The 72089-nt window shown below is 41.4% G+C and overlaps 2 long non-coding RNA genes across 3 annotated transcripts; one reads left to right on the plus strand and one right to left on the minus strand.

Annotated features, from left to right (window-relative positions):
• Window positions 1–4055: 4055 nt before the first annotated feature.
• LOC114019638 lies at window positions 4056–28611 on the minus strand. Its single transcript, XR_005227403.2, has 3 exons — window positions 28327–28611; window positions 25461–25547; window positions 4056–4091 (listed from the first exon to the last, which is right to left on the minus strand). It is a non-coding gene; the product is annotated as an uncharacterized LOC114019638 (long non-coding RNA).
• LOC122462453 lies at window positions 27109–34043 on the plus strand. Of its 2 annotated transcripts, XR_006284988.1 has the most exons (5): window positions 27109–27506; window positions 29513–29648; window positions 30904–30990; window positions 33151–33260; window positions 33940–34043. It is a non-coding gene; the product is annotated as an uncharacterized LOC122462453 (long non-coding RNA). The 2 variants fall into 2 exon arrangements; XR_006284987.1 differs by lacking the exons at window positions 33151–33260; window positions 33940–34043 and having other exon boundaries at window positions 30904–31717.
• Window positions 34044–72089: the final 38046 nt, after the last annotated feature.

Below are 72089 nucleotides of genomic sequence, written 5' to 3' on the forward strand. Positions count from 1 at the left end.
GTTGACTCTTTTAATATGTATTATGGTCCTGTTTTGTGGGTAAATAGACTATTTACTATGGAAAATCTGGCAGCCCTTTGCCATCGTGAGATTGACTTAAACTCAAAGATATAATAAAGATATGAAATTTAGAAGTTCCTGTGTTGTTCCTTAAATGCAAATGGGAAGTAGTGTCAGTGACTGCTGGAATCAAGCGCTACATCTCAAAGATAAATTAATCCTGCCCCTAAAGGAAAGTTTCAAAAATCTTATTGTTAGCTAGTGCTCTTAGCAGTTGCACAATATTTATGATTGGTGTCTGCTCCAAGAATCAACAAACTGCACATTATTCCATTAGTGATTTTCCACAAAACTTTGCAATTTTAGCATTATTTATGTTAATGTACTAATGCATTATTTTACATATTTACAATACGTTCTTCCATCTGCCATGAACAGTGATGTAATGTTTACAAATCATTTTTATGAAAAAGCAATATCACACAGACAGTCTACTCTGGGCACAGGCCTGAAATCCATACTTGGGCAAAACTCCCACTGAGGTCAGGACTTCAGGATTGTGGATCATCCCCTCTTCTGCCCCATCCGTCCTTCCTCTCTCCAGTAACAGTTATTAGAACTACAGCTGCATTATCAGGGCGACTTGATTTTTACAGTGAAAAACCAGGACAACTATAGCGGTAGGAGGGAGTGCTCCAAAGGCGATGGTTTGGGGAGATTGTGTGGGAGGTGTGCATAAGAGGGTTTGGGGAACAGAAAGAAAGATTTATATTAAGGGGAGTGGGGATTTTTAATGGAAGACATGCTGAGGAGGAGAAGAGGGCATGGTAATGACATGTTACAGTCCCTGATTGGAGGTGATCCATCATGCATATACCTTCAGCCAAGGTGGTGTTAATTTCCCTGGCTGTTCAGCAGCTCCTTCGGATAGCTAGATTATGCAGGGATTTACAACAGCTGGGACAAAATAATTTATGAAAAACTGACAAGGATACCAGAACAAGCCCTGAAAATAGTGACCTGCCTGGTTTTCAGAGACATCATCCTAGGCAATACTTAACTACATTAAACATGGTCAGTGTCATGGTGGCCCGATAGACTACATCAAATCTGTCTCGCTAAGGTATTTCCAAAATACCTATCACGTTGATATCTAGGCATCCAGAACCTGAGCCAAAACCTGCCCTCACTAGTACTGGATGCAACCACATAACTGAGACAGTGCCGGGTGCAAGTGAGGGTAGAATTTGGACCACTATTCTGCAGTTTATGCATAGATTTCAGAGACCCAGGACACCATGTAAATAAGATAATCATCTTAATACTTACATTTCATGCTGAATGCTAAGATTATATTGCTGCACGTTTGGATCATTCCTGGAGTCTGGCTAATATTTTTTCCTTTGTACAATATTTCCTGTTTTATTAGGGGTAGGAGTAGGTGAGTGGGGTGAGCTGAGTGGGCTGCAGATTCCAGGGTATTAGATACTGTAGGGTTTCCCTCGTGTAGCTTTAATTTACATGTTTAGCTTTTTTGTGTGTGCTGGGAATAGAGAAGACTACACAACCTACATTTTTGGATGAATTCTATCCAGAACTTAAGCCTTCCTTCCTTCTCACTTGAAAATTCCCAAAATCTTATCCTACATTCCCATCTACATGCCTCGATCTGAAAGTGGACATTTCTCTGAGCTGTATGTAATTAGAGGCAGTAGAATTACAGATTTTACACAACTGCAATGACAGAGTAGAGGAAAACAGCTCTCTCATTGAAAGTAAAAGCTGAGACAAAAATATCACAAACTTGGCTGAATTGATCTCCAGACTCATTTAGAATTAGCACAGATTTCTAAAACACCCTGAGTTCAGTACAAAATAATGTTAACCACCATACTGCAATGTTAGAAATGCTACATATTGTACGTGCCATTTTAATATCTTATTTCCAATAATAAAACTGATGTAACTGTGGAATGTTTATTTAAACTGATTTTAGTGACAGCACAGGGGTCCTAAATCTTTGCTTTGTGGTTCAGCCAGTGGCAGAATAAGCTTCCCCAATCTGAACATGCTTCAGCCTTGGTTTGCCACAACCATATTTAGTCCTTGGCTTCTCTACTGAGACTGCTAACAAGGGGGACAATTGTCTTGTAAACTCCCATCATTTAGGAACTGCATTGGCATTGACAATTCATTTCCCATAGGCCACTGAACAGACATCATTGTAATGAGTTTCTGTCTCTATTGAGATGGCATGGATTCAACCCAATGACCTGGAGCTGAAATGCACTGCATCCCATTACCGATCTCCTGAGCATCAAGTCCCAGAAACTATCAGTAGACTTCAACCCACATTCTGCAACCTCCCCCAAATTGTCATGTATTTGTTTTTTCAAGTAACTGTTTACTAATCTTGAAACTCCTGAATGCATTTCTCAGATCTAATGTGCTCTCTCTCTCTCTTTCCAAGGCTCTGGATTGTTTGGAAACCAATTGACCGTATGTGTCATTTATTCCAAAGTAAATGTTTCTAAATCAAACTGATTTACTGAGCACTTTTAAAGGGTCCAATGTTTGTAAGTGCTACTTAGAGTCTCAATTAATATCCATCTTGCTATTTTGTTCTAAATGTGTTATAAAGAGAAGTTTTGCAGGGAGAGAAAAAGGCTTGATAATTTGAAATACCACCTATTATGTCACCCAAAATGTAAATTAGTTGTAATATCATATATAACTTATGAATCTTCTCTAATTATTAGGAATCACTTAAGCTTAAGGAGCACTATGAGCCTTCACTCTCAGCCATGATCTGTTGCTGACGGGATGATATATTATTTGATCAACTATACTATATCTAAAAGGATACAATTTAGCAATGGTAAAATGTACAGTTAATGTTTCCATAAGTAAAATAATGCAATGATTCTGCTATTGTGGGATAGTTCCTTATAGTGCCTGCTCCCAGTGCAGTCAAATGGCAAAATTCTTATTGACTTCAAATGTGAGTGAGGTCTGGTCCACAAGGTCCTAGCCAGAATGCAATTGGTTACCTTGTTAAAACAAATCTGGTGGTTATACATTCATGCTTGGTCCTATGTTTCTCTGAAAATGTCTGCTCAGTGTGCAGCAGCAGTCAAAAAAGCTAGCACAATGTTAGGACCCATTAGGAAAGGGATCGATAATAAGACAGAAAATATGCCACTATATAAAGCTATGGTATGCCAACACCTTGAATGGTGCCTGCAGTTCTGGTTGCCACGTTCGTTAAGTGATATTAGAACTGGAAAGTACAGAGAAGGGCAACAAACATGATTAGGGCAATGGAATGGCTTCCATATCAGGAGAGATTGACAACTGGAGGGGTGTATGTGTTGTGATAGAGGTCTATAAAATCATGAATGATGTGGAGAAAGTGAATAAGGAAGTGTTATTTACTCATTCATAAAACATACAAACCAGAGGCCACCCAATAAAATGAACAGGCAGCAGGTTTAAAACATAAATATGGAAGTACTTCTTCACACAATGCACAGTCAACCCGGGAACGTTGTGAAGGCCAAAGTATAACTGGGTTAAAAAAAATTAGATTTCATGGAGGATACGTCCATCAATAGACCAAGATGGTTAAGGACCCTGTGCTCTGGGTGTCCCTAAACCTCTGACTGCCAGAAGCTGGGACCGCATTACAGGGGATGAATCACTCACTAAACTGCCCTGTTCTGTTCATTCCCTCTAAAGTATCTGGTATTGGCCACTGCCAGAAGACAGGATACTGGGCTAGATGTACCATTGTGCTCACGCAGTAAGGCCATTCTTATCTGGTTTAAATGATCATGCTCATGAAGACTTAACAAGAGTGATCATCAGGTGTAGGTTGTGGATCCATTTTCAGACACATCAGAAAGGAAATGCAATTTCATCAGCTGTGAAAAATCCAGTTGACAAAGCATAAGAATATCCGAAACCATGCACTTCTTTGGTCAGACGGATTTAAGAATTCCTTCCAGTAGTTCTGAACACTTTGTCCTCAGAGATTTCCTTTTCATTGGATAAGGGGCAACTCCCCTTCCCAAAACAGTAATTTTCTCCTCCTGTAAGGAAAATGTTTCAGGGTCAGAATAGCACCTCAGAAAACTGCAAGCGGTTGTAAACCATGCAGAAGTCGCAACACATCATCCCTTTGCTAAAGGAGGCATGTGCAGATCCAGAGTGGGGCAAGTGATGTGAATGCCCTAAAACCAGTGGGAAAAACCCCACAGTTCTAGGAGGTTCAGGTGCTCACTGCTGCTCCATTTTCCCATATGCCTTCCTTCCCGAGCAGTAGACTGACTCACTGAGAATCCATGCTGCCATTGCCTCTCCATCTATGCCTGTGCACTGCCCCTTTCCGAGCAGCACTAACTCCAGCCGGAATGTCACATGTATGAAGTGGCTGCCCTGTCACCCACCCTTCCTTTAGCTCACAATTCCCCCATAACCCAGAGATCCCCAATCATGCAGTGTTCACTCTGAGAGTCAATAAACTAAATGCATTCCTATTGTAACTTAATAGTGGATTTAGGCCAGAAATATATTTCACTTATTGGCTTCAGTGGGATCAGGAGCCTATTATTGGGCTTTTAACTCTTAAAATGGGTAGACCAGTGCATCTACGGGTAATGCTTTCCTGAAGAACTCTTAGTGATATTGACCGAAATTCAGTAGGTACCTTATTCAAATAAAAGAGACTAATCTTATTGTTGGTTCCTATCATACTGCTGTAATATACAGATCTGCCTCATGCTACAAACTCAGACTTTGCTGTTAGCACTAGAACTATAAACCTCGCCACATAGGAACCTTTATTAATTAAGACTATGTACAGGGACAGAAAAATGAGAATGTTTTCTGTCAAAACCCAGCTGATTTAAAAATAAATATAGGAAAAATACAGCTACCCAATGTAAACTTTGTTTCTCTCCAACCACAGAAAAATTAAACACCCACTCTCAAAATGTGCTGTCTGGCGCAGGTGTTCTTACAACAAACACTCTTAGTGCTCAGGTACCTGGCCGATCTACTAGTTATTATTAATTTATTTGTATAGCATCAATGTGCTATTATTTTATTGCATTTACGAGCCCCCATCATAGACAAGGACCCCATTGTGCTAGGTGCTGTACGAACAGAACAATAAGATGTTCTCTGCACCAAACTGCTTACATTTCTTTGTAGTGTGCTAGATGTTTTACAGACGTGTGTGAATACTAGGCCCCAGCCCTTAAGAGCATACAGTATTCAAATAAAGGGGAGAAGAGAAACAACAAAAGCAATGCAATTGAATGGTAAGACAGGCATCTTGTTAGTTCTCAGGAGTATTATATATATATGCATACACAAACACACACAAGCTAGGGCTTATCTACAAGGAAACTTAGTGTGTGGCAAGCCAGGATGTGACTGTACAGCGCACTAGTCTGCCACGCACTAAGTGTGGACACTGCTATTGTGCACTAACAGTTACATTGTGTGCTTTCATGTTGTAGACACTTTGTAGATACATAGAGTTTAATTCATAGTTTAGGGCCAAAAGAGACCATTAGAGCACCAAGTCTGACCTCTTGTATATGAACAGCCCTTAAACTTAGTAGTAAAAGTTAATCAGCCTTTTTCAGACTGACAAATAGTTTAAAAAAAAACGAGATCTAAATATTTTACAAACTTCTTTGTACAGACTCTTAATTAAAAATGACCTCAAGCTGCAAAATTGGATCCAGATTTTTAACTCTCCAAGATTTTGGTGTGCTTGGAATTTGCGTAGAGATAAACAGCAGTTGTGGGCACTCATCACCTTTGAAAATGGGGTTACTTATTCAAATGCTTAATCTTAGATGCCTAAATCTGAAAACATTGGCTCTTATACATATGTTTTTTAAAAGTTCTCTCCAGTACAGCCCGGTAGCTCATCTCTGCTGGAGTCCCAAGGACAAAGACGCATACCTACTGTAATACTTTTGGAAGACTACTAGAGACAGGCCCAATCCCCAATGTTTGGATCTTGAGCCACAATTCAGGGATGTTCGGATTCACTTTTAACGGCAGCAAACTCAAAAAGAATCCATACAAGACCCTGGTTACAGCATACGCAAGGTTTTCTGAAATGAGACTGTATAGCGATCTTACATTTCCTTGGTCTTGGCATTTGCTTCAGTTCTGCTGGCAGAGCACTCTAATTGTAAGGGGCACAATAGGCAATGCTCTTATCTGTGATTAATAGATGTGATCTTTTCAGAGTGATAAATACAGGTAAGTAAAGTATCTGTAACTGTATTTATGCTACATCATAGATCAAAAATCCTACAACCTAGACATGATAAGCCTCAACTGTGTGTAATAGTGCTGGCTAAGCTTTTGGAAGAACACAGCTCATTATGTCTGCAACTTGATTTTTTGTGGGACATAGGGTGGTCAGTGCTGCCAAGGTATTGAAATGTTGTCCAGATCTTTATTCTGGAGCTAATTTTATTTCTCCCATATTTCCCTTAAAAATTCATTTTTGGGGGAAGCTTCTCCTGAGGCGATTTGTCCTCTGACCAAAGCGTCTACTTGGACATCTGTCCATGGAGCTCTGAGAATCAGCCAGTGAGGATCCTCAAAGGTTCTGATCCTGAGAGCTGCTGACTTGATCAAGAAGTACATCACTGAGGTTGAGGCTCAGAACAGGGAAGTCAGCACCCTCCGACCAGAGACACAGCAAGCCTAGGATGTAGCTGAAAGGTGGGAGCCTCTTCATTTTCTACATAATAATGTTCAATATGGATAGATTTTTCAAGAGTGCTCAGTATGGCTCCAACTATGTTCCTGTTGATACTGAGCTCTTTTGAAAATACCAGTCTGTCACCATTTCCCCGAGATGGCAGTTTGGGAAGAATTTAATATTTACCTTCAAACTCATGAATTTTTTTTTTTCAGTCAGTTGCTAAATTTTGAGTGGATTCATTTTAATGTCACTAAAAGCTGAAATGTCACAAAAATAAACTCTGTCATTACATTTAAATGTTTAATTGGTTCAGACCAATAATAGGTAGGCATAGGCTAACCCACAAAATTCAGATCTGGATGAGACAAAGTTTGGGAAGTCTTAAGGCCTTGGGAGAATGAGGGGTGGGCAAAGCCCGTCTCTAATAGCATGTTTTTTGTGTGTTTGTTTTTGTATTGGTTTATTTACGAGACTGTTTCACGTAATATGAGGCCTTTTGTAAGGAGCAAAAAGCATTAATATGCAAAAGGTTAGGGTGAGCCTAAAATTTCTTGAACCTTTTCATAGCCTCACTGGAGCACAACTTTCCTTTACTCGTTATAGTGACAGACAAAAAACAGTGCCTGGTTTCCAGGGAACAACATACATCCATTTAAGAATATATCCATGATCAAGGGCCAAAGGGTCTCTTCCACTGTGTAGGTGGGAGAGGGGGAAAAAAATGAAAATTTTGTGCAAATTGCTCAAGATATATGGAAAGGGGGAAGCGGCAGCTCTTCTGCCTGTTCCCACTTCTCTGCAAGCCCATGGAAACCCCTCTGCTCACACAACAGACTTTGAGTCTATTGAAAGGTGCTTGTACAATTAGCAATGGAGCTGTCACAAGCTGAAAGTCTCCTGCCAAAAATGAAACTGTCACTTACCATTTCACAGGGAGCGTTTGGGGCCATATTTCCCCCTTTCTACTAAAAAGGGACAGGAAGGGCTAAGGTCCTCAGAAAGTTACAAAGGAAATTCATATCTGTTATGTCATACAAAAATGAGAGAAAAAAATGGTGGTTGAAAGTGACAGTCATCATGATTAAAAACGCCCACTAAAGAGGTTAAAACGGTAAATGCTGTATTATGAAAATGCAGAGCACGGCACTACTTGGCATATGGCAACATCTGTAGTCGAGAGGCCTGACATATAGAAATGTGCAGCAACCCTTTCAGACTCTCTTACAGACTGAGATGCAGGCCACCCACCATCAGAAGATGTCTCCTCTCTGCTGAGAGATATACATAAACATTTTTTTTTGCCATGACAGAAAGTTAATGGGACTCAACACAACCTTCCTTGGCTATCCTTTTTTATTTTTACTAATCTAAGTTACTTTCCCACAGTAGCATACTTAGTACAGCATTCTGCAGCTCCTCTTACATTTTCTTAGGCCATGCCCCATAATTTTTGGAGTTTGCAGATTTTTTTTTTTCAGATCTTTCCTCTAGAATGATATTTGCATGGAAGCAGACCAAGTAGGGCTGGAGGCTCTGGCTTGTGCATAGAAATCTGAGGCACATTTTGCAGTGAGTTGCTTTTTTAGCACACCAAGTCACACAGAGCATACTTTCTCTGCCTAACAAGAACAAAACATGAGAATGAACATTTCCAAGATAACTATAGAATTGCTCTCCTTTCTCATTCTTGGGTCTGACTAGACTCCTCTCTGATCCTTGACTTCCAGAGGGCAGCATTATCCAGAACAGCCTTTTATCATCAATGACCAGCCAAGATATTCTGCCCTTTCTCTCAGTGGACCTCACTTTAGCCATGTATGCCTCTTCATATCTCAAGGTTTAAGTAATGAGATCTATCCAAAACTCAACTTCAAAGCCACCTGAAGGCATCAGTTGAAAGTGTCTGCCTGTGTCCTAAGTAGGACAGATTGTTGGCAGCACATTACACCTCTGCTTTGGTATTGTATTAACTCACACTTAATCTCCAGGGGAGATTCAAGGTGCTGTTCTGTATGCATGAAGTCCTATCCACTTACCTCAGAGAGTATCTCTCTTCCTCCATGACCCATTATGCCATTTATATTCAGCAGAAATACTTCAGCTGTCAGACCCAAAGACAAAGCTCATAAGAAGCAGCACTAGTGGATATTCTACGCAGTGGGCCCTTGCTTCTGGAATTCACACCTTCCAGAAATGTTTGATTCAAAAACTGGCCATATTTATGGTGATGCAAAGCCACACCTCTTTATCCAGCTGTTGTAATAACTGCAGGGTTTGTAGTCTGACTACTGACTAGGTTTCCCTTCAAGGTTCATTTGCTACAGGCATATGCACTCTTTACTGTGTACTATGAGATCCAAATCTTGCGATGTGTACCCAGAAATTACAGTGAGGAGCACTTCATAAATATTGACAGTGATGATCATGATGATAACGCTACACAGAAAAACATACAGAAAACAGTTTGATAAACAAGCTTTGGAATCCCAAAGGGTGCTGAGGTAGGAGATTATAACTAGGTGCTACTATGGATTGAGTGCCCTCTTCCATGCTTGAAGAACAGAAGACATTAAGCACAGGAAGATGAAATATTAAAACCTAGAGAAACAGGCACACAGAGATATTAAAGAGAGAACACATGGAGGAGTGATAACAAGGAAAGCAAAGTGCCGTATGAGCTGCCAGCCAACATCTAGTTTGAAGCCACATGGGCATTACTGGAGGAAGTGATGGCATTCACTCACCGCTAGGGTGTCTCTTCCTGGCAGCTCTGGGGAAATCAGCTGCTCCCCAGTCCAGGGCCCCCCCTCTGGCAGTCTCTACACTCATCATCTTCTCTCATGCTGCGCCCCACTCCATGAACCACAGCATCCTCTTCAGCCCTTCAGCCAGGTCACTACATGGTTCCCCTGCCCAGGGTGGGTGTGGGTGTGTGAAAGTCTTTCCAGAACAAGTCATCCCAGGCAGTCCACTGTCCTTTGCCTGATCTATACCACATCTCCAGTGGCTGGCAGAGATCCCTGGGCCCACCCTCTACTCTGGATTCCAGTTCAGGGGCCCTCCAATCAGCAGCCAAGGCATGCATTAGCCTACCTTGGTGCTTTAACCCTGATCCTCTCCTACCTTTCTGGCTCTTCCCACTTCTCTGGGTTTGCCAGCCCAAACTCCTCCTCTCAGAGAGGGACTGTGGGCTACCTATCTCTAGCCCCAAACACCTCCCTTCTCCCAACAAAAGACTGTTTCTTCTGTAGCCCCCATTCTGCTCTCAGCTCCTGGACTTTATACTGGCCCCTCCTGTACCTGTCCAGCTGAACCTTGTGTCTAATTAATCCCTGATCACTGGCTCCTCCTCCTGGCTTCCTGCAGCCTAGGGAATTAATTGGCCCATCTTCCACCTTAACCCCTTCATGTCTTGTGTGGGGTAGACACCCTATCACTGAGGAGATATGGTTGCAATATCCAGAGAAATACTTCTACTCAGCTTGAGGAAATTTGAGTAGGTCTCACAACTGCTACAGTAAACTTAGTGTAGAATCATAGAATCATAGAATATCAGGGATGGAAGGGACCTCAGGAGGTCATCTAGTCCAACCCCCTGCTCAAAGCAGGACCAATCTCCAACTAAATCACCCCAGCCAGGGCTTTGTCAAGCCTGACCTTAAAAACGTCTAAGGAAGGACATTCCACCACCTCCCTAAGTAACGCATTCCAGTGTTTCATCACCCTCCTAGTGAAAAAGTTTTTCCTAAGATCCAACCTAAACCTCCCCCACTGCAACTTGAGACCATTACTCCTTGTTCTGTCATCTGCTACCACTGAGAAGAAGTCTAGATCCATCCTCTTTGGAACCCCCTTTCAGGTAGTTGAAAGCAGCTACCAAATCCCCCCTCATTCTTCTCTTCCGCAGACTAAACAATCCCAGTTCCCTCAGCCTCTCCTCATAAGTCATGTGTTCCAGTCCCCTAATCATTTTTGTTGCCCTCCGCTGGACTCTTGCCAATTTTTCCACATCCTTCTTGTAGTGTGGGGCCCAAAACTGGACACAGTACTCCAGATGAGGCCTCACCAATGTCGAATAGAGGGGAATGATCATGTCCCTCGATCTGCTGGCAATGCCCCTACCTATACATCCCAAAATGCCGTTGGCCTTCTTGGCAACCAACGGCACACTGTTGACTCATATCCAGCTTCTCGTCCACTGTAACCCCTAGGTCCTTTTCTGCCAAACCTCTGCCTAGGCATTCGGTCCCTAGTCTGTAGCAGTGCATGGGATTCTTCCGTCCTAAGTGCAGGACTCTGCACTTGTCCTTGTTGAACCTCATCAGATTTCTTTTGGCCCAATCCTCTAATTTGTCTAGGTCCCTCTGTATCCTATCCCTACCCTCCAGCATATCTACCTCTCCTCCCAGTTTAGTGTCATCTGCAAACTTGCTGAGGGTGCAATCCACACCATCCTCCAGATCATTAATGAAGATATTGAACAAAACCGGCCTGAGGACCGAACCTTGGGGCACTCCACTTGATACCGGCTGCCAACTAGACATGGAGCCATTGATCACTACCCGTTGAGCCCGACAATCTAGCCAACTTTCTATCCACCTTATAGTCCATTCATCCAGCCCATACTTCTTTAACTTGCTGGCAAGAATACTGTGGGAGACCGTGCCAAAAGCTTTGCTAAAGAGAGAGAAGATTTAGGCTTTGAATGGGACTAAACACATGGTGCCTTGGTGCCTTGATTATTATGGACAATTTAAATTTGTGTATTTGCTTTATCATCATCTCCTGGTATAGAACAGCTGGTCACAAATGTATTGGCAAGGTAAACAGAAACAGGCTTCTAATGCTTTGTGACTCAGACTAATCTCATCACCAGCAAAAATCTGTTGCCAACCTGATAAACATGAAATGTCTTGGAAGCATCTACATTTCAAAGCACATGTGCCTCAATGACTGTGTCAAGGTGCAGCAACAGGTTAGATGGGTCACAGTGATATAATTATTGGTGCATGTCAAATACAATGTAATACATACAGAAAGGAACATAGATCTTTACCAAATATTTTCCCCCTAAAGTTTGTGGGTGAATTTGGTATTTGTGAAAGTGAGTGAATAATAGCACTAGCTAGAGCAGTTTACAGTGGGGTGGGGCTGAGTAAGTGGCATACAGCTTATTATTATTATTACTCTGATTAATCACTACTTGTATGCAGGGGTGCTGGAACCATTTTTATAGTGGGGGTGCTGATGATGGAAGCCACGTATTTAGTGTTTGTTTTTACTACTTCAAGCCATGGGGGTGTGGCAGTACCCCCAGCACCACTGATTGTATAGCTCTAACAGCGTACCAGGTGCTTTACGAACAGGTATGACAAGATCCCTGCCATGAAGAGCTGATATCTAAACAGACAATGGACAAAAAAAGGGTGGGTGTGTGGAAGGGAACAAAGCAATGTGATTGGATTGGGAAGTTAAGAGCTAATTTGTTAGTGCCGCAATTTTTTTTTTACCAAAGTGTTGTTTAGTGTTTGATGTTCAATCTTCTGTTAATTAATTCATCTCCACCAGTAACAGAGGATATAGATAGGCCTTTTCTCTGATAGGCTTTATAGGCTGTGATGTACATAGCTGTTTCTTTGAAAAGAGATGCCATTATAATTCTGTAATTTCCCTTTCATGGCGATGATATATATTTGTTCTTTCTTACATGTTTTCCTTACTATGTAGTAGAATGGCTAAGGGGTGAGCTGCCCCTCTGGTCTCTCCCAGGAATGTTCTTTCCAAGTGACAGGCCTTGACTTACTCTCTTTCCAGTGGAACACCATAGTTCAATCCACTTTAGACTGGACCAACATGTTACAAAACCCCCTATTCCCCTGTCCTGCCATGCTTACATTGCAGGCGGTGCCGTACACTCCCTTGCAGTCCCTCACGAGTGCACCCTCAGGTGACAGGTTTTGCTACCTTCACCTCTCTCTAGGTGGAATCCCAGGGCTCTGCCACGATTAGAGTTCCAGGCTAGCAGCCCCCCTGCTTCCACCATGTTACCACGAGAGGCCCAACTGCAATTCCTGCAAGACACTTATTACAAGACTCCCTGGCCTGAAGCACTCCCATGCAGCACGGGCTGCCGCAGCTTTCCCACAATGATTTTTGGCCTAATCTAGCCACAGATATGATTTGGCCCTCCAGCCAAGCCACTTTAGAGTTCTACCCTTTCCAGGGTAACAGAGTCATTTAGACAAAGGAAAACCAAACAAAGGATGCTTCAGCCAAGCTCAGCATCCAGCCCCCTTCCTTACAGGGGAGCCTCAGCTGCAACAGCCTGCTTCAACAGATACCTGAGCTCTAGCCAACCCATCCAGCTGGTCCTGTGCCCATGCTCCTACAAAGGACACTGACCAACCACAGTCCTCAGACGGCTCCTGGCTCTCACCCAGGCTTCTTGCACCCAGGTAGGGCTAGGAGCAGTCTCTCTACTCTCCTTCCCAATCAGCCCTCCACTGCTGGCTTTTCCTCCTCTTAAGTCCAACACCCAGCACAGGTATAAGGAGGCAGGGCTGACTGGTCTCAGGCCTGCTGGCCCTTAAAGGGGAAGGCCACCTTGTTACAACACTCCCCTTTGGGTGCCTGTGACCAGACGCTGTTTAAAATGACTTAGACCAGCTCCTTCCAAACACACATACTGTTCATGTGCCCAACGGTACACAACCAGGAGGGGGGAAAGGATGAAACTCACAACAGGCCTGCACAGCCAGGGCTTGCTTGCAGCTCCTCAACCCTCAAAGCTTAAGCAAGCCCAGTTATTTCAGGCACATCCTCCAGAGCCTCTGCCTTAGTTCCACAGCCCTGCTGTATCCTTTGCCTCACCCAGTCTATCTGCGCAGGAAGCTGCTGACCATTTCTGCCTTTCTTCGTTTTCCTCTGAGCCAGAAGTTTTAACTGCTTCGTGTTCATTTGATCGTAGACTCTTGTCTGGGAAACACAGACCAGTCACCCTGCTGGTGACAGGCAGGTGGGGATTTTTCAATGACTAGCTCAGTCACTGTTTCTCTCCAGGGCCCCTGATATTCTCTCTGGAAATAGCTTCTGTCTGTCATTGGTTTGTTTCCTGCTTACTCCCCACTAGCAGCCTCCTTTGATTTAACTCCATGAAAAATATCAAGAAGGTAAACTGAGGCACATATAATCATACAAAATAATATAGCTATTCTCCCTTGTTGTTTACATTAGTATAAATGATCTAACTGAAAAGATATATATTTCGCTCTCTGCGCATGGAAAAACAACACTGGCCTTTTGGAAGCAGTGCATGTTAAGGAGGGACCGTGAGAGGGAAGACGCAAGGAAGACCAGGGCAGTAAGTGGGTATATGCATACAGAGCTGTGTGAGGAAAAAGATCACAAAGAACGGAGTCAGTTTTACAGCTTGGCTAGTGAAAGGCATTCAACAAAAGGAGACGATGACAGCAGAGGTATTAAAGGAGAGAGAGAGAGGCAACAGGACCTAGCAATAGAGTGGATGTTGGCAGAGCAGATATTGGCAAAGGAGAGAACATAACTGAAAATGACTCCAGAATTGTGAGCCTAAGAGATGGATCAGAGAGTTGAGCTGTCAGTGGAAACAGATGAGAGGTGTTGGGAAAGATTTAGGAGGAAAGGTAGGATGTTCAGTTTTGGAGAATGTGAATCTTAATTAGCATAGGAACATCCAGGGGGAGAAATCTCAGACTGCTGGAAGTGCTAGACTGGACAGAGGGGTTGAAGCCTGGCTTTGAGAGGCACTGGGAGAAGATGACGTTGACTAAGGAGGGAGGTATAGGAGGAGAACAGGTTAGGATCAAGATGTAGTAAAGGAGGTTAATATATTGTAGACATGCATCTGGTTTTGCAAACCTGCCAATCTCTTGAGTCTGATTAAATTGCACATCACAAACTATATCAATAAACAGGTTTCAGAGTAGCAGCCGTGTTAGTCTGTATCCACAAAAAGAAAAGGAGTACTTGTGGCACCTTAGAGACTAATACATTTGTTTGAGCATAAGCTTTCATGAGCTACAGCTCACTTCATCGGATGCATGTAGTGGAAAATACAGTAAGATGATTTTATATACACAGAGAACATGAAACAATGGGTGTTACCATGCACACTATAATGAGAGTGGTCAGTTAAGGTGAGCTATTACCAGCAGGAGAGAAAAAAAAAACAAAAAAAACCCCTTTTGTAGTGATAATCAAGATGGGCCATTTCCAGCAGTTGACAAGAACGCGTGAGGAACAGTAGGGGAGAAAAATAAACATGGGGAAATAGTTTTACTTTGTGTAATGACACATCACTACAAAAGGTTTTTTGGGGGGGTTTTTGTGTTGTTTTTTTTGTTTTTTTTTTCTCTCCTGCTGGTAATAGTTCACCTTAACTGATCACTCTCGTTATAGTGTGCATGGTAACACCCATTGTTTCATGTTCTCTGTGTATATAAAATCATCCTACTGTATTTTCCACTGTATGCATCCGATGAAGTGGGCTGTGGCCCACGAAAGCTTATGCTCAAATAAATTTGTTAGTCTCTAAGGTGCCACAAGTACTCCTGTTCTTATATCAATAAAGAACTCTTTATTTCAGATACTTATGTGGTACTGGCACCATAGCATCTGACCGCCTCACCGTCTTTAATATATTGATCTTCCCAGTGCCCCGTGAGGTAGGAAAATGCTATCATCCCCATTTTACAGATGGGGAACTGAGGCAGAGAGGTCACACAGGAAGTCTATGGCCAAGCAGGGAATTGAACCAAAGTATCCCAAATTCCTGGCTGGACTATCTTTCCTTTCTAATCTCATTCACAACAAGCCCTCATTTGATGAGATGACTGTGCAATTGAAGCATATACTCCAAAACATCTTCAAATTACACTAGGCAGATTTTCAGCAGGAGAACTTCTATTGAAAATAGAAGTGAAAGTATCAATCCGTACCAGATAAACAATGTCCCATAACACCCATCTGCATCAGCCCTACTGAGCTGAATTTCATAGCCGATTTCACCCTCCAACCATTGAGAACTGCTTCCACGGGTTAGAACCTGTACATTTGCATCAGAGAGGTTGGTTTCTCTTTTAGAAGACTTAAACAGTATATGTGGGATCTCCATACTATCAGGTTATCTGCTCAATTCAAAGTCTATCAAGGAGAGTGATCTTAGCTATTTTCTCTGACTGTGGATCCAGATATACTACTGCTGTCAAGCCAAAGACAAACTTCACCTGTCCCTTTTGAGATCCATCATGCATATCAGATGGCAGGATAACATTACACACTGTGTAGTGACAAAACATTGAAAATTAGAGCTCAGACCAGCTCTGCTGAGCAGAACTTATCAATTGGATAGGCTACACATACTCCCCAGCTGTGCTGACTACAGCAAGGTCTAACTGGGCAAGCATTCATTTTGTAGAGAAGGAAATGCTTTCCTCTAAGGACACACTAGCACAACTTGAGTCTGTGTGGTCCAGACCCAGACAACTATAAGACACTTGAAGCAGACTAACCCACTAGACTTTCAGTGCTTCAGCATGAAGTGGTCACATCTGTAATTCAACTCTATTAGCAGAAAAATGGTGTTCTGTGCAAGGAGAATTAACAACAACTGCATCGTAACAATGAAATGAACATAATGGTATTTGTACAGACAAATTACAAGAATCCCTGTGTCCTCAGATTGCACTACACAAACAAGACCAGATCCCCCAAAAATGTAATGTCTCCCAAGCAGTTTCCTTCAAGATCAATAAATAACCAATATTTTTTCCTTTCATTAGTCTCCAGAATAATTATTTATTCTGACTTCCACATATTTATTACTGATTATCAAAAGAAGACCTTTAATATTTTTATATTTGAAGCTGAATAGAGGGGGTGAGAACTATGAGAATTATGGTAAACAAACATTTCAGCATTTTTGGAAGGCATTATGGTCTAATAACAAGTCAGGACTCCAGGGTTCTGCTACTGATTTGCATGTGACCTTCAGGCTTTGTCTCCACAAACACTTAGTTTGTGGCAAGCAGGATGTAAATCTAACCTGCTACATGCCATTTGGACCCTGTTGATGTGTGGAAAAATGTCCAGAGTACTCCTTAAACCACTCCCATTTCAAAGTGGGTTAGATCAGAGACACTTAGTGCAAGGCTGGCTGGTGTGGGGGTAGACTTACCCCCCAGCTTGCCACAAACTAAGTGCTTGTGCAGACACGCACCCAGAGAAGTCACTTACCTTTTGCATATCTCAGTTTACCAATCTGTAAATTCAGTAATAATACTCACCTAACAGCTGTGTTGGCAGGATTAATGTTTGTAAAGCACTTTTGAGATTCTTGAATGAAAAGTATTATATGAGTTGAATGTGTTGTTTACTAATTAGGAATACTTTTGTTTTGGAGCAGATCATGTCATTGGAGCACATCATACCCCAGTCTCAGAATTCACTCACTCACCCCCCAGTGACCATGGGGGATATGATATTCTAAATGAGAACTTGCTGTATAACTAGTGATTATGTTGTTAGAACCTATGAATGGTGGCATTTTGTTGTTAGACTACATGAATGATGCCTATGACCAGATGAAATGTAAGGTGTCGAGAGAAGGAAAGATCTTCTGTGGCGTGTTGATGGAATGTGGGCAGCAGTGGTAGCATGTCAAATAGTGATGAATGATGTTATGCGCTGAAAGCTTGGACCAGATGTTTGTACGGAACATGAGAGTCTATCCTGAATGAGGGAACAATTTTTGAGAGTGGGCAAGGAGATACTCCCTTCTATTGTTGAACTACATCCCTCTTCCTGCACTTCTAAGACTTTCTGTTAGAAAAAAAAAAGTTGTTTTGTTTGTAGCAATGATGGCCCGGATCCACTACTGCACTAATCCATTTTGACACTGGTGTAACTCCATTGATATTAATGGATCTACCTCCTTGTAAAACTGGAATAACACAGTAGCAAAATCAAGTCCTGTATGTCTGATTTAGGTGTAAGGTCCAGTATGTGTATGTCACTGGCTGAAATAATTGCTATCACAATTGCTACCAATCACAAAAAGGATCAAATTTCACCCATTGGCTATCCTTGTGCAGCCCCACTGAAGTCAATTTCAGATGTTCAGAAATGTTACAAGAATCTGCAGGTCACAGTACGGTAGCATCTAACTCTTTCACATACAGAGAACATTTACATAAAACAGATAACATCACAAGCTGGGAAATGAATACCATCATTTATAGGAATTTATGGGGGAGGGGAGAGAGAAATCAGCAATGGAAGCAGGACCTTGCCACTAACTAACATCAGTAGCCAGAGAACAATTAAAGTTGTCTCCAAACCCTGTCTCTAGGCCACCGCCCAAGCAACAAGGACACTTCCACCAGTGCAGCTTTCTCTGCCTCCCTCCTTGTTAGTGACATACACACACAGAATACATGTCAATAGTAGCTTTTTTGTACAGTTCTCTATTTACAAAATCTGTGTGGGGACTCTATAGCGTAACAGCCTTTCTTGTATTAGATGAAATAGGATGTGGAAAAGGCATGGGAGGAAGGTATAAGTGATTGACAGGTCTCCGCCATACTGCTGGTGGTGGAATGTGGAGGCCAGAGGCAATTCATCATGAAATTCAACTAGTTTATGTGGCTCTACAGTGAAAACCCCCTATACGGTAAAGTGGAGAATTTGTCATGAAATATGATCAGTGGTGGTAGACCTACCGCAGCAAACCATATACGCCACAGAAACATGCACAACAGACACTGTAGGCTTCCTCAGCGTGATGACTGCCTCCTAAAATGGGTGTTGGTATATTTTTCAGCATTTTTTTGTCTAACAAAGTTAAAATCAGCTTAATTAACAATTAAATCAATTAATATAATCTTTATGCAGCTTTACATTGGCTGTTAGGGACAATTAAGTCCATCCTGATAAGACAGCACATTCCTCTCCTGAGCCCATTCTTTATCTCCATGTATTACAGTAAGCTGTCTTTTCAGTGATCATTTGATGAGGAATGATGTTTTTCTGAGCCCTTTTTAAGATAGACAAAAATGAATTGGCCCTACACTGCTGATTTCCATCAAGCAATTTATCTAAAGATTGTAATGTAGTCAGACATAAAAGTTATGGCAGTTCCACTGCTGCTTAAACTATGTAGCAATTATCTTAAGTTTATCTGTGTATTGGTTTCAACAGGATAGTGATGCCAATCACCATGCTACATTTAAAGGTGTGTCAGCATTTCCATTGTCAGACCCTATTTCAGGGGATTATATCTTGGCCATAAAAATTAATTCTGGATCACAGTATGTTTGGTTCTAATCTCAAATGGGAATATATGTTTTTAATAGACTTTGATATTAAACTGATGTGGAATAGTAAAGTTACATAAAAGCACAAAATTGAAATAGAAAAAGTTTTCTGGCTGGTTATATTATTACTAAAAACTATTAAACCATTTTGCATTTTAAAATTATGGCTTTTTTTTAATGTGAACTGTGCTTTTAGGTAGCTTTCTTTTTCGATTATTTGGGAGTGGGGAAAAGAATACATTACAATAGATGAGACTTTTGGGTCCAAAATGCAGTTTTCATGTATACCATGCTATTAACCTTTCTTACAAGAATTCCCATGTTTTCCAGTTTACTAACTGACACTGAATGATAACAAGTATCTAGAAAATGGGAATTCAGGAACAGCAATTATACAGCCTCAACATGTTTTCAGTGTTAACGTGTATCTGAATATTTCAGCTAAAATAAGTAAATGTGCATTGATATTGCCTCCAGTCCTGCATTCAGATCCACTCACACAGAACCTGTGCTTATGTAGCACCCCAGTTAATTCAATGGGGCAGCACACAGGAGCTAGTGGAGTGCAGGACTGGGGTTTAAGACTCTGCTACTCTTACTCACACTTTGCTCAACCTAATCTAGGATTACACCTATTGAAATCAATAGGAGTACTTGCAGAGTAAAGTACTACTTACTCAACATAAGGGTAGCAGAATTTGGCTATTAGTCATTAGGACATATTGTCTTGGAATAATTCACACATCTAACAAACTGTACAGTAAAATGTATATATTAAAATATGGTCGAGACTTGGGTTAAATCTGTGATCATCACAGGGTCTTGTAGTAATCCACATTACCATGAGCAGAGCTCAGTTTCAAGTGGCCATGGCATGTGTTAACGGTGATGGTCATCTCAATAGCCCCATTCATTTTTATTACTTTAGGAGGGACTATTGTGAATAGGGTTTAAAGCAGGGGGCTGGGAATTGGAACTTTGGGTATTTTATCAGCTCTGCCATTCTTTGCGCAAACCACTGACCGTGGAGCTAAATTCTCCCCAGCCCTTATAGGGCACCTCAAAGGTGAAGCAGTAGGCAGAGCCCTGGCTCCACCCCTCTCTCACATCAGCTGGAAGACCTAGCCAGGGGAGCATACTGAACTGCTTCATGGGGTATAGCAGTATTCACTCCCCCACCATGCCAAGAGAGCTTCTTTTGGGCTGAACAGGTACTACCTAACCCTGAACTTCTCTGTGCCTCACTACACCCATCTCTTAAATGGGGTTAATACTTGCCTAGTAGGGTGTTCTGAGAATAAATTAATATTTGTAATGCACTTGTAGAATCTGAGATGCAAGTGCAAAATGTCATTGTTACTGCTGAACCTACAATCTACCAAATTACATGTAATATGACCATGAATATACATATTTAACTGGGTGACACTGTATCTTTTAAAATGCCTACACACATGTGCACCTGGTAAATATCGTATAGCTGGTTTGGTCTCCCAGGTGACTAAAACACATTTTATAACCTTCATGAAAATTCCTTGCTTTCTTCCTCTTCATTTTAAATTATCAGAAGGAAAAAAAAGAAATTACACAGACAACTATTATCCAATTAAAAGAGCCCGACTGATGCTCTTAACACAGACATTACTTTTGTTGTTTGGAAACCATAGAAAAGAAATAGCAGCTATACAATTTCAAAGTGCTGTCATTAGAGATATTTCAGCTGTTCATCCTACTCCTGTGGCTTTGGCTTTCACATCATGCATGCACTAAACAAGAGTAAGCAAAGACTGGATGGCGTCTTATTCACACAATAAATTGGGTGAAAGTATATAATCAAAGGGGCACTCTTTCATGTTGCTTTAAAAATCCAATCAAGTTTGCTTATAATTCAGATATGTGAGCATTGAGGTGATCAAGACAATTTACTGGGTAATAATGTGACCATATAAAGAGACCAAATGGTGAAACCGGTCTGGTCAGTGGCTTGGCCGGTACCATTTAGGAACCTGAGTTTGAGCATGACCTCAGGCTGATAGAGGCACTGGAAGCCTTTTGAAAGTGATGCTCTCATAAATTATGAGAACTGGATTCTTTTTGACATCCTACTTGCAGTTTGATACAGAGTCTCTTCTGAGACTCTTTGTTCGCCAGGCTGTAGGGCTGACAATATGAGAAGAGGAAACTTTACAGCCCAGACTGAAGGGAGGGCGAAAAATCCTATGAACCTGATATGCTCCTCTACCTAACTTCTAGGGATGGTGTATACCCTCACACAGGAGGCTTGTTTTGTTTGACTGTAGTAGGGGGAAATCCCTATTTCTTTTCCTCAGTTCTGATGCTCCTTCCACTTATTGTGCCAATATTAAAGTTAAGCAAAAATAAAGTCAGTTGTGTGATCAGATTCTCAGTCAAGAATCTACACTGACATAATTTAAAACAGTGGTTCTCAACCAGGGGTACGTGTACCCTTTGGGGTACACAGAGATATATTACTGGGGGTGCTCAACTCATCTAGACCAGTGTTTCTCAACCTGGGGTTTGCAGCTCCCAGGGGGGATCATAGATGGGTTTGGGGTGATTGCAAGTGTAGGGCTGGCATTAAGGGGTGGCAAGCAGGGCAACTGCCCGGGGCCACATGCCATAGGGAGCCCCGTGAAGCTAAGTTACATGCTTCAACCCCACTGCCTGGGGCTTCGGCTTCAGACATGGCTCACAAGTGAAAAACAGACTCAAGAATCACACTGAAATATAAGTACAATATTTATATTCCAATCTTTTATTTTATAATTATATGGTGAAAATGAGAAAGTAAGCAATTTTTCAGTAATAGTGTGCTGGGACACTCTTGGAATTTTATGTCTGATTTTGTAAGCAAGTAGTTGTTAAGTGAGGTGAAAACTTGGGGTACACAAGACAAGTCAGATTCTTGAAAGGGGTACCGTAGTCTGGAAAAGTGAGGAACCACTGATGTCAAAGGTGTCATTAGAGAAGATTTGGACCAAGGGGATCTGGGAGCCATGTCTGAATCGGAATTGTGTGGCTCAGGCACAGCACCAGTTGTAAGGCAAAGAAGCCAAAACTGATCAAATTCAAAGTATGGGGGACATGCCCACACATTCCATGTAGTACTTTCCCGTGAACTGTCCTGTTTCTATACTAGTATAAGTCTTCCTATGGTGATCTGTTCTGATGTTGATGTAAGCCAGGAGAGAGTAAGGAACAAGGTCCATCTATGTATCTTTTGCTGATACCTTAACCCATCTTGGTTAAAGGGGTATGGCAAATATTTTCTAGTTCAGCACAGGACACAATGCAAAGGTAATAAACAATAGGGAGGAAGGGCAAAGGTTACAGGAATAAGATCACAGGGGAGCTCGACTGTCACTTGTTCTTAGCCAGGAGTGAGTTGTGTCATCAGATTCTCAGCCAAGGAGCTAACCCCTTGCATGAGCTGTAGAAGTGCTACTGCTGCCCGAACTGGAGCCCCTGTGTCTATCAGCTGCTGCATCCAATGCACGTTAGCTGAATGCTTCTGCTAAGATATTAGCAGATTAATAGTTAACAATCTAACCATTGCTTTAACTTGTCATTATTCGGTGTCTAAATTAACACATCATTGAAATTAATAGGTGCAATTCACATTTCTCAGAGCTATTCTGCAGACTCATTAGTTTGCATTGGGTTCATATGTGGAAGGCTGTTTTTGCAACTGTAAGGGCTAGAAAGGTAAGGTCAGATTATTTGCTAGTGTAAATTGGTGCAGCTCCATAGACATCAACATGCCCGTAACTGTTTAATCTAAACTTTAATTCTGCCACACAGTTTTGCAGCAATGGCTAGACTATGCAGAAAATCTTGGCTAAAGCGTTAGAATACATTGGACTCTGGTTATGCTTTGGAATCCAGATAAAATACTTAGGGCCCGTTGTCTTGCTTATGTTAAAGTCACTGGTAAAATCCTCATTGACTTCAGTGTGAGCAGAATCAGGCCCTTAAGGCACACTCCTACTACTGCCTTGAGAAGCCATGAATTTTGATATATAGTTTTTCATTATGAAAGCCGCTTTCTTCTTTGCAGTTGCACCCAGGTGAGTATCTGGCTCCAGGCCTTCATTTTAGGCTCTGTGACCTAGACATACAGTACTAACAGCACTATGAATTTGACATCTGCAGGCAGTAACTTGCACATGAGAATCACACAGCTGCAGATAATTTCATAAAATGTTATCTCAGAGACTATCCGGTAGCTAGAGCTATATTGAAGGCTCCAAGACTTATGGGCACAAACTTCAAGGAACTTTGGAAAGCTAAGCAATCAGGCAACAAAGATGCTATGTTGTACTTCAAACTCAGGAAATAAGAAAATGCCTTCAAAATGGTAGCTTAGAAATGTGGAAAATTACCCACGATCAGGAAAATGTAAAGCTTGTCTTTTCAGGATTATATTTGTTCCAGCTTAATGGACTGTACCTGGTATATATTAAAATGCTACTAAGAAGGCTATTGTAGTTAAGGAGAGGTCCACTGATTAATTATAAACACACATTTTTGAGGGGTATATAGCTTAGCCATTTAAAATCACATCAAGCTAAAGTTTGATATACAAGTGCTATGCCTGAATGAAATCCCCCCCCCCATCCCAAATTTAATGTAAACCTGTTTAGTTGGTTTTTATTACAGAAGAACTGTGAATAAAAAAAGAATTTATTTGGGGGCAGTTTAAATACTTTTAAAAAAGTAAATGAATGATTGCAAGCCATTTTCCCTTCATGCAGAGAAAGAGAAGGGCTCAAATCAATTTGATGAGTTACAGACAAGTTCACTCAGTTCAAAAAGCTATTTTTATAGAGCATTCAGCAGCTAATTTTCATAACCCTTTCCAACATGGATTGCTGTCCCTAATGCATTGCACACATACTGTTCTCAATTCTGCCCGCGTAGCTACCCGTTCAATTCTTGTTGCCTTCAATGTGATTAGCAAATGAATATCAAAAAAATGGATTTGGCCCAGTGTGAACACATTGCAGAATCCCAGAGAAGAAAATGTAGCTTTATAGTTTAAAATTTACACAAACACTGTGGTGTGAAACATTTGTTCAGACTGAGTTTAAGGAGAATGCATTCTGTGGACAGGATGAATATGGCTCAAAATTCCATCCAAATGTTGAAAATGTGATACATACAAAGGATTGGTTCCATCCCAGTCTGATGGACCAGAAAAAATGTCAGTGAAGAAGTGTCTGTATGGGTAGTTGTAGGGGAACTGACATTTTTTTAAAGCAATACTGGTTTTTTTCTGATTTGATTTTTTTATATCAGGTGAAAAGTGCTATATAAGTATTATATTGCTGCTAAAATCAAGGGAAATTAAAATTAGAAAAATCATTTAAATAACACTAAAGGCATGAGTCAAATACACAAAAGCAAGAAGTTCAAATTTAACACTGCCTCTTCCTGCTTAACCCATCTCTTGTGTTAATGTATTGCACATTTGAAGATGGCAATGAATTGTGGATGGAATGAGCATCTTGAACGTCCCTACTCCCATTGATTTAGTTTAGATCAGACCTTTTATTCTTATCTACAAACTTTACATATATTATATAAACGAACTGTAGTAGATTTTGAGCGAAAGTGTTAGTTTATAGTTACTGGGTAGTTACAAGAAATTAAAATATTATAAGAACAGGTCACATACATGAACTTACACTTATATGTTACCTGTGTTATTACCAGCAGAAAAATAGTTAGCAACCAATTAGAATAGTTTTTAAAACAGCTAATTTCAGTTCTTTTAAAGACAATTTAAAATTTCTTTCATATGTTTGATGTAAAGTATTAGTACAGAATGAGTGAAATCCTGGCCCCACTGAAGTCAGTGGAGTTTTGCCATTGATTTCAATGGGGCCAATATTTCACCCATTATCTGTTTCTGTAATACAGTGTTTTGAAAAGATTTGAAGCCAATGGTTAATTCAGAAAGATTTAGGTATGTGTAAGTAGGGTTGCCAACTTTCTGACTGAACAAAACCAAAAACCCTTGCCCTGCCCATTCTCCAAGGCCCCACCCCGCTCACTCATCCCCCCCCCATCGCTCACATTCCCCCACCCTCACTCACGTTCTCATTTTCACCTGGGGAGGGCTGGGGAGAGAGTCCCTTTTCGACCAGGTGGCTGGTTGAAAACTGGGCACCTGGCAACCCTAAATCAGAGAGCTGGGACAGTATAGGGTAGTGGGTTATTTAAAATTCTTTAAGTATCTAAAGAAACCCAGCAAAAGAAGCAACTCTTAGTTTCTGAGCATAGGATTTGATCCATAACTGCCTGTTGTGACCATTGTCCACTCCCCTTATTATGTTTGTCTTCCTCACCTCTTGTGTCATGTCTGAAATTCAGACTGTAAACTGTCTCAGGCAGGGACGAAGTCTCATGTGAAGTGCCTTGCACACTTTGGCACGCTATAAAACAAATAAAAAATTATTCGTGTTTTAAAACTAACAGGATTGAACTGAAAGAATTTTAAATAGGAGTTGCAGATACTCATCACCTCTCAAGATCAGGCCCTGGGTCATTTGTGTTTTTATTACACTCATTTAAACGTACAATTCCTATTTTAAGATTCCATTTGCATATCTTTGGTAGTTTTCCAATGTTACATCCCATGAAGCCAGTTTGGAAAATCCTTTGCACCCACAAAGCTATATGTTCAAAGTTCCCAGTATAAATACAATGCCGAGTCTAAAGAAAGTGTTTTTCAAATAATTTAAACCCTGATCCAGTAACCCATTTACTCAGATCAGCAGTCCCACTGAAGTAAGTGGGATTACTTGCATGACTGAGGTTTTAATTGCATATATATTTGGGCAGAATCAGGTCCTTAGAAAGAATGCAAAGCAAAATAACCACAAACATTATGTTAGCTGATATAATGAGATGTTTTAAAATATATATTTAAAAGGAACAATTATGTATACATCTCCATGTCAAAGTCCAAACGAATTTTTTCAAGGGTGTTTAAAAAATCAGAGCAATAAGGTAAATGCTCCAACATTTTAATGATCATGCTGATTCTTCCAGTAATACAAAAGCTAACACCTCTTCATTTCATTTAAAAACTCTCTCAAAGTTATACATACTGTATATGTACACATTATTCACATATATATAAAGCATTCTATAATGCTTCAGTAACTTTTTAGTCATATATTAAGTTCAAAGCCTTGACTGTACTATTTTTCTGCTGCACTGCAATATTTTTATAGTCCTTAAATGATATTTTGTGACAGAATTTTAAAAATGCCCCTAAGTAGTACGTAAAAATAACTAATGTTTTGATTTCATATTTAAATTTGCATTTTATGCAGAAGATATATTTGATCACAGATTTCTTAAATTAAGAGACTATATGATGTGGTAATTTTCTTAACCTTCCTTTTAAAAAATGCAGAATTATCTCCCAAAACGTGTTCTGTACAATATTCTGTGAGTGTTGCCAATTAGGTGTTAATATTACTTTAATATTAGATATTTCAAAAATAAAATGTCAGATAAGTGTGAAGACTTTTGTTATTGATCAAATACATCGTCTGCATAAAAATGCATTTTCTGTAATTTGCTAATATAACTAAATATTGATCACACAATAATAACCTCATACTTCTAATTCCAAAAGGGACAAAAATAAGGATTTTTTAAACTACTGCTATAGCCTTCAAACATAGTGGTGAATATATATTTTATGCTTGTAGGTTCTACATATGCACATGGTTCTAGCCAATATCATATACAAGCTAAAATACATATTTTGGAACCTAGCAATTTATAGCATTCAGTGTAAAGCAAGCAGTATTGTAAGACTGTGCCTACAGCTTACTCATTCATTAGCTCCTGTTTCCTATGGCTCAAAATAATAGCATATAAACCCATTTGTTTTTATTTAAAACTCTATCCTCTGTTGCTAAAATACTAATTGCTTACACAATTGCTCAAATCACTCCTAAAAACAACTTTATGTGGAGTTTGCTTAATAAGGACAAAGGCCTTGGTCACCTGTCTGTGTAGAATATGTATCTTCAAACATTTTTTTTTTTTTTTGGTTTGCCTACAAATATTTCCACAAAACAGCTATGTTTAGCTGCACTTCTGGTTTAGTTTTACAGCACGTATTCAACACAGGTTCAGCATGTATTCAGCACAAAGACAAAACAGGCTTATACAGTATCTTGCTCTGCTTGGCCTCCAGCCTTGCCACCTGAAAGCCAACTATCCTTTTCATCTGAAACAAAACGAAACTTTTAAAAAATGTCCTGTCCATGAATCAGTATAAAATTCCCTCTCTTTGGGGCAGCTCTGCCAGCACTCTGGGGAGTGTCTACATGTGACGGGAACACGTTTACTTCCTTTCTGGCAACATTCAGGTAAATCGTAGTGCAGCCAAAAAAGGGAAGGAAATCCTGAGAGCGATGGCACGACACCCGGGCACTGCCTGCTCATTTACTTCCTGTTTGCTTCAATCCCGCTCAGCAGAGTAATGTTGACTCCTAAATCAACCAATATACAACAGATTGTTTCCCCCCTTCTCCAGGGCAGCCGGGCATTTGCAATCTGCACTCAGAGGGCCTCCCCGAGGCGATTTAGGTGACCCCTGAACGCCCAGGTCCCTTCGGAGGTGCTCCGCAGACCTTTCCCCACGTGGCCCGGGGCAGGGGTTGCTGGAGCCATGGCACCGGGCTCGGGTGGGTGGGACACGTTGTTTGCGGGTTTCCGAAGGGTTCTTTCTGAGCGACGTGGGGCCGGAGCCAGAACTGATGCTGCGGGGCCACTCGGAGGCCTGGGGGCAGCCGCAGCGGGCTGGGTTCAGGCAGCCTTAGGCCTGCAGCGCAGCCCGGCCCCAGTCCCACGCACCCCGCAGCTCCGCCCAGCCTCGGGGGCCTTAAGCCCCGGCAGGTCTGGGAGAACCTGGCCCTCAAGCCCCAGCCGCTGCGGCCCTGCGCCTGCTGGCAGCACCGCCCGCGCGGCCGCTCCCTGGGCCGGGGCGTGGGGAGCTTGTGGCTCGCGTGGCACCTCCCGCCTGCAACGTTTGGGAGAGGGGCAGTGGGTGGATTTCGCTGAACGGCTGGGTTATTTCCGTGACCCCCCAGTCCGCTCTTACAAACACCAGCCGAGCCACCCCTGCCCCTAGTGCGTGGCGGGGCATTGCCTAGAGGGCATCAAATGCAAGCAAAAGAGTCAACTTACTTGGGTCCACACGCTCTGGCCCCTGGTGGCATTTACGCGGCTATGTTAGGACAGCAAGCGGAAAGCACAGCGCCTAAGGCTGATGCCTCCCCCCATCAGAAACAGGGCTCGGGGACATCTCGTCCCCCCGGGGCTGCAGGACGGAAAGTCGCAGGAGAAAGGCACGGACAATGCAGCCAAAGGAGCCAGCCCCTTCTCTCCCTTCTCCGTGAGAAAGTCTGGGGCAGCTCAACTCCGCAGCATTGTTTTCTTCACTCCATTTTTTTTTATTTGTAAGAAAACGCCAAAAATGTGAATATAATTTCTACAGTGGGGGGTGAACATTCCTACTGAGCTGTAGGGTTATTCCTGTTAGGTCCCCCATTCCCTCCCTGGGTACGGCAGAGGGATTCCTAGTCTCACAGCGCTCCCTAGTGGACAACAGCCGCACCCATGACTCGCTTCCCTCCTCCCGTCCCCTATTACAGCCTTCAATATAACCCCCTCCCCACCCCTTCCCCCCCAAAAAAGAAGTATCGACAACCTACAGGACACAAATGACCTTAGAACGCCCCTGTCCATAATCTGCATATTCATTCCTCTCTACCTTCCCTCCAATAAAAAGAAAGGATCTCCATAAACTCAATCCCCAGGACCCAGTTCCAGTGCAATTTTTTTGTCCTGGATCCTCTTTTAAACCCACTCCACACTGCTTCTCTGGCTATTACATGCTAATTTAATTTTACTATGGACGATATTTTCAGCATTTGCTGAGGACAGTAAATTTTGTAGTTTATGTTATTTCACTTTTTATGACTTTTTAACACTTAATAAAATTTTATTAGAGCACTTTTGTGTTTACAAGGCCACAAAACTCTTGGCAGGTTGTCAGAAGTCCTTTTTATTATGATCCTACTGATATACTGCGAGTAATGAAATAATCATGTCCAGAAATGTATCAAAGGCCAGAGGGATTATCCAGTTTAATAGCTCTACAGATGCGCTGTGAAGGATATGGACATGCAACCCGTCGACAGGCTGAAAAGCTTGGTGGAAGGAGGAGGCAGACTGGTTAATTCCTTTACCATTTCAAGCTAGTTCTGTTGCTATCCTAAAGGCTAGATGCTTGGTCATGTGACTGCTGGCTGTTTCAATAAAAATGAATTTATTCTGTTGCAATATGCTATTTTCTTTTTATTCTTCTTAGGTGTGCATTTAATGCTGAAGTGCTTGCAACCTTCAGTAAAACACCGTTTATTGAAAAATAGACTTTTATAGCACCATTTGGCAGCTACCAGTGACTTTTGATCTGCTCCAGCAGCAAAAGGAGAGAGACTATATTGGTGAGATCAAATACAGAACAAGGTGTATTGCAGTATTCTCTGAAGCAATTGGTTTTTGTTTTTGAAAGGGTACAGTTACTGGGGAACTCTGATTGTGTATATGCCTGAGTTCCACAATGGTCTGTTTTTCTGCAGTGCTCTCTGTGCTATAGCCTGAGATACTGCAGCTGTTTTTAAGGTCATTTCCTTTTATTTTAAATAATTGTTCATTTAACATATGTCGTTAAACTCATTCTTGCGTCAAAAGGAGGCGATTATACTTCCTGACCCTGAAAGCAAGGTGGGTGGTTTTGTTTTATAATTAAATTTGCTGTGTTCAATTTCATATTTTTCTTTCTCTGCTGTTTCCTAAAGAGCATGCCAAAAAAGATAAAAGAGACCGATGATACAAGATACACTTTTTAAATGCCAGCGTTGTCTCGCTAACGCACACAGTTCTAAAGTTTTAGCTTCAGAGGGACACCAGCAAGGTGCTGTCCATCATTTTAAAAATAATTGTTTTATTCACTGTGGTTTAAAATAGCCCCTTGAAACCTAGAACTAAAATATATTTCCATATTCAAATGTACAGTGCTTGTTTTGCCTCTAACACATACACTTGTGTGATACTGCAAGGGTGCCCATGATTCTGCCAAAAGGGATGTTTTAAAAGAAAAATGCAGTAGTTAATTTGGGTTTAAAGCATATTGTAAGAATTTACATGTACTTTGCAAAAGACATAAGGAGTGGGAAATTGATCAAACTATTTATCTTCCAAATCAGCACAATCTTAAGAACAAAGGACTTTCCTGCCCCAGTAACAGTGGGACACATTCTCATACCTTTGTTCATACTGAGTGGCACCTAACTCCTGGGGCAGTGCCTTTGAAATCAATGGGGCTTCTGAAGGAGTTATGGTACTACTCAGTGTTAGGAAGAGCATCAGAATCTGGCCCAGTGTAAGTAAAGCAAATCCTTTAATACAGATTTGCTTGAAGACGGACGTTCAGTTATCCCAGAACAATATCATCAACTGTAAATCATGTTTACAGGTCCAAGGTCAAATTAAACGTTTTAAACCTTTAATAACCATCAAATTGGAAATCTGTAGAATGAAATGATGTGCAGAAAGGCATGATGGACTGGAAATAGTTAATCTTGCAAGAGAAGAGTTTTCACTCATTGAGAGAGAGAGAGACTCGTTGAGTGTAAATATGAAAACTAGGTACAAATTATTTAACCAATGAAGCATCTAACTAATTTAACACTTCCCTAGTGCCTTGGATTTTCTTCTGAAACCCCCAGAGAGGACTGAGGAAGCAATTGTGGAGTCCCACTGCCAGAGAGAGTGAAGAAATGGAGGGTAAGCGATACAGTGACTGTGTGACTGGATTGGTGCTCAGGTGAGGGTAAAATGGGTGAGCAGAACTTCGAAGTGCTGATTTCATTGCTATAGCTGGAAAGGGGTAACTTCAGCAGAAAAACTCCCAGACAGCAGCATGACGGTTGAACCTCCAGAAAGCTTTGTACTCTGCTAGGACAAATACCAGTCTAATGAATGGTCTCTCACCACCACTATCAGTGTCAATGCTGGTAAAGTCAGTTCAGCAAGATATTCTGCACATGAATCCCCCATTGATGTCAGTGGTAGTGCCCTGCACTGAGTGAATGGAGAACATGCTGCAGGAGACATCTGCAGTGTAGGTCTGAGACAATATTTGTTGCTTTACGTTTTGCAAGCTGATAGCCTGGTGTATATTCTTGGCCACTATATGTGAATATATTTCCACATTTTTGACTCTACAGTTGTTGTTTTTTTAATAGAGCAGGAAATCCTGGTCCCACTGAACTCAGGATAAAACTGCACACTCTACGCCCATAGTACATCATGGAGACAATTGGCATTATGGTGGTCATAGAGTGATACATATTAATAACCATAATGGGCCAATTTTTGGTCCCACAGAAGACATGGAGAGGTTTGCCATTGACTTGCAATTATTAGTTCCAATTGTTAATATGCATTTCTTTAACATTATCAAGGTGTCATAATATCAACCGACATTATCCTGTACTGTATTATGCTATGGACTGATGTAATGGACTAAATAATAATTGAGTGTGTGTGTATACATGTTTATATATATATATATATATATATATATATATACATACACACACACACGTTACACCATGTCTGCTTCTTTTTTAAACAACTGCAAAAACCATAAGCAAAGAAAATCAATCCACAAACCTCTAATTAAAGAAGATAACACAGTTTACAAGAATTGCTTGGGATTTAGCCACAAAACTCCTATTGATTGAAATGTGAATTGTGTGGCTAACTCACAACTGGCTCTTTGAAAATGCAGAATGTGGGAATGATGATAAACCCACAACACCAAGTACATAGATATGCTGGAGACAGATACATTAGGGCAAAAATTCATGCAAATGATGATAATATGCACTAAAAATGTTATAACAAGGTAGTGGAAGTTCTAGCTGTGTAATTTTAATGTGCATATGCCACTGAACATTGTGCTAGCTGCATGCCAGTTGCTAAAGAACCCTTACAGGGTGTATCATATAAAGGTTTTCCTGAGAGGAAAGTGAGATAAGAAAAACTGGGTGGAAAACTAGCTATCAACTGTTTAATCAGTGGAGCATCTATCTAACATAATACTTCCCTAGTTCCTTGGATTTTCTTCTGTGCCCCCAGTTTGGAGGGGACGGTGGAAGCAAACCTCAGGCTCATCTGATGGGTGGACCTAGTTTGAAGACTCAGTTATCCCTCTGAGATAGCTGACAGCAGCTCAGGCTATAGGTTTGAACGCAGAGGGCAGAAAGGGAGAGCATCTCTAATTCTCAAAAGAGGAGTTGGGATTTATCTCTGTGGTTAGGCACATGGTTATCAATTATAATTCGACATAGCTTGAGATGAGTATTTCTGTATATACTTAAGACAAGTGGTCGTTCTCAGATCAGTTTCTCTCGTTAATTACTTCAAGCCTGGTCCCATGTTTCTTTCCTATATTTGTACTATATATAGCCCATTACTTGTTTTCAACAAAAAGGTATTGTCCATGTACGGTCTGTTTCTTGCTACCTTGTGGAGGCTACTCTTTTTATGGTAACAGTAGTAGCAGATAAAGGGATAAAGTAGTAGATAAAGTAGTGGATACAGAATCTAATAAGACCACCTTGGAAGCACACTACTCAGTATCATTAGAGGGGTCTAGAGAGGCAATCCTTTGCTCCAGAAAATGAAAACAATTACTGCAAAATAAGGGTAATTTGAGAACTTTATTCTACCTTATATTGAGAAGTTCTACCAAATTGTATTGTTCAGACAGCTGATCAGGTAGGAATTCGGGACTGCCATAATACTTTATTCCCACACACACACACACACTAACCCCCATGCTCACAGAGTCCTGTGTGAAAAGTCAATGCACATGCCTAATAAATACAGATGAAGGGCAATATCAGAACTGCTGTGAAGTCCTTTCATTTATGACAGCTCCTGGGAGAACAAAGGAACAGTATCAGTGCAGGAACTCGCTGTATTATTAAGGCAAAGTGTCCATTGGCTGAAGAGAAAGCGATCACAAAGGGACAATGCTATTTAAGGTAATTAACATAATCTCCATTACCATAATATGTAAGCACCTCCCAATTTTTAACACACAAGCCCTGTGAGACAGATAAGTCCTATTACTCTCATTTTCAGAGGGAAAACTGGGGCACTGAGTGCCAGATTCCATTGAAATCAATGGCACTTAGGCACTGAGCGGCTTTTGAAAATCCCACTAGGAGTCTCTCCGCTTCTTTAGATACCTAAATACTTATAATAATCTGGCCCAGACAGACTAAGTGACTTGTCTAAGTATGCAGTGTAGTTGTAGCCATGTCGGCCCCAGGATATTAGAGAGACAAGGTGGGACTTGTCAAAGGTCACATGAGAAGTATATGGTGGATTAGGAAATTGAACCCAGATCCCAGGCTAGTCCCCTAACCACTAGACCATCCCTTCTCCCGATGTGATGCAAGGGGTGCCATCTTCTATAGCAAGCTATCATTACCAGTGTTGCCAAATTTAGCAATTTTGTCACTAGATTTAGCAACTTGTTGATTTCCCTAATGCGGAAATAAGTGTCAAAGCGACCAATGACAAATCTAGCAAGTAGCAACTTTCACTGCCAATTACAGTGATATTCAGAGAAAGAAATTGCCAATTTGCATAGTCACAAAATCATTCACAAGCAGTTCAATAGTGTTAATAAAATCCATTCCATGTTCTTCTTACTAGATTCTGCTGCACACCAAGTCAATGTCATTACGTCTCACTTGGCATGTCCTCGGAAGGAAGTGCAGTCCGGGGTTTCTTGGGCTGAAAGTCTGTGAATGACAAGAAGGGTTTGACTAGAGCTTCTGGTGGCAGAATAAATGCTTAGCACGTAACTGGGGCTCAGCTTAGATTCTTTGGTGGCAGGGAGGAAGGAGGTGAAAAGCCAGATATATGGGGAAGGGAAGGCTGGACAAGAGGAAGATACAACTGCCCTTAGGGGGAAAAGTTTTGATCTTCTGCTTAGTAAAAACCATTAATGACCAGGGCAGATGCCACTCCCTGGGCGAGGGTAATGCAGGAAAAACCATTTGTCAACAGATCTTTGAGCCTTTGGCCACTGAAACGTTAACTGATCAAAATCCCTCTCCAAGGAGTGGGAAGCTGGCTTGTCTAGCTGGACGATTCCTTGGGACTTTGCTGAACCTGCCCCCATGACTAACTTCTGCCCTCACCTTGCCCAGGCAAGAGGACACTCCTGGGGGGGGCCCAGATTCCTTTAGTCCCTGTGAGCTGTCCCAGGCAGAGCGAACCTGCCTCCCCCGGAGCAGATGTTGCCGTGAGAAAAGGCGCCTGTGGAACTTGTTCCACACTGCCCAAGAGGGGCAGTTTGGTCTCTCCAGACATAGAAAACGTTATTCTTTGTGCCAATCAAATCCCACCTCATGGTCCGCCCTAAATCCTAGAGCTCAGCTCCCAGCCAGCAAAATCCCCAAACTGCGCCTGGGATCACTAGGGGCTTTGCTGCAATCACTGACTCTGAATTCTCTGAACTTCACTTCAATTCTTTCCATCGGCCTGCGAATGCATTCTGTCTGCCTGGGGTTTAGTCTCCCCCTGATTCTGAGCTCTCTCTTTCACTAACCTATCAGCTCAAGATAACAGAGGGTAGGTGTAACGAGGCTGATTCTGGTGGGACCCAACTGAGAGTGCCAATTCAGGACAAATTGCTTCAAGCAGGGCAGTTACAGCCCAAGGCTGGGGTTTCTGTGCGCACCAAGGCAAACCAAGCCAGCCAAACAGAGAAGACTTTGGTTTTACTCCACTGGCTAACCACAGGTCACACATCCAATTCCCTTAGACACTCCAGTTTCCCAGTATCACCACCAGTGCCGCTCGTTATGGGGACAAATGGTTATGAAAACCAATACCCCAGTAAAAGAAAAAAGGTTCTCTCGATCCCAAAGGACCAAGCCGCAGACCCAGGTCAATATACAAATCAGATCTTACCCACAAATCATGCTGTTGCCAATCCTTTAGAATCTAAAATTTAAAGGTTTATTCATAAAAGGAAAGAAATATAGATGAGAGTTAGAATTGGTTAAATGGAATCAATGACATACAGTAATGGCAAAGTTCTTGGTTCAGGCTTGCAGCAGTGATAGAATAAACTGCAGGTTCAAATCAAGTCTCTGGAGTACATCCACAGCTGGGATGGGTCTTTCAGTCCTAGGTTCAAAGCTTCAGTGTAGCCAAGTTCCTCCAGAGGTATGAAGCAGGATTGAAGACCAGATGGAGGAGCTGCAGCAGCTTTTTATATTCTCTTGCCATGTGGTCTTTCTTTCTTTGTTCCAGAGAGAAGCTGTCCATCACATAGTCTGGAAAAACCTCCGAGTTCTGTCCATAGGCATGTCCCTGCATACCTTGCTGAGTCCCAAGGCATGTCTGCCTTCTCTCAATGGGTCAGTTGTATGGCTGATGGTCCTTAATGGGCCACCAAGCAGGCTAGACAGAGCTGACACCAACTTGTCTGGAGTGTCACCCAGAAGCATAGCAAGTTTGAACTACAGACAGTATAGAGCCAATATTCATAACTTCAACTATAAAAATGATACACATATACAGATAGCATAATCATAACCAGCAAACCATAACCTTGTCTTAGACACCTCATTTGACCCCCTTTATATAAGATTTGGTGCCACTACAAGACCTTGGTTGCAACAATGATCTATATGGTCCCAGTTCAAGTCAATAACGTCACAGTAGGGGGGACTGATGCAAGGAATCAAATGCTGCTTTGCAGGGTCACTATTTCCATGACACCATATTGCCTCTCCTTCTTTTTTCTATTTATTGTCTTTCCTTTTCTTTCTTCCACCTATTCTTAACTTTCTTAACTTTCTTCATTTTTAAGTTTTAATTTCCCCTCTCCTTTATGTAAAGAGTTTATTCCCTTTCTCTGGTTTCCGCCTGAATGAATCTTATGCAGAAGCAAATTTTTCTGACAGACAGGCCATTTTCCTGTGTCCCCATTTATTGGTAAAGGCGGTCTTTGGTCTGTTTATGGGGAACGTGAGCAATTTAAAGCTGAAGGCAACTTTAACTCATGCTTTGTGAATGCATCTCTCTTATCCAGCTTGCTTAGGGGCTGAATGTTGTACACTGGAGTGGTCCAGCATAAAGATAAACTTGATGAAGGAATAATAGGTAGTGAGGAGCAAAACCCAGCACAACTTCATAGGTTAGTTTGGTTCAAAGAAGCTTCTGGAAGCTTACTTAAAGCTTAGCTGAATTATTACCCAGATTTTGATGCTGGCCATCGAGTGCAATCCTCACTAGGCTCCACTTCTCTCCTTCGGTGGGACTGCCCAGAGGCCTCTGTCTTGGGTGATCAGTTGTCCTGATTTTATAGGGACAGTCCCGATTTTTGGGTCTTCTTATATAGGCTCCTATTACCCCCGACCTCCTGTCCTGATTTTTCACACTTGCTGTCTGGTCACCCTACCTCTGTCTTTGAGAGGAAGGCTGAAACCTTTACTTTCCAGCTATTCTCTTCTCTTTTCTCCTTTCATACCCAACCTCCTGGCAGCTCCTTTTCTTGTTGAGGGAAATCAGTGGTCTGTACTTTTCACCTTCTCTTAGAGAGGCATGGCTTTTAGTTCTCTCTCCCACCACACCCCCACCCTCACAGCAGTTTCTTTCTGAGGAGAAGACATTCAAGGCCATGATTTCATTCCCCTCTCTTAGGTTGAGGCTTTGTTAGTCTTTCTACTATTCCCCACTGCTGCTTAATCTAAGTTCTCCATTCTGTGGGGGCTAAGCAATCCATTTTGTTCATGTTGTATCCCATAGCAGATGAGTTAGCAGCAGTGTGGGCCCAGAGGAGAGATTCTGAGAGGGACTGGGTACTGCTCTAGAACCCCAAAAGACAAAGGACAGACTGATTGGGCTTGATAGGGGTTTGCAGGAAGGCTCTCAGGAGTGGAGGCCAAACTTGAGGGTCAAGAAAAATAAGCAGAGAGAAGAAAGGCCATCTTGGGTCCTCATTCATGGGAAGGGTCCTTAACCACTCATTTTCAACTCATTTTAAAAAGTTTGCTTCAAAGAGTTAGCAAAAGTTTGGGCTGGTTCTTAGACTAGCTATATCAGTTCTCCTCTGAATAACAGCTTGAACAATTTGTCCAACAGGACAAGTTTGCACATCATGTTGCTGTGATTTAGGTGACATTCTTTTTATTACAGTAAAAAGAAAAGGAGTACTTGTGACACCTTAGAGACTAACAAATTTATTTGAGCATAAGCTTTTGTGAGCTACAGCTCACTTCATCAGATGCATTCAGTGGAAAATACAGTGGGGAGATTTATATACACAGAGAACATAAAACAATGGATGTTACCATACACACTGTAAGGAGAGTGATCAGGTAAGGTGAGCTATTACCAGCAGAAGAGTGGGGGGGTGGGGTGGAATCACTATTTTGTAGTGATAATCAAGGTGGGCCATTTCCAGCAGTTGACAAGAACGTCTGAGGAACAGTGTGTTGGGGGGTGCCATGCGGGTACCCATAGCAATGCCGCTGATTTGAAGGTATACATTGTCCCCAAATGTGAAATAGTTACGGGTGAGGACAAAGTCACAAAGTTCAGCCACCGGGTTTGCCGTGACATTATCAGGGATACTGTTCCTGACAGCTTGTAGTCCATCAGCGGCACTGCTATGGGTACCCGCATGGCCCCACAGTATGCCAACATTTTTATGGCTGACTTCGAACAACGCTTCCTCAGCTCTCGTGCCCTAATGCCCCTACTCTACTTGCACTACACTGATGACTTCTTCATCATCTGGACCCATGGAAAAGAAGCCCTTGAGGAATTCCACCATGATTTCAACAATTTCCATCCCACCATCAACCTCAGCCTGGACCAGTCCACATAAGAGATCCACTTCCTGGACACTACGATGCTAATAAGCGATGGTCATATGAACACCACCCTATATCGGAAACCTACTAACCGCTATGCCTACCTACATGCCTCCAGCTTTCATCCAGACCACACCACATGACCCATTGTCTACAGCCAAGCTCTACGATACAACCGCATTTGCTCCAACCCCTTAGACAGAGACAAACACCTACAAGATTTCTATCAAGCGTTCTTACAACTACAGTACCCACCTGCTGAAGTGAAGAAACAGACTGACAGAGCCAGAAGGGTACCCAGAAGTTACCTACTACAGGACAGGCCCAACAAACAAAATAACAGAACGCCACTAGCCGTCACCTTCAGCCCCAAACTAAAACCTCTCCAACGCATCATCAAGGATCTACAACCTATCCTGAGGGATGACCCATCACTCTCACAGATCTTGGGAGACAGGCCAGTCCTTGTTTACAGACAGCCCCCCAACCTGAAGCAAATTCTCACCAGCAACCACACACCACACAACAGAACCACTAACCCAGGAACCTATTCTTGCAACAAAGCCCGTTGCCAACTGTGCCCACATATCTATTTAGGGGACACCATCATAGGGCCTAATCACATAAGCCACACTATCAGAGGCTCGTTCACCTGCAAATCTACCAATGTGATATATGCCATCATGTGCCAGCAATGCCCCTCTGCCATGTACATCGGCCAAATGGAACAGTCTCTACGTAAAAGAATAAATGGATACAAATCAGACGTCACGAATTATAACATTCAAAAACCAGTCGGAGAACACTTCAATCTCTTTGGTCACTCGATTACAGACCTAAAAGTGGCAATACTTCACCAAAATCCTTCAAAAACAGACTCCAGCAAGAGACTGCTGAATTGGAATTAATTTGCAAACTGGATACAATTAACTTAGGCTTGAATAAAGACTGGGAGTGGATGGGTCATTACACAAAGTAAAACTATTTCCCCATGTTTATTCCCCCCACCCCCCCCATTCCTCACACGTTCTTGTCAACTTCTGGAAATGGCCCACCTTGATTATCACTACAAAAGGTTCCGCTCCCCCCCACCCCCGCTCTCCTGCTGGTAATGGCTCACCTTACCTGATGACTCTCCTTACAGTGTGTATGATAGCACCCATTGTTTCATGTTCTCTATGTATATAAATCTCCCCATTGTATTTTCCACTGAATGCATCCGATGAAGTGAGCTGTAGCTCACGAAAGCTTATGCTTAAATAAATTTGTTAGTCTCTAAGATGCCACAAGTCCTCCGTTTCTTTCTGTGGATACAGACTAACACGGCTGCTACTCTGAAACCTGTCACTTTTTATTGCAGTGACATTGCACCAACCCAAAAGATGTTTCAAGACACTAAATCTTTCAAGCTTCATATTTGGAATAGGGCCTCTTTCAAAACTGCAGTTTTCCCATCACTGATGCCATCTTAGTATTATAGAGTCCCTTAGCTTTCATTCTAATTATATACTTTTGCAACACAGTGAAGACTTGTGGTAAAGTGATGCAATGTATTTCCTCTCTGGGATGTAAGGAAAGGATCTTCTCAGATCCTTTGGCGTTCACATTTGTAACTCAGCCATCTACTACAAAAATAAGAGATTTCAAAGCAGAGAAATGTTTTATAAATAAAATAATTAAAAAAAGATAATTGCAATATCTCAAGAAGAAGAGTGTCTTTAAAATAGATTAAAATAAAAACCCATTTATAGGGTCTTGTGAAGACATAGTAGCTTATTTTTAGTTTACTTCACACTCCTTTCATGATCCCCCATTTCAAAATAGGAGTGTTGAAATTTTCGTCTACTGTCTAATATATTGATATTTTAAAAGTATGTCAGTTTGATAGCACACTCTTGCAGAAATGTCATTGGAGACATTTATGGACTGATCCACTGATGGAAATCAGTGGAAGGTGTCTTTTCATTTACTTTAATGGGCTTTGGATTAAGAACATAAGAATGGCCATGCTGGATCAGACCAATGGTCCATCTAGCCCAGTATCCTGTCTTCTGACAGTGGCCAGCAACAGATGCTTCAGGGGGAATTAACAGAATACAGCAATTTTGAGTGATTCATCTCCTGTCGTCCAGTGTCAGTTTCTGACAGTTGGAGGATTAGGAACACCCAGAGCATGGGGTTGCATCCCTGACCATCTTGGCTAATAGCTAGGGCCCTACCAAATTCACAGCCATGAAAAACGCATCACATACTGTGAAATCTGGTTTCCCCCATGAAATCTTGCTATTGTAGGGGGGTTGTGGTATTGCCACCCTCACTTCTGCCCTGCCTGCAGAGCTGGGCAGCCGGAGAGCAGTGGCCGCTGGCTGGGAGCCCAGCTCTGAAGGCAGCACTGCCACCAGCATCAGCACCGAAGTGAGGGTGGCATGGTGTGGTATTGCCACCTTTCTGCACCACCACCGACAGCAGGTGCAGAAAGGTGGCAATAACCTTCCCTTCTGGGCTGCTGCTGGCAGTGGTGCTGCCATCAGAGCTGGGCTTCTGGCCAGCAGCCACTGCTCTCCGGCTGCCCAGCTCTGCAGGCAGGGCAGACATGAGGGTATCAATACCGTGACCACACCCCGCTAATCTTGAGACCACTTTTGGGTCATGATCCCCAATCTGAGAAATGTTGACTTAAGGGCTTTATATGTTTATAATTTTAAATACATATTCATGATTTGTAAGAACGTGAAATTCAAGATTTTTAAAATGCAATGACCATGAAATTTACCAAAAAGGACCATGAATTTGGTAGGGCCTTACTAACACTCATTGAAATACCTATCTTCCATGAACTTATCTAATTCTTTTTTGAATCCAGTTATACTTTTGGCCTTCACAACATCCCATGGCAACAAGTTCCAAACGTTGACTGTTTTGTGAAGAAGTACTTCCTTACGTTTGTTTTAAACCTGCTGCCTATTACAGGCCCACAAAGAATAATCCACAGAAATATGTAGATAAAGAATATGAAGATAGATGAGTTCTCCTGCTCTGCCCTCCCACAAATCGTGGTCTGGTTGGAACTTCTCACGGCTCTCTGTGTATTAATGTATGTGTAGGCACATATTGATTCTGTGCATTGTGAGTGTGTTGTACACAGAAGATATTTAAAGTAGGTGCTGAGTAAAGAAAAGGACATTTTTAACCAATGGTTTGGACTCCTATTGGAAATGCACTTTCATATCAAACCTGTACCACCTACAAATAGGTTTTCCTAGTGATCAAATCAGATCGCAGCTAGGTGAGGGTTTGCTTTTAATTTTATGATGTAAAAGCACTGTTAAATGCTTCCAGTAGATAATACTTAATTTGGAAAGGAACCTAAATGCAGCACAGAGATTGACACAAATTATCCAGACCTTTGTAAGTTAACCAGAGTATTGAATACTTCTGACTAGAGTCCATTTAGACTTTGTAATCTAAACACTTACCCATGGGGTCTTCCTCCTGAGATGAACTTTTGGCAGTGGATATATAAACATACTTTATGTGCTAGGTCCTTTTTCACTAACATGCTTTGGTTTGGCACAGTAAAAAGTAAGAGGAGCGAGGGCGGAGGGGTCAGCTGCTTCCTGACTTCTAAAATCTTTATCAGTACTAGCAACTCCTCAGTTTGTGTCGGTGATTTGTGGTATTGTTGTTTATCTGTATATCAGTCACTTTAGACGCACTGTTTAGATCCAGTGGTCTCAAGACCATTTGCAATCTCTGCTAGGCTTGTTGTGCCAGACAGGGCAGACATCTGGTTGTCAGTTATAATTGCATTCTACACCAGAAGTTGTTTTTAAATACTCTTGATTCCCTTTGAACGCAGCACTGTGATGCACAACAGTTTCAAGCCATTAATGCAAGAAGCAGCATCAATACATGGCTCTAGCCTAGTTTGAAAGATTTATGAGATATGGTGGAGAGGGGGGTCATTTTACAAAAGGGTGAAAGGGTGGCTGTTTTAGCCTGCATGGGTTTTAATGATACAGCAGTTTCCTTTCCAGCCTGTACAACTTATTCTTTGAACACTGACAGAAATAGTGCATCAGAAAATTATTTTGTGGTGTTGCCATGTTTACTGTTTCCTGTTATCTTTCTTGGGAAGTATTTTAACAGAAATTAGGGCAACAGATAAAAACCAACAACCACTGGATGAAAAGATTTACTATAACGCTTCCTTCTCTGTCTAATATGGTGGACTGTGATTTAAACCCTACAGGCTCTCGACAGGATATGACACCAATTAAAAACAAGAAGCCTAATTTTTGGACAAAATAATCACATAATCTCCTTCCTATTATCTGGTTAAAGGGTTACCGACACCACATTTATTTCTTGCCCAGAATCCTGGATTTATTAGCCTAGCAAACTGTTCTTGTTTACGTTATATGATCCAATGAAAATTAGTGTATGTCAAGACACAAAACAGCCTTCAGTATTGTAAAGAGAACTTATTTTCCCCTGATAATTTTTGCATTGGGTCAGGAATGCACAGAAATATAATTTAGCAGCTGATCTTGGTTGGATTTGGATTTGCTGTTTAATACCAAATAAATTAACCATAAAAAGTAAAAACCAACTCTACAGGGAAAAATTAAGCTTAAGGGTCTTTCCTTAGCTTTGAATTGAAATGGCAGCGAACACTTGAGTTTAACTGAAAAGCATTATTAGGTCAGAGACCAAAATGATAAAGTGCACTGCTTCTCTTAGTTCCTCTGTGATGGTTTGAGCCTAGTGTTATGATCTAAGTTTTGTTTTAAAGGCAAAAACTTCAACAAGGTAAGGAGATGGCTGGCATAACCTAATAAGTGAAACATTAGTATTTGCCTTTTTGACACCTGGTTTAAGACCAACTAATGGTCCTAAGGCACAGTAGTCTTGGTTTCAGTTCAGCCCCTGGTGGACTGTGTTATATATTACATATGGGCTCTAGCAATGTGTTTCATTCACATACATTTTCCACAGCTCTGTCTTGAAAGGGAGAAATTACATTCTCTCTCACTCACTCTTGAAGCCTGCAATTTTCTTAATTACTAAAATTCCCTTTCCACACATGTAATTGGTCAACCCTTCATTACATCCCCAAACGGGTGTCCAGTAAGCAGAACCCTGTAAAAATGAGACTCACTACGCTCCAAAACGGTCAAATCAGAATATTAAAAAATCTCCTTTTTGGTGCATCATTTGCAGGGATGAATCTAATTTCTTCTTGGACTTGGATATAATTATTTTTACAATCTGGTTTTATTTTTAAAAATACTTTCCTAGCTTCTGCAGCTTCACAAAGTCACATACTGTGCTGGAGGTTTGCATCATCTTAAAGCCGCATATTCTAAAAGTAGGATACACTTTGTTGTAGTTATTAAAGTATTTCACAGGAGGGCTGCTTTCAAATGAATAGATACATTGTTTCTCTCAATTTCAAGGTTAATTTTTACCCAGTGTGTTTTGCTGATGCACATCTCATTTTTCTCATTTCCTTGTCTTTTTCCTAATCTAAAAACTGTTGTTATTTAGTAACAACAACTACATAATGTTTGCAGGGTTCTAGTTGTAATTGAGATTAGTGTGAGCAGAGGAACTCTTATACCGAGCTAGATGTGTTAGCTCTCTTCTGTACCACCATTTTATTGCTGTTGTGGGCAGACAGCAAAATGGTGGTTACTAGGAGTTTAATGAACAAGAACATGTAACATGTTCATTGTAATATCATGGAATATTTAGTTGCACTGGCAAAAATAAAGAAGGTTTCTAATGGACATATTGGGCTTCATGTACATACCAGGGTACTTCCTGAGCCCTGCATCTCCCCACATTCCAAATCCACATTTTCTTTGTGGAATGTACAAAGCCAGTGAACCCTGACTTTATATTAACAGTTCCCCAGGAATGATCAGATAATTGTGTACATTACATACACCCCCAAACAGTAACAAGAATAATCATAGTAACTTTGTGGGTGTGTATATTCATGTTATTCATAGAGCTCCGAATGTCACATAGTCAGCAGCCCCAGGACCAGCTTGCATTAAGAATAAATGTTTTGCTTGTGAATAAATGGTCCCTCCAGATCAAGGTTGAGGTCATTGGCAAGATACTGTGGGTTAGCTCATTCTGCAGCTATGTGCATGTGTTAATACAGGAGTTAATTTTTAGACTCTCAGTCTCTTTCCTTCACAAGCAAGTTATTCAGCCAATTTTTTAAAAAAATATACAGATGAACAGCTGATTACATGCATCAGTGTAAATATCTTGTGGCTAAACAGGAGCCATAATAAACTGTGACGGTGGGCTATCACTAGCTAGATTTCAAGTAGTGCAATAGAAGGAGAACTAGAAAAATGGTAACTGAAATGCAAATTGCATTTGATTACCCACAGCAGAATTAGCATCTTCATTTCTCTGCCCAAACATTATTTCTTTTTCCCCAGGTACACAGTTACTTTACTATACTTGAGAAAGCAGAGGTTCACAGCACACAAGCAACCACCAATGAAACAGAAATATGCTAACAGTTGAGAGTCAGTGTGCAGTTTGCCCTATATAAAATAGATCTGCAGTAACGTATTTATGGCCCACACAACCATATTGTTTTCTGTCTTTGGTGTGCAAGGATTGTAAACAGAGGAAAAAATGTGTAGGCTATTAAATCTAGTAGTAACAAGGCTCTTAAAGCCAGGTTTATTATACCAGTGTAGGCAGAAGCTTCCCTTTTTTTATCTGTGGGTGTTAAATCCCCTGTCTGAAACAAGATTCCTGCTCCAATAATATTAATCTCACTGTATCTTTGGGAAAGAGGGAATGGACGGATGTCCATAAACTAAGGGCACCACCTGGTGGTTAATTCGCAGAATGTGGTGTTGATAAAAATCAATGAGAATTCACACACTAAGGGGGTCCACCCCATGAACAGTTTTAAATATCATGATCAGACATGGATTTATATTTTGAGGAAAACAAAATGAAACAATTCTCAGTGTTTAGATTTTACTGACTTTTATGCACTCAAGCCAAGCATTATCCATTTCTTCCCCATACAATCTGTTTTGTGAGCTGGCAGTGCATTTCAAAATGGCTTATTTTGATGATGTGGTCATAATTCTAAATAATTTGATTTCCAAACATACACATTAAATTGTGGTCTTGCCAGAAAATCCTTGCACAGAAAAAAGACTGTCCTAAGCTAAACAGAAAAGAAGCGATTACACGATCCAAATACCTTTCCTTAGGGTTTTGGTGCTGTTTGCTGGGAAAGGCTAAACAAAGAAAATATTTGCCAAAACATAAATGCTTCTTTTGTCGGTCATAAACTAGAAACAGAGATCTCAACCGTGTTCTCTAAAATCTAAGGAGGAACTGAGAAACAGTGCCTGATGAGCAATTTTTTATTTTATTTTAGTTTTGCATTTTAGAATGCTTGTAAGTGCACTTGTATTAGAAATATTCGGAAACAAATGTATTTACAACATAATTCGTCCACCTCCTCAAACTCAGAAATCAGAGAGCCCACTAAACACACACAAACACACACAGATGCTGTATGTCTGCCGAGTTGAAGTTCCATATATATGGATGTATGTAAGGTGGAATTTAAACCGTCAGCCTCCAATAAAATTGTATGTCTGTTATAAAACTGCTACACCTTGACTCCAGACTACACTGAATCCCAAATTAAACACCCCATTTGCTCTACTGCAACAAGGAGAAAGGTTTGCTACACTCAACAGTGAACACAATTACAGACAGGAAACATTCTCTTCACCGTCTGTCCATATGATAGCAACACCTAAGCAACCCCTGTAAGCCATATTTTTCTCCAGTTCCTGCCTCCTCTTACCAGCAGGTTCAATGAGGGGGGAAAGTGAGTTGGCACATAATGTTTAATTCCACATTGCTTCCCTAATTATTTAACTAGATGGACAGGAAACACCAGTGGTTTAAAAAGCGAGCAGGTAGCGTGTTTTACTACAAAATGTCTTCCTGGATTTCATGAATAACTCAGTGTCACAAACAGAAATAGCTGGCATGTTGAAGGCAGTGTAGATTTCTATAAGCATTATATATAATGTATGTGCTTTCCTTGTAATGCTCATGAACGATCCATTCCACAGCAATGTCTGTGCTCCACAAATACTGCTAAATAACGTACAGGGGATTTAAACTTAGGACCTCTTAATTCATATTTCACAGTAAATCCATTGCTTTAGTGACCAGTTGTCTATTTTTTAAAAAAAAGGTTTCGATGGCTAATGTAATTTGAGATGCATACTGTCCTTGGATGCTAATTTTCCATGCTGCCATCGCAGAGTCACTACAGAATTTTGATGTTTTTGTTGTGGCTTATTAAATTAGAAACTGAAGCTCAGTGGGTGTGAGTGAGTGAGTGAAAGAGAGAGAGAGAGAGAAATGAATGTTAATATTGTTTTGTCAGGCCAAGTAAAGTGCAGGCAAAAAAGCAGAGAGTTGCTCAGACTGGTCTGAAGTATTTCAGTCTTTATCAGAAGGGAGCTACCCTCTAGTGGATTGAGGGTGAATTTTACTTTCCTTTCATATCCCATTCTGGTCTTCATTTATTAAATGCAGTGCACCTTCTCTCTAAGGATATTCTTGGCTATTAACCTTCATGCATGATACAGGAGCTGAATGTTAATATTGAAAGTATTTCTTATCAAATGTGGCATTGGAAAGCATGGAGAAGTTATGCTTGCAGCCCAAGAATGCAGATTCCCATGTTTCTTATTCATAGAATCGTAGAATATCAGGGTTGGAAGGGACCTCAGGAGGTCATCTAGTCCAACCCCCTGCTCAAAGCAGGACCAATCCCCAACTAAATCATCCCAGCCAGGGCTTTGTCAAGCCTGACCTTAAAAACTTCTAAGGAAGGAGATTCCACCACCTCCCTAGGTAACGCATTCCAGTGTTTCACCACCCTCCCAGTGAAAAAGTTTTTCCTAATATCCAACCTAAACCTCTCCCACTGCAACTTGAGACCATTATTCCTCGTTCTGTCATCTGCTACCACTGAGAACAGTCTAGATCCATCCTCTTTGGAACCCCCTTTCAGGTAGTTGAAAGCAGCTATCAAATCCCCCCTCATTCTTCTCTTCCGCAGACTAAACAATCCCAGTTCCCTCAGCCTCTCCTCATAAGTCATGTGTTCCAGTCCCCTAATCATTTTTGTTGCCCTCCGCTGGACTCTTGCCAATTTTTCCACATCCTTCTTGTAGTGTGGGGCCCAAAACTGGACACAGTACTCCAGATGAGGCCTCACCAATGTCGAATAGAGGGGAACGATCTCGTCCCTCAATCTGCTGGCAATGCCCCTACGTTTACATCCCAAAATGCCATTGGCCTTCTTGGCAGCAAGGGCACACTGTTGACTCACATCTAGCTTCTCGTCCACTGTAACCCCCAGGTCCTTTTCTGCAGAACTGCTGCCTAGCCATTCGGTCCCTAGTCTATAGCGGTGGATGGGATTCTTCCATCCTAAGTGCAGGACTCTGCACTGGTCCTTGGTGAACCTCATCAGATTTCTTTTGGCCCAATCCTCTAATTTGTCTAGGGCCCTCTGTATCCTATCCCTACCCTCCAGCGTATCTACCTCTCCTCCCAGTTTAGTGTCATCTGCAAACTTGCTGAGGGTGCAATCCACACCATCCTCCAGATCATTAATGAAGATATTGAACAAAACCTGCCCGAGGACCAACCCTTGGGGCACTCCACTTGATACCGGCTGCCAACTAGACATGGAGCCATTGATCACTATCCATTGAGCCCGACAATCTAGCCAGCTTTCTATCCACCTTATCGTCCATTCATCCAGCCCATACTTCTTTAGCTTACTGGCAAGAATACTGTGGGAGACTGTTTCAAAAGCTTTGCTAAAGCCAGCGAACAACACATCCACTTCTTTCCCCTCATCTACAGAGCCAGTTATCTCATCATAGAAGGCAATTAGATTAGTCAGGTATGACTTGCCCTTGGTGAATCCATGCTGACTGTTCCTGATCACTTTCCTCTCCTCTAAGTGCTTCATAATTGACTCCTTGAGGACCTGCTCCACGATTTTTCCAGGAACTGAGGTTAGGCTGATTGGCCTGTAGTTCCCAGGATCCTCCTCCTTCCCTTTTTTAAAGATGGGCACTACATTAGCCTTTTTCCAGTCATCTGTGACCTCCCCCGATAGCCATGAGTTTTCAAAGATAATGGCCAATGGCTCCGCAATCACAGCCGCCAACTCCTTTAGCACTCTCGGATGCAGCGCATCCGGCCCCATGGACTTGTGCTCATCCAGCTTTTCTAAATAGTCCTGAACCACTTCTTTCTCCACAGAGGACTGGTCACCTCCTCCCCATGCTGTGCTGCCTAGTGCAGTAGTCTGACTTTGTTCTGACCTCTCCTGCAGGGAGCTGACCTTGTTCGTGAAGACAGAGGCAAAAAAGCATTGAGTACTTCAGCTTTTTCCACATCCTCTGTCACTAGGTTGCCTCCCTCATTCAGTAAGGGGCCCACGCTTTCCTTGACTTCCTTCTTGTTGCTAACGTACCTGAAGAAACCCTTCTTGTTACTCTTAACATCTCTTGCTAGCTGCAACTCCAGGTGTGATTTGGCCTTCCTGATTTCACTCCTGCATGCCCGAGCAATATTTTTATACTCTTCCCTGCTCATTTGTCCAATCTTCCACTTCTTGTAAGCTGTTTTTTGTGTTTAAGATCAGCAAGGATTTCACTGTTAAGCCAAGCTGGTTGCCTGCCATATTTACTATTCTTTCTACACATCGGGATGGTTTGTCCCTGTAACCTAAATAAGGATTCTTTAAAATACAGCCAGTTCCCTGAGGTTGTCAAAGTCTGCTTTTCTGAAGTCCAGGGTCCGTATTCTGCTGCTCTCCTTTTTTCCTTGTGTCAGGATCCTGAACTCAACCGTCTCATGGTCACTGCCCCCCGTGTTCCCATCCACTTTTGCTTCCCCTACTAATTCTTCCCGGTTTGTGAGCAGCAGGTCAAGAAGAGCTCTGCCCCTAGCTGGTTCCTCCATCACCTGCACCAGGAAATTGTCCCCTACACTTTCCAAAAACTTCCTGGATTGTCTGTGCACTGCTGTATTGCTCTCCCAGCAGATATCAGGGTGATTGAAGTCTCCCATAAGAACCAGGGCCTGCGATCTAGTAACTTCCGTTAGTTGCCAGAAGAAAGCTTCGTCCACCTCATCCCCCTGGTCTGGTGGTCTATAGCAGACTCCAACCATGACATCACCCTTGTTTCTCACACTTCTAAACTTAATCCAGAGACTCTCAAGTTTTTCTGCAGTTTCATACCGGAGCTCTGAGCAGTCATACTGCTCTCTTACATACAATGTGACTCCCCCACCTTTTCTGCCCTGCCTGTCCTTCCTGAACAGTTTATATCCACCCATGACAGTACTCCAGTCATGTGAGTTATCCCAAGAAGTCTCTGTTATTCCAATCACATCATAATTCCTTGACTGTGCCAGGACTTCCAGTTCTCCCTGCTTGTTTCCCAGGCTTCTATTGTTGAAGCAAATATGAAAATAGTTACAAGTTTAAAGTTATTTTAGATCATATGTCTGGGGCTATAATGCAGACCTCCATTCCCAGACATCTGATCTAAACCCCTCTGAGCCTTGGGAATTTTAAATCCAGATGCAGATTCCAACTCTGTGGATGGTCCTTATCTGTATAATGGACCAAATCAAAAACTCCTCTGTACATCTATTGCCATACAAAAGGCTTAAACCAAAACACTGGATCCAAACCTCGAACATTGAGGGAATTTGTATCTACATTCAAATGCTGTGGCCTTGGATCATCTCTAGTTAAAAGTCTAGTGACCGAGGAGTAAGGAAAAGGACAGGGAATAGGAAAAGTAAGAGATGTAGCTGAAGCACAGGGCTGCCTGGGCCTATGCAGTGAGTTTTATTTGGCTTTGCTGGGTTTGAGAAGCTGTCAGTCAGCATTTACTGTATTGTTTTTCCAAGGGACCAGATTTCTGGAGCCTGAACGAACAACCTCAGGCCTGAGATAGGTTAGCAATACGTCAGAGCAAGCCTCACAACAGGCAACTTTATTGCCTTCTGCTGAGCGAGAAAAATGTTGGGAGCTTTCCCTTGTAAGCAACAGACTTCTAAGTGCTTTTCTACTTTATTTCTTTTTGCCTGATGTGTTTCTTCCTTCCCACCTGCAACATCAAAGTATTTGTTAGGGGAATTCAATCCCATGATTTCTGGGAGCTGTATATTTCTTCCCCTCTCCCATGCCCATTTCCTATGCCCCAGCTGCCAGAGCCCTAACCCTCTGGTGCTTTAATCACTCCATTAATCAGCCTGGTGCAGTGATCAGCACACTCCAGCCTCTCACTGCCATGAGGTAGCCTGTTACTTCCTCAGGACATGGAGTCTCCCCCTAGCCCATTAAGAGTCTTTGTGAGAATGATCTGTACTGCCACACCAGCTAAAAAGGGTATTTTCCCTAGGTTTCAATTAGGCATATTTTTAATGCCATCTGGTTGGCATAAGAGATAAGACTTAAGAGGCCAGTTCATGGGCAATAGTAGATAAATGAGATATGTACATTTCTATGTCATATCTAGGCTCCAAGAGCATCATGCTTTTACTACACTAGTGAACATGAACTTTGTACCAGGTACCAGGATACGCAAACAAACTGTCTCCATTTATTGCTCCTAGGGCATTGTCTGACCATGACTGTATCACTGCGCTGGTGCATGGGAGCTGGCAGGTATTACGGAATGTGTACAAACTGTCTCCATTTCCATTTCAAGTCAGAACAGTTTATTAGTTATTGTGTCAGGACAGCACCTAGGATACAACAAACAGACAGAGGAGCGCAAAGAAATGAGAGTAAAGTTTTAACTGGTTTGAAACCTTTATACTTCTGGGGCCTCGTGTACTTTTGGGCTTTAGCAAGATGAATAATAATATAACACTGACGATTATTTTTCAGCATCTCTTATCAAACAAAGAAGTAATGCTTAAGGCACCCTCTGATTTACAGGATGGGGAGTTGCCACGTTTTAAGCGTTAAGGGGAACCAAACAGACTGCCATTTGCTGGGGTTTCTGGCTGCTGGGGAAGGCTGGAACTCATGCCTAGATCAAGTCCGAGCTGTCCTGCCTACCTCTGCTGGGAAAACCCTCTACCCGCTACTCAGCCTTCTTGACATGCCCTGCCTTTTTCCTGAACCTCCAATTTTCTGACTCTTCCCTTGAGCCCGGAAAGCCAGGAAAGAGTTATTGGGGGGAAAAATCAGCAAAGACAGTACTATACTAGAAAGAATTACCACCACCACTATGCCAGCAACCTGTGAGTGCAGGGAGAGTGGGGTCACTGAAGCTGGCAGCAGAGAGGAGTTGGGCAGGAAGTTTGAAAATCTTAGCCTGCTGAAAGGGGGAGGGGGCCTTTCAGTTCAGCTGAGAGCAAGAGAGGGCTTTATCTGACTGAGCAGAGGCTGGAAGAGGAAGCAGGAGTGAGCTGGGAATTCTTGTTAGCAGGAGAAGAGGCATAGGATATCACTATATTCCTATCTCTCAGAGCCACAGGACACAGACTCATCCTGGAGTTTTTAAGGTTCAAGTTATATAACCATTTCATGCCTCCTCCAGATTTGGATCTGAACTTTGCAGAGTGGGTGACATGCCTCTGGTGTAATAAAAGCAACTGCCACACACATCAAATATATATGTGAATATAATCTGAACAAATATCTGCAGAATATGGAGATAATTGTACACAGAATAGCTTTCAAACACAAGCATTACTCCAATACAATCTGATCCTTATATAGTTTCTCAACAATCAATTTGCTGTGGTGTTTAGTTTCCACTCCTTTGTGTGTCTCTGTGTATATGTGTGTGTGCACGTGTGTGTTTTCCTTACTGTATATTAATGAGTGTTTTTCCCACCAAAGCGTTTTGGCTATGGCTTTGCAACTGTGCATCAAATCCAAATACCATGTTTGCATGAATATATTCAGTGAACAATGCAAATTATTTATCCCTTGGGATAAAGGACTTGAAAATACAGATGGTCCTGATACAGTCTGATAAGAATGTAAACAAGAAAATATCTTTGTTGACTTATTTCTTTGTAATCAGTAATAATTAGTTATTGTCTGGAGATAAATTACATTTTGCATTCCATAAACCTTACAGTGAACAACAGCTACATGAAACCAAAGCTGGGTTTTTTTAGGATTATCAAGGAATAAATGTTTATGTCAAAATCTCCCCTTTAGCAATGTAACAAAAGCCTTTTCTATCTGTGATGCTACATTTTCTATTGTTCTTTTTGTCTACATCAAATGTAACAGTAGCTAATACTACAGGCTTCTAACCAGGTTCTGAAAGGGATCTGGGAATTTTAACCTCTACACAATTCTGTGGTCTCATAACTGAATCTTTTACTTAATTTTAGTTCTTGAGGGTGGGTTTCTGAATCCCTCAAAGCCTCCCCTTTATCTGTCAGAAGTCCTTGCTTTGCAGTAAGATAACTTATTGTTTTACCCCAGTGGTACCACATGGGTAACAAAAAAAATTCTTTGTAAAATTTCCTTTCATATCAATAAACTATCACACAGACAAGTGTGCGTGGCGAATGAGTCTGGGTGACTGTTGGCCCAGGGCAGGATCCCAGAACATGTAACGGATTGGTGAGAGTGAGGACATTCTCCTTGTGCACAGAATCCCTTTATTTGTTACAGAGATCCCTAACACCGGTTTCTTAGAGTTTAATACCATTTGTTGAGATGGCCTAAAAACACCCATTTTGCATTAACAGTCTATTTAATAAAAATAAAATGGGGCCTACAAATTCCCTACCATTTAGCATGTCATTTTAATTTTGCCAAATTATTAATCTGTGTTTCTTGGTATTGTTAGAAAAAGTTGGGAACACACCAGCTTTAACTATGCTCCACAACCACCAGGTGAGATTACTGGAAACTGGGGCACTGAATCTGAAAGACAGATCGCTATTGACACATGGGAGCCCTAATACAAATCTGTAAGGACTGGCTTTCTTTGTAGTTAACTCTATTTTTAGTCCTTTCCAGTATTTGACCAACTGGTAGAGGGACTTGTTACAAACATGCATAATGGAGGTTTTGCAGTTCTAAGCTTTGTCTCTTTGGCTGTGATTTGCCGAGTGTCAAGTTTTTTGTGTGTTTGGGTTTTAAGAGGAGCCAAAGCTTAATTGATCAGATTCTCCAGCCAGAGTCTCACAATAACTATTGCTGTTCTCCCAAGAATGTTATCAGCAGATTTTTGAGCAAACAAGATGGACAGTAAATGTACTTTACAGGGTGATATCAGTGTGAATTTGTATCTCAGTGATGCCCCTTCTTGATAGTACTCAGAAGGGGCTAACCATATCCAAGACAAGACCCACTTAACAAGACAAACTGGTCCCATGCCTGAGCTTTCTGTCATTTCAAAGAAAATAGGTTTCCATGGGCTGGCTGATTTCCAGTTGGTTCTGCTGACAAAATAGTGCCCAGGAGTAGAGTCACACTCACAATGAAATTCAGCTCACCGACATACTGCCTAAGTACTTAGGTTTTACAAGAAAGAAGTGCACACGGGCTAGAAGGGACAAAACCCACTACCACTGGGCAACAGTGATCCCTGTCAGCCCATACATCAGCCTGTGAGCTGGAACATCAGCCATTTGTACTGGCTGTTACAGACCCAACTGTTCTATCCCATAGCAGAACCATAGCAACAACAAAATCAGGGAGACTACTTAGGTGAATAGGGGTTGCAAGAGCTGGTCCACTAGATGTAAATAAACCCATCTGTTCTTTTTTTAAAGCTATGCTATAAAAAGACAGAATAATGTTCCTATATTATGACATCTCTTCATGATCCAGATGACACTTCAGAATCATGATGTACATAGCTGTGTTAGGAAACAGAGGAAGCATGTCTAGTGGTTGGAGCTGGAGTCTGAAAGCCAGGAGATGTGGCCCTAGCTCTGCCACTGACTCACTCTGTTACCTTGGGCAAGTCACTTAACCTCTGTCTGCCTCAGTTTCCCCAACCATTAAATGGGAATTATATTAACTCACCTTTGTTGTATGCATGTTGCACCCAACTCAATCCTGGTAGATAACTGAAGAAAGAAATGTGTTTTTAACCTACATTTATTTATACTTTTAAACACCATTGACTTCCATGAACTTACTCCAAATTTACATCAACGTAAATGACAGCAGAGTTTGACCCAAACACTCTTGGTGGCTATAAGCCTGATTCCGATCACACTTATGCCCACTGAATTCTAATGACTTCATTGAAGTTACTCCTGATTTACATCATGGTAACAGATCCGAATCTGGCCCCTTGTGTCTGAAACAGTTTTTTTATTATTATTTTTATAATAATAATAATAACTTAGCTTCACCATCATGTAATTTTTTTTTCAAATTATTGAAAGCTATTGGCTTTTTAACTTGTTTGTTGTTAATGTATGTTGTACAGAAATACAACCTATGAGGAACATTGAAACTGCAGGCCAAATTTCATAACACAGGTTTAAATATGGTAGAAACTCACTGAAATCAGGAGTAGATTTAGAGTGGTATTACTGAGTCAGAATCTGGCCCTTTTTCATCTGTTACAACATAGATATGTAGTACATTTATTGCAAATCGCACCTGCTGATTATTGTTATTAATTATTATTATTATTTGTAATGGCTGTTGCAACCAATATTGACCTTTTATTCTTTAATATATACAGGTTTTAAAAGACCATTTGAGTTATGAATAATAGTTATTATAATCATTATAAATAAGTTAACTATTCATATAATGAAAACAATAGATAACTTAATTTTTAAATAAATCTTTGCTTAACATTAAATAGCTGAATAAAAATCACTGTTGAATAAATAGATGTCCCTTTAAAGCAGACCTCTCTCTACAGATGTGACTGACACGGTTCTAAATATTTAGAATGGATAACAATGACAAAAATTTGCTTTAAAAAAACAAAGAGTCCCATAAACCATACCTTGCAATGACCTGTCCTTTGTCAGGCATAAATAGAAAGATAATTTTTAGACTTGTATGTGCCCGTTTCTAAAATACAATGGGATTTCAGGAAGATTTAAACTATACACTTAAAAATAAATAAAAGATTCAGATGCAAAAAGAAATTGGGAGGAAGGGGAATGTGGTAATGAGGACTGGATCCGCAAGGCACTGAGGGCTTAATTCACAAAGGAACTTTAGGGTCTAGAAAATCACTGGAATACACAAAGCCTGAGTCAGACACCCAGGCATCCTATACAATGAATGGAGGGAGACAGGCGCCTAAAAATGGGATTCACAAATGCCAGCATGCTAGGCAGCTCCCCGCATGAGCTAGCCAGTGGGAAATGCCAAGGAGAGTATGTGTCCTATGCCCTGACCCTCTGAGGGAGTTCAGGCCCTAAGTTCGGGCTGGAGGGAGGCATTTCCCACTCCTTGGACTCTCAGCTGCAAACCGTCTCTTGGACTTAGGTGCCTACACCTTTTTTTTTTTTTTTTTGCAGGCAGCCAGAGGGAAGGGCAGGAATTTGAACTGGGGGTTGGGGGGACGGTCTCCCACATCCCAGGTGACTAGTCAAACCCCTGGGCTGAAATTATAAGGGAAATTGTCATCGTTCTCCTCCTCTCCTCCCCCCGCCCATTTTGTGAGAGCTTGTGTGCAGTGCCCAATCTGGTAAGCGTCCTCTGAGCACACTGACCGGATTGGGCCCACCAGTGAGTTCAGCAGAGGAACACCTATCTTCCCCCAGTTTGTGCATCACACTGGGGCTTGGCATCTGGATGCTTAGAGTGGTGCAGCAGTGCCCATGCTCGGAGGCAGAAACCTAAACACCTAGGGAGCTTTTACTGCAAAAATGTAGGTGCCAATTGAGTTTAGGTGCCTACACAGTTTGGTGGTAGCTGAGCAGAGGTTTTATTAATATCAATGGTGGCTGATTCTGGGATTTAGGTACCTAAAGTGGCAGTTAGGCACCTAAGTCCCTTTGTGAAGCTAGCCCTGATTTGCCTTCAATTCCCATTACAATCAACTTAGTGGAAGTTGTGGGTGCTTAGTGTGTGGCAGGATTGGGTCCTAAATTATTACCAGCAAGTTACAATATCTGATTAAGCAAATAACGATCCACTACATGTAGTTCTCAAGTGCCAGTAGAAATGTGGAAAATGTACAAAAATGAGCAGGGGTTCCATTTGTTATGATACTTTCCCTTTAGAGAGGACTAAACCTATTGGTTTGGGTGTAAAAACAGTGCTCCCTTCAAAACTAACATGAAGCTAGTTTAAGGAACTGAAAGGGCTCCAGTTCTTGATTTAAAACAGGTTTTTTCTCTCTGTAATCTCTGGCAGTAAACTGCACATATTTTTCTTTTCAAGATGGTTTATGATCACTGACTTCAGCCTCACTGCACATCACTCTACCACATGTCCTGAATTGCTTGGGACAGTCCCATCTTATGGGAACACATTCATAGGTTATGCACACTCGTTTATACAGCTGCAAGAAAACTTTCTGCATTTTAATTAGCTGATAGCCTATCATTTGCAAAGAGGGTCTTCCCAGAAGTTAATGTTGTCCTAGGAATCAGGGAAGGTGGATACTACTTGCATGCTGCACATTGTCCTATAGGCTAAATCCTAGTCCCACTGGAGCCACTGAGAGTTCTGTCCTGGACTTCAGTGAGACCAGTGGAGTAAATCCTGTCCTTTCTGCCACAGTGGTGGTGGTCCCAAGATGGAGCAGAATGACTCAGTTCCTCTGCAAAGGGTGGGCAGGACTTGTGGAACCTACACAGGGGAAGAGCACTCCTGGATGCTATGGAGCCCTATTTGCAGGGGGTCCCTGTGTGTTGTCACATAGGCAGGGGGCAGATGTAGGCTGGGGAAATATAAGGGGATGGTGGATCCACATCTGCACATGGCCACCAACCACTGGTCTCCCTAGGAAGAGGCAGCACAGGAGCTGTGGGAGCTATTATTGTTTCATGAATTTCCCTCATCTGCCCAGGCAATAAACCTCAGCTAAGTCCTAGCTGTTGGCTAGGGTTCAGGATTTGCCTATATGTAGGGCCCTACCAAATTCATGGCAATGAAAAATGCATCACAGACCATGAAATCTGGTCTTTTGTGTGCTTTTACCCAATATTATACAGATTTCACAGGGGAGAGCGGTGTTTCTCAAATTAGGGGTCCTGACCCAAAAGGGAGCTGCAGGGGGTCACAAGCAGAGGTGAAAGTAAGCCGGTCCAGGCTGGTACGGCGTACTGGCAAGAGCCGGTACAGTGTACCGGACTGGCTTCCCCAGGTGAGCGATTTAAAGAGCCTGGGGTTTCTGGCAGCGGCCAGAGCCCCGGGCCCTTTAAATTGCCGTCCGAGCCCCCCTGTGGAGCCCCCGGGCAGTGGAGGCGGCTGGGCGCCCCGGGGCTCGGGCGGCAATTTAAAGGGCCCAGGGCTCTGCTACAGTAGTGGCAGCCGGGAGCCCCGGGCCCTTTAAATCACGCCAGAGCCCCGGGGTAGCGGCAGCAGCCGGGGGCTCCAGCAGCGATTTAAATGGCCTGGGGTGGTAGCGGCGGCTGGAGCCCCAGGCCCTTTAAATCGCTGCCCGAGCCCCGCTGCTGGAGCCCCAGGGTAGCAGCGGCAGGGCTCTGGCACTGATTTAAAGGGCCAGGGGTTCCCAGCCACCACTACCGCATCAGAGCCCCAGGCCCTTTAAATCTCCACCAGAGCCCCGGGCTAGGGGCAGCAGCCAGGAGCCCCCGTGGCTCCAGCATCAGGGCTCTGGCAGCAATTTAAAGGGCCCAAGGCTCCCCTGTGGTTGCAGCGGCTGGGAGTCCCTGGCCCTTTAAATCACCGCCGGAGCCCCGGGCTGCCACTGCTACCCCAGGGGCTCTGGCAGTGGGGCTCGGATGGCGATTTAAAGGGCCTGGGGCTCCCAGATGCCGCTACCACAGCCAGAGCCCCGGGCCCTTTTAATCTTGATGCCCCGCCCTCTGCTCAGGACTCCAGTGTACCGCTAAGTCCTTTAAGCTACTTTGACCCCTGGTCACAAGGTTATTTTAGGGGGGTCATGGTATTGCCACCCTTACATCAGCGTTGCCTTCAGAGCTGGTTGGCCAAAAAGCAGCGGCTGTTGGCCGGACACCCAGCTCTGAAAGCAGCATCCCACCAGCAGCAGGGCAGAAGTAAGGGTGGCAATACCATACTGTGCCATCCTTACTTCTGCGCTGCTGCTGGCGACGGCTCTGCCTTCAGAGCTGGGCTCCCGGCCAGCAGCCGCCGCTCTCCAGCTGCCCAGCTCTGAAGGCAGCGCTGCCGCCAGCAGCCGTGCAGAGCTAAGTATCGCAAACCACTCCCCCCTCTCCCCCCCGAAATCCTTTTTGGATCAGGACGCCTACAATTACAACACCATGAAATTTCAGATTTAAATAACTGAAATCATGACATTTATGGATTTTTAAAATCCTCTGACTGTGAAATTGACCAAAATGGACCTTGAATTTGGTAGGGCCCTAACTATAGGGGACTGTAACTGAGATGATGGTATTCAATTCTGTATTTTTGTTTATTAAAAAACTTTATAATTCAAAGTTTGCTATAGTTATATTGTCCATTAAAAAGTAGTCGCAACAGATATTAAGTTCAAGTGGGATGGTTGATTTATTACAAGGCACTTTAATACTGGTTTTCAGCTCCTTTTTTTGTGTGTGTTTTAAAATTCTACATCAAGTGCCAGTCACTGCCAGCAATAGGACACTTACGCAAGAGTCACTTTTCATGAAAAATAACCCCCAAAACATTACTATTTGGAGTGCCTGAGATTTAAGACTGAAAATATTTGTAACAAAAACCTTCCTGGAAATAAATCCATCAAACTAACAGTTGAAATATCCAGAGGAAATGACAAGATTGACAAACATCGGCATACCATAAATCTGTTCATATTCTTAAAAAAATCAAAGAAAAATATAAATATAAATACCACTGTCTGGCCTGGTGCACCTTAGATTAAAATAACAATACAATACACACTTTATTTTGTGTAGTATCTCCGAGACTTTATCTCAAAGCACTTTAGAGTTAAATACGACATAATAGGCAGAAGAGAGAAACTACAGAGAATATGCACAGGAGAAGAGAGGTGTGTTCAGCTGAGATTTGAAGTCAGATTGAGAGTCAATGAGGTAGAGAGATAAAGAAAGGCTGTTCCAGATGGCAGGAGCTGCAGAGCAGAAGGCTGTCTCAACCACCAATTAATTTAATAAAACCCGCCAGTTTAATCCGGAGTTTTGCCTTCGCCATGTTAGGAGCAAATGAACCTCAGACTTAAAATGAAACTAAGTGGTGCAAAACCACAAAAACCCAGTCCTAAGAAGTCCATGCTACACTTGCACATAGACTCCTGCATCGATACCTGGCACTCCCAGACTCCTGGGTTGAAACCCCCTGCATTCAGAATTGGGCAAGTTTCTCACAGACGTAATGGTAAGTATGTCATGAGGTTAAAACATTTGGTTTTCCTGCATCCAGTTTCTGTGAGGTGGTGAACACCTGCAAATCCCCACTGACTTCTACTGGTGATGCAGATGCTCAGCACCTGTCAGAATTTGACCCACTTCTTTAAATCAAGCTGCCAACTGCAAGGGATAGGATCCCTTGGCTAGGCAAAGAGGGGCATGAGTTGGGGAAGCCACCCATGGTGTGTGCTTCTTGTGCAGTAGGAGTCATTGTAGTGAGGCCAAGCTGGCCACAAGACTCACCATATCATGAATCCTCCAGCCCTTTGATGACAGCAGGGGTGCATAAGATATACAGAAGGCTACTTCGGCCAGTAGGTTGAAGCAACCTCCAGCTATGCAGCTACTTCTGATCACGGAAGGGAAGATTCCTCCCACTCATGTTCTTGCATGTCTGCCCCATGCCCAGCCTGCTACTTGGACTGGGCTCTGGGGTTGTTGAAAAGCTGAACAATAGCATGGTATGAAGCTCAACACTGTTAAACCAGCATAAAACTGAAGTAACTTCACTGATCTCAATATTTATATATTAAAATGAAGGAATGCTAGGAAAGGGCATCTATCACATGCTCTAGGCAATCTTCACAGAACTTAAGAATACATCACAGATAATACCCTGAGTGCAGCAGTACAAATCACGATAACCCATCACCAGCAAGTCAGGAAACTTTAAATCTCAATTCCCCATCTTGGCAATTTCCCCACTGTCAAAGGACTAGCAAAAAAGACGATCTTTGCATTGTACCACAAAGGTCATCAGATTCAGGCTCCTTTAGACCATGGATTGGGGTGAATTCCAAAGCTGTGAGGTCACTCCAGGGATCACCCTGCCAACAGGTCTTTCTCATCTATACCAGTGAGCTTCAGCTCAGGTACCTCTGCTGATCTCAACTGCAGCAGTAGGGCACAGGGACAGAGGCAATCTCTCAGGTTAAGTAGGTCCTGAGGTATTTAGGGCTACATCAAACCTAAAACTTTAAACATCACACACAAACCCACAAGAAGCCAGTGCAGATGGTGGAGCAGTTTGGATATGTTTGTAGTGAGAAACTCCACCTACCAAGCAGGCCACTGCATTCTGTATCAGCTTGGGGGCGGGGGTTGGATGGTTTTAAAGCCTGGCCCCCAATAGAGTGCACTGCAGTATCTTCAGAACCGGCTCCAGGCACCAGCAAAGCAAGCCCGTGCCTGGGGTGGCAATTCCAGGGGGGCGGCATTCCGGCCAGCCTTTTTTTTTTTTTGCTTGGGCAGTTGCGCTCTTGGAGCTTGGGGCAGCAAATTTTTTGTTGGGGCGGCAAAAAACCTAGAGCCAGCCCTGAGTATCTTATCTTTGGGTGATGACAGTCACAACCAATTGGCCATATGTAAATGATAAAAAAACCTGGCCAGGCCATTGATTGCTACTACCGGAATCATCTAGTTCCAGCTAAGAGACCAACTGGATCGCTAGATTATGAACCTGATCAATAAATAGACACGCACACTCACAACTGAAGGGTTTTCTTGCCATGTCTTTCAAGATGTGCTCACATAAATCTGGAGTAAGACAGTGGTGAATCAGATCCTACATGCTGAATCAAAGAAGACCTAGTTTCACAAGACATTTTAGTTCTTTGCTTAATGTCTAAAATACAATACAATACACTAAAAATCCAGATTCGGGCTATTGAACAGATGATAGTAAAAAATGCCATGTTAGATTTCCACTTATTCTATCAGTCATTAAAAAGATTTACAGTTCATACCAATATCAGATTATAAAAATTGGGGCCCTCCATAAATTAAAAGGGCTTACTCTTGTTGTCATGTAATAAGAACAGTATTATGTCATATGTGAAAAGGTCTAAGGGCCAGAAAACAAGAGGTAATGAGAAGTGATCTTAAAAGCATATAAGAAATTTTAAAAGCAGATTCCTGTAGAATGTAATGAAATATTAGTTAAAAAGGTAACTTGCCAAAATAACACTAAACTAACACTTATCCCTGTAATAGCCTTCATGGCAAAATTAGTAATACACTATTTTTTATTAGAGAGAGTCTGATATAATGACACTAAATTCCATGCGAATATTCTAGTTACTCAGGAGTAATTTATTGTAGTTTAACTGGAAATTTTTTCCCTTGGATCTTAAAAGATTTTACAGCCTCAATTACAGCACTTTTACTCCTAATAATCAATATTGATTTTACTGTATTTTTTTTGATTCATTTGTCTTGTTTTATATAGGATCCAAATCTCAATACAGTGTATAAAGTGATATATTATCTTCATTCTAAAATCCCATTCATTTAGTTAAATATTTTGGATCATCAATAGATCATTTTGCTAACATTACAAAAAGACAAAATAGAACAAAACCTTGTTTTCTGTTCATTGGGAAGTGGCGATTTTGTGCTATGAACAAATAGGTAGATGGCCATGGAAGGAAGAAAGAAAAAGAAAACAGGCAGGATGGTCCAGTGGCTTGCTTGTGCCTTTGAAATGCTATTATCTTTTCTCACAGATTTTTACTATAGAGCAGAATCTCTAATTCAATGCATGAGTTTCACCTGAGTCCATATCATATCCTCCTGCAGTAATCCCAGTGAGAACGGGAAAGAGGCCTCAGGAAACTGGACAAGATGCTCCCTAGTTCTACCCACCCTGAGGTGCCTTTCCACAGCACCATACTCTCAGCTACATGGTGTTAGCACACAGGGTTTTATATAGGCTCCCAGAGTGGCAGGCACATGATGCAGAGGTAGTGATGCCTTCTTCCAGTGCTTCTCTGGCATTCCCTCTTCTGTATTCCCTCCTTTTATCAGAACAGAGGGGAGCCCTGGTCATTTATCCCTGTGTTTCAATCAACTTTACTTAGATAAAATATGAGATGACTTCCCTTGGAGAAAGATAACTAGGGGGCAAGTGAAATTCTGGAACACTCATGTCTACACTATGAAATTAGTTCGAATTTATAGAAGTCATTTTTTAGGAAGCGATTTTATATGCTGTGGGTGGGAGCTACAATTACATGTCTTTCTATATTTATAGCTGTGTTTCTGAGATGCCAGGAGTTCTCCAGTAATGTGCCACGTAACAGAGCTCCTTCTACTCTAAGTGCAAGGCACATTTCTCTGACCTTGCCTTCTCTATGTGTATACATATAAATATTCCAGAACAAAACACATCACTGCAAATACCATTCTCCCAGGAAGAGGATGAGAGAGCAAACATGTGACACATTAGTCACATCGCTTACTCCACTAATGGAAAGCGTTCAGATGCTAGGGTGATGAGTGCAGTAGAAGAACCTATATAGAACAGAATAGACATGCTTTGTGGTTGTTTCTCTTGACTTTTCTATACCTGGACAGTCTGCGGTTTTACTTGGATCTCCTTTTCCTTAACGCTGTGTTTATTTCACCATGTTTGGAAGTTAAAAGTTACCTTTTTGCTTCAGAATTAGTTTTGACTGATTAAAAGAATAAATCCCCGGGGCTGTCTTTTTCAATCAGGCATTGCACAAGCACTTGAGCTGACTAAGTTCTGCAGAACATTGGAAACATGGTATGCCCAGGAAATGTTTGCCATCACATTAGTGATGCTATAATGGGCATCACAAATCACCTGGACATTAATAGAATGAAATCACTTACTGCTTCTGAGAGCAGCTTTATTCTCAGTTGGTGTCCTGAAGGCACCATGTGTGCAGTCTAGAGTTTCTATCACAAAGGAGAAATTTTCAAATTCCTGTTTTACTTGCTGCTGTTAGTTTAGTTAAAGTCTTTACCTATTGCTTCTGATAAGAGAATTTTGCACATAACTAGCATTGGAAAGAAAATGTCAAAATGTAACTAATGTCACATGTTGAACTTCAGATGATCTCTGATTATCCAAAAGCAGGATGCACATGACTACTAATGACTGTCCTCTCTCTCTCACTTAACTGCAATAACCCATCAACTGTGTTTCTTTAGCCTGTTATTGCTGTTTTGAAATTTGATCATCAGACACATCTGAAGACTTCTCTCAAAGCTCTGCAGATGTGTCTGTAACAGAGGCAGAGGTGCCTGTGTGCACTTCCCATTTGGCTTAGAAAAATGAATAGCTTCTGTCATCATAATCCATGTCAAACAGACAGCAGTGGTAAAATTAACTATTTCAATCAAGGAAATGGGCTGTTAACATCTTTGATTTGCTGTCAAGGAAGAATTCTGAATTGTGCCCTTGTTCCTAGACCAATTTAAATTTTTTAAAGAGATAGTTTAGGTAATGGTCCAGCAAAAGTAAAGAAAGCATATTTATACATTGTCAGGAGAAAACAGAGTTACTGTCCAGAAAATAAAATGTCTAGCATCTAAGACTTAGCTTTCTGCTTTTAATTTACTTTCACTTTGTATTAATATAGAGTTTGTTACACCATGTTCAAAAAAGCATTTAGTTTCTCCAGTGTTATTCTAGCACTCAAACTGATAGCTGTAAAACAGATAAATAGTAGCTGTACTCCACTGACTCCTGGTCCATTATTCATCTTTTGAAATAAAATCCCCAGAGTGTTTTTTTTTTTTCAGAATAAATTGGAGATAAGAAAGTTATCTTTTGATATGTATACTTCTGAACACGGCAGATTTATGGAGCATTTTTTCCAGCTAGGACTTGCACTCTGCCTTTTCAGAACATATTTAATATTAAGAAATAATCCATGTAACACAAAATTAATTGACTCAATTAGAAGCTGAGGTATCTAATTCTGCCACCTTCACGCACATTGATTAGTATTTTATTCCACAAGTAGGCCTATTGAAATCAACGGAACTACTTGTGAAGTAAAGTACTACTTATTATGAGTGAAAATGGCAGAATCAGGCCTTAACTCTTTTCCTCTCGTCACTGGGCACAGTTCAGAAAGCTGCCCTAAAGGGCACTCAAGGATTCCCACTTTGCCAGCAGTTCTACACCTCCACTTAGAGGGTTGTGGGGAGCAAGGGGTTGCAGAAGAAGTGATAGGAGGCAGGCATTGGCTAGTAAACAGTTCTACAAGGTCTGCTGCAGTCCAGGTAATTTAGAGCAGTCCTTAGGCTGCATCAATTTACACAAAGAACCATTTTGGTCACAGGCTGATGCAAGATCAAGGGAACAGAAAGTTGGCTCAGAGACAAGTCTGCCCTCAGCTTTCCTGGCACAGCTGAGAATTAAACCGATTTTATTTAACTATGTTATCATGTTCATTAATTTCAAACATTACAAAGAGATGATATTTTGGTATATGGTTCTACTTTGTGATATGACACATAGGAATGTACTAAACATTTTCAACTCAAGGAAACCTGATTACATTTTGACCTGAAATAACATCAGCTTAATGATTCTCAGTATGTTGCTGCATATTATCCGTGTTTTCCTGTTCCAGGCAGACCCTTTGAAAACAATGCAATCTACAGCAAGACAAAATGGTGGAGCAAACTGCAAGAAATGGGAAAAAAGTTTTTAAAAGCAAATGAACTAAACCTCTATATTTATAACTTGAAAGCCCATGCTCCTGCTCCCCTTCATACTGAAGTTCACAGTAGATGCTTACTTCATTCATCTATGTAGTCCAGCATGTTTTTCAATGCAATCCGTTAGACATCTAGCAAAGGCATTCATCAGACAGATTGATAAGACAAAAAATAGTGAACTAAACTGATAGTGTACTGCAAAAACATAATAAAAAGAAGGAAGCTAGATTAGTAAAAAAGTTAATTTCCCATAGACTTGCCAAACTCAATTCTCAGTGATCCACCATTACTTTAAAAATGGCATCTATGCTATACTATAATGGTATCTATCTAGTCTGTAGGACATTCCATCTTCCATAAAATTTTAGACTGAATGAAGCTGCATTGCTATTAACTTGGGGCTCATTAATCCTACAAGTTGTTGAGCAGAATTGGGCCATAGACTTTATAACAGTAAAATCACTATGCATAAGGGCCTACTCCAGATCCAACTGACGTCAATGACAAAACTCTCATTGTTTTCATGGGAATAGGTCCTCCTTTGGTGACTACAGCAGGAGCAGTGCATCAACCCTTCTTCTCTGCAGCATAAAGACTTACCAGACCCTTATGCACCAGGCAATCCAAGGAACAAGCAGCAGTTCCCAGGGTTGGTCTCATATGTGGCTGGTGTACGAGAAGCCCATTGTGCAGCTATTCTATAGAGGATGAGACCTGCCACAGCACTCCTGCTAAGAACCTACACTCTCCAGCAAGCAGGTCCCTCAGGTAGAGAATGCAGCGAAGAAATTATTGCAACCCTGGCTTCGTCTTCTAAGTTCACCCCAGTGACCTCCACAGCCTTATGCACCCCCCAATACCCTTGCTCCCTTACCTATTCCAACCCTTTCCCCATAAGGGCACACTGAAAATGTAGTCAGGTCAGTAACATGGGATGTCAGGGCCTTGGTCTTTTGATCACCAGAAGTGATTCCACTTAACTATCCAATGTATCGAGGTAATTAGATAATGGTGCTAGAGCTACTCAGATGCATTACTATCATAATCTGATTCTTTGGATTCCAGTCCTCTTGTGTTCGAAGTTTGAATAAAGGAGACTCTTCAATAATTTGTTGCTGAGAATGTGCCTTAATTATATATCTAACACCACTCTTGTGAAGGAATGTGTCAGGAGAAAGAAAGAACATGACTAGTCAGAGATTCAGAGAGGACAGGAACATAGATTCATAGGATGAAGTTCTGGTCCCATTGAAGTAATTGGGAACTTTGCTGTTGACCTCATTGGGGCCAGAATTTTACCCATAGTGCTTGGAGTTGGAAAGAGCCTTGCATCATTTTCAACAAACATAAGAAATGCCCATTCAGTATGTCTGTCTGTCTATATATATTAATATTATAAAGTGGATGGACTCAATTATTTTCACAAAATAAAAGTAGAAAAGGGAAGTTTATTGGTATGGTTAATTAATACAGCTGGGTGACTTTTTTGACAAATTGTATTTGGGGGGCTGGAATTTTTTTAAAACATGTTGAAACTTTTTCATTACAAAATATTTTGTGTAGGAAAAGTCAAAATGTTCTGTTTTGACTTTCCAGGATGGCATTTCAATTGCAGACAGTTTTTAAAATGGAGGGGGATGGAAAACACTCACAGTGACCAAATCAAAATGAAAATCTTGATTTTTTTTGTTTTGTTTGTTTCAAATCAATTCCGCATGTTTTGGTTGATTCAAAATGAAATTTTGTGATTTTTTTTCACTGTGAGGAAAATTTTTGAAATTTTTGTGTTTCAGTTTGAATTGAACTGGAATTTTTTTCAGGTGTTTCAGTTTAGCCCCCATTATTCACTTCCGCTCTTTTAATGAATAGCCTGCATTTGATGTCTGGTGTCGTCACATAAGGAATATGGCCACTGAAATATTCTTAGCATAGATCTGATGCCACCAGATGAGACTGGTGATAACTAGAGATGGGGCCAAACAAGAACTTCATATCTAACCCCCTCCAATCTTTCTGTTGTATGGGGTACGGGGGTAAGAGGGGTTGAGGAAACTGTAGAAGAGCTCTGATCTGTTAGGACCAGAGCGAACATCTGGGAAAGAGAAGAAAGGGATTGTGGATTAAGGCTTTGTCTAGAAACCATGCAAAATTGATCAGCTTTGCTCACAGTCCTGCAAACATGCATGTGAGTGCCCCCATTGAGTTCAACAGAACTACTCATGTGACTAGAGTGTTCTCCCTTCCTGTACAGAATCAGGACCTTAGTATGGTTCTACCTCAAACTAGGTAAAACTTGTCATCTTTAGTTTTTCCCTGAGCTTTTCAGGCTCCTTTTATACCCCAAATTCTAAATTCAAAGTCATGTGAACTGAATTGCCCTCCCTTCAAAAAAACAAGAGCTCACCAAAACCTTTGTGGAATAAACCCACTGAAGCTACTAATGACTTTCATTTTCTGATGCTCACCCAGTAGAAAAAGGATGCATAATCCTTTCCTCTTAAAGGAAATGAAGAGCTCCATCCTCAGTGTGTGGGAGCTGAGGGGAGAGCTAATTACTTTTTCCATGCCAAGAAAGAAAGGACATGTGGCCAGAAAGAAATGTGAATTCTATTGACTCCATGACCTCTGTGTATATGTGAGTCTGGCTTGTAACTAACTACACTGGGACTGGTGAGACGTTTACAGTGTGTGTGTGGCATGGGTCTCAAAGGCAAAAAAGAATGACATGCAGCTAGAGGAATATAGCATAAATAATGTGTCCATTAAGCAGTCCGTTTATTTGTATGGCCAGGCCTTTGTTTAGTCCATGAATTCACTAATCCAGTTGGGTATCAGAATATTTTAATTTTTGCCAGTTTTGAGTTTGGTCTTACTGTTGTAAGATGCCCATGTACTGAGGTGATGGATGCTAGTTAGAAATCTGTATATAAATAAAGAGAAATTAACAAAACATTGTTGCTCTTACTGCTATTGGTCTGAAAAATCACCTAAGAAACGTCAAGTCCCCAGCCTTCCTATTTTTACCCACTTGTAACTGGCATTACTAAATTATTTTTTGCCCTGTGATTTGATTCACAGTATAGGATCCAGCCCCCTAGAATATACTCATGCAAAACTCCAACTGCTCTGAATGGGAGTTTTGTGTGAGTAAGTTATTGACAGATTAGAGAAGAACTCTGAACACCCGACTCCCAGTCCTAGATTTCCTTTTCTGCATGCTGTCTCTATACGGTTAGCATCCTTGTATTCACTCTGTAATTGAAACTGCAGTGTCTCCATCAGCATCAGAGACTGGGTCTGGCAGTGGGAGATAGGGAATAGGACATGTTTCTTAATTAGTTCTTTGGTGGCAGTTTTCTTTTTCCCTTCTGATATTTTTCAGGATCAAGGATCTTTTTTAATAGAAAAAGATGCTTTTTAGTCACCCCCTTTTCTTGTTTCACGACCAGGAAATGCTAGTTTAATTATTTTTATTCATTGCTTATTGGCTTACTATAGCTAAAAATTAAAGACAGGTATTGCCATATAGGGATGCACTCTACACAAGAAAGAATATACATATAGGGAAAAATCCTTATAAACCAAATTCCACTCATCAGCATTCACTATAATATAATACAAAATAAAAGGGAAAGTGCATGTGCCCATATGAGAGAGAGAGAGAGAGAACATGAGGTAAAATATAATTGAATAAAACCAAAAAATGTATTATTTTATAGAAGGACTAAATTCATTCAAAAATGTACACATAAACCCCAGGCACCAACATCTACTTTATTCATGAAAGATCACTGCAGAAATTCCCATAAAATTGACAATAAAGGGGATGTGATGTTAAGTCAGTATATTATTATTAGAGGGTTTTTTTAAAAGACCCATGTGTCTGGGAAGCCTAAGGAAGAGCCACTGCAGTCGTGTCCTTTACAAGGCTGTCCTCACATTCTACAGTAGAAGTCCCACATCAAAAAGGTTCTTAACAACATAGCATTCTGAACGAAGAATTAAACCCCATGATGAAGCAACTTCAACTTAACTGGAAACAAAATAGCAGCCTCAATATTTATGTAACATAATTTAATTCTCATTACTGAACATTTTCTTCTGTTACAAAAAATAGCAGGGGAAAAAATCATTTTTTCTCTTATCAAGGTAAAGGTACATTTCCACTGTTGCAGCCTGTAAAATCCTCTCACTCCTTATCATTGAAAGAAGGATTAACTGTTAGGGTGACTGTTGAAGTTGTTGAACAAGGGTCTAGATTCAAAGTGTGCAGCCTCACAGGGATACAATAACACTTACTCTGTAGATAAGACAAGAACCAATTCACTACAAGTGAATTATTTTTCTGAAATCCAAATTTAGTGACCTCACTGTTTGATCTGGAGAGATTTGACCTGAGACAGAACTACGTGTCTCCACTTTTACTCCCTTCTGACCTGCCCTTGTTAAAGGTTGAAGTTAGACATCCATAAATATCTCATAGCCAAATATTTTTTCTTTAAGTGAACAGAACTATATCAGCTCTGTTTAGTTACATATACATCATGACATCTCACAGTGAAGTCACCATCCTCTGAAAGGTAAATCTTGTAATTATTAGAGCTGTGCAGAGGATGGAAGTTTACGTTTTTTGAGATTTCAAAATTTGGCTTCATTCCAAACTGGTACAAAAATGGAAAATTTCAAAATTCTCTGTGAATGCAAATTCTGAAGAAAAAAAGTTTGGGGTTGATCAAAATGTTTTATTTCAACAAAATTCAAATGTGTCATTTTGATTTTGACTTTTATAGTATATTATAATAGATAACATGATACAAAATTTAAGGTTTTTCAAATTAAACAGTCATTAAATTAAAATGTTTCATTCCAAAACTGTCCAAGTGGGATGTTTTGGTCCGGTTGTAACTTTTTTCTGGTTTTCTTCCTTAATGAAATTCTGGTGAAATTGACCCAGTTTTGTGAACCGTTTAGATTTCAGCAGACCTGCTTATTCAGATGTAATATGGTTCCATCAAAGTTTCTCTGATCAGCTCTAAGAATTAGTTGCTATACTCTATGCGTGAAACCATCTCCTTTTTTGTATGCAGCAACAGTAACTTTCTCTTTATTCTCAAAATGCACTTCTTCCATTAACCGTTTCAACAATAATCTATCAGTAAACTGGGGGGAAGAGGGGAATGAGAACTACCCTGCTTGGAGTCTAGACCTTTCTAAACTTGGGGAAAATTTTTGAAAAGACCCCAAGTGACTGACCTACCTACTATTGGTAGTTATATGACCCCATCACTGAGGACTTCACAATCTTTAATGCATTTATTTATCCTCACAACATCTCTGATCTCCCATTTCATAGAAGGGATTATACAGAGAGAATAAGGCCTGCTTTACACTTAAAATGTAGGTTAACATAGCTACATCTGTCAGGGACGTGAAAAATCCAACCCTTGTGTCATGTAGCTATGTCAACCTAACCCCCAATGTAGGTGCGGCTAAATCAATGGAAGAATGCTTCCATCGACCTAGCTACCATAGCTTGAGGAGGTGGTGTTCCTATATTGACAGAAAAATCCCTGCTGTATCTACACGAGGGGCTGCATCTACACTACAGGGTTATGCCAACATAGCTTCAGTGACATAACTATGCTGCTACAGTCCCCACAGTGTAGACACACCTCTTAGGACTTGCCTATTCCGGGAAATTAATTCAGATTAAGAGAGGGTGTGAATTTAAAGCCAAATAGCTATTCCTGATTAACTATTCCTGTTTAACTCCCTGTGTGGACACACTTATTTTTGTTATTCGTGGATAAAAGTGCCTTGTTCTGAATTAGCTTAATCCAAGTGGATTAAATCTAACTGAAAATCAGTGGGATTTAAACTCAGTACTTAAGACACTTCTGAAAATAAGACCTAGGGTGGGATTCACAAAGGTATTTAGGTGTTTAACTGCCACGATTTTGATGGGAGTTAGGTACCCAAATATGTTTGTGAATCCCACTTATAAGCTTCTAAATCACTTGTGTGCTTTTAATAATTTTACAACAAGATGGTGCCTATGGTGACAAGGCAGCAGCAAATAATAATGGAATTTATCCAAATGTAAGAGTGTTAAAGTAACGTTGCGTACCAGCAACTATTGCTGTATTTTAGAGATTATGAAACAAATTGTACCCTCAATTACACTTGTCCTCCCAACTAAAGGGAGTGAAGTTAGTGGGGTCAATTCCATTAACTGGCACATTGTCACTTGTGTAACCTGAGACGGGTATAGCAAGGGGGTAAGTCCCAGTCCAGCAGAGCACTTAACCACAAGCATAGGCTTTAATGTTATGCTGAATAGAGATGCTTTCTTGAATCGTGTTCTAAATGCTTAATGTTACACACACACACACACAGGTAACTTGATGAACCAGGGCCTGAAAGCTTAAGTTGAATAACTTCTATTTTTCTCATGTTTTGTTTACATAGGCTTGTTTCAATATCCTGTCAATTTATCAATAATTTTAGTATCATAAATAGCATGAAAGTGTTAATGTTACACCAGACAAAAAGGCATAAGTTTGATTTAAAAAAATAGAAAGGCAATTGCTAGACCTGTCTGGAGATGGTCATTCAATGATCCGAACCTGTAGGACTGAGATAAATTACTTCTGGTAACATTTTCCTCTTGGAAAATCGCAGATGAGACTAAATGAGACGTTTTATATATATAGTAGCAAACAGTCATAGGTACATTTCATTTTGAAAGTCCCATCTGTCTTGCAATCCAAACAGTTTTTGACACCACAGAATGATTGCAGCACTTCATATTATAGGAAAAGGCCATAGGAGTTGATATACATCAGAATTCTAAAGAATATGCTACATTTTACCTTACTTAGA

The sequence above is a fragment of the Chelonia mydas genome, chromosome 11 (genome assembly GCF_015237465.2).
Source record: "Chelonia mydas isolate rCheMyd1 chromosome 11, rCheMyd1.pri.v2, whole genome shotgun sequence".
Lineage (NCBI taxonomy): Eukaryota > Metazoa > Chordata > Testudines > Cheloniidae > Chelonia > Chelonia mydas.